Here is a 66,033-nt window from a genome sequence, read left to right on the forward strand (position 1 = left end):
AAATTGTCGACTCTATTTGCTAAGTTTCTTGTGGGGTCGTCAGAGAATCCTTTTTGTAAGTAAGGATTGGAGTTTCTTGGCGATGGCGTGGCTTCTTCAATAATTCTTGGCTTGAAACTAGCTCTGGCAGCTCTGCTGGTGGTCGGGGGGCTGTCATTGCCAAATTGCGTGGGATTTGAAGTACCCTTTTCAGGTTCTTGGTCATTTTTTTCACTCCGTTGTTTTCGGAGCATGTCCTGGTAGTTTTCCAGATGTTTTTGCGCTGGGTTGCTTGTCTTCGGTACCAGTCTTGGCTTTGCATTGTTTTTTGAAGATTTCCTACCCTTTTTGGGTATGTTGTTTGAGTTTCGGCGCCATTTATTCAGACGCATCTGAATGGCAGTGTCATGCGAGGAAAATCGTGGCCTTCTGTCGTTAATATTTTGTCGGAAAGGATTTGACATTGACTTTCTGGCTGCCTCCTGGCGGGCTTCAGCGATCGATCTGCTCAGGATTGCTGTGCTGTGCGGCAGCCGTGGGGTGTTATTGCGTGGAGGAGGTCCTTGACGTCTATAAAAGTTGTTGGTTGCGTCTTTGATTGTTCGTATATTATTTGTGTCAATGTTGTTTGCCGCAAGCTTTTGTTTTTCGGCCTTGTAGACGGGGCATCCCTTGTATGCACTAATGTGCTCTCCAGAGCAGTTGACGCAGGTAGCAGGGGTGGTTCTTGGCTTGGTGCAACAGGATGACAGGTGGTCGCCAGCGCATTTCATGCATTTTGGTGGTCTCATGCACGAGTTTTTGGCATGCCTGTAGCCCTGGCATCTGTAGCATTGGACCGGCTCCCGTGTCCTGTTTTTTCTTTCGATATCCACCTTTTGCCCGCCGATTTGTTTGAGTGAGATAATTTTGTCATGACTGCCGTCCTTGGCCATGACGATCTCCACTTCAAACATTCGCATGGGACCACCTGTAGCCGGATTCGTCATATTTCTGACGAAGCGCGCTGAGAATCCGAGCTTCAGCAACTCATCGACAATCCACGAACATGGAGTGGAGTGGTGGAGATGTCTGATTACTACTCGGAAGCCCCTCTCAGACTTTGGCTGGTTGGTGAATAGAGGAAAGCCGTTAGCTATAAGGACGTTTTTGATTTTGTGGTAGGCGGTCATGTCCTTGGCCTGGATCCTGACTCCGTTCCCTTCAATTGCCCTGGTGGTGTAGCTGGAGATTCCTGCTGTATAATTTAACTTTTCCAGGAGCGGGACAATTTCCTTGACGTCGTTGACGAGTATGGGTGGTGCTCTGCGGCTTTGTGGCACGAGTTTCCAAGGTGGCAGCTCTGCATCTATATTTTGGGGGGGTGGCGTCGCTGCGCTGTGAGCAGGAGCATTGATGCTGCAGGGTAACGGCTGGTGGGAGGGTCGATTCCTGGTTTTGGATTCCTCATAAACAGATTTGGCTGCCTTACTTTGGAAGACGGGTGTGGTAAGTGGGGGAAAAATGTTGGGAGATTTAAAATTGGAGGTCGCGCGTAATCTTTTAACTGGCGTCTTGAAACTGGAGCAGTCCAAGTCGTCATTTGTCCTCTTGGCCGGAGTTTTAGTTATTGGAGCCGGAACAGAGGGTGCCACAAGGACTGGGCCTGTTCCAGCAACCACTTTCGAAAAACTTATGGGCTGCTCGTCTGGGCTCCTGAAGGGTGAATTAAATAAGTCCCGCTTGGCAGCAGGCCGACTAAGGGTGCGGGCTTTTGTTGAATTCACCACAGTGGGCATGGCGCTATTTTTGAGTTTTGATTTTAAATCACCCTGGGCATCAGGGCGTAAAGAAGCATTACTTTGGTGAGGGGGAATGCTTCTTTTCCCAATATTTACACAGCGAGTGGTGGGTTTCTTGCTTAAACTAAGTTTGGAAACATCCGGCTTTTGGTTAAAAATTGACCAAAAAGCGTTGGCAGTTGTACTTGGTCTTTCCTCTTGCTTGCTTTCGTTAATTTGTATAAGTGGGGAGAATATTTCCCCACTGTCAATATCATTGGCTTTATTGAGGTGAGTGTCAGAATTGGCAAGCGCGGGGGATCTAGAGCAGCTTTCTAATTTAGTTTCGGTGGCTTTATTTAATTGCTTGTGTGTATAAGAGGGAGGGGAAAAAGCATCAAGTCCAATTTTGGTGGATGAGCTGATATTTTTCTCTGTGCTGTCGCTGTGTGTGAGAGAGGGGAAATTCCCCATAGCGTCGCTCAGTTTGGCGTCTCTTAAATCTGTGTCCGTATTAGTGGCTGCGGCTGCATTAGTGCAGATCGCTGTGGTGGGTAAGTGCTCTCTTTGAGTAGCGTCGGTGTATGTGAGTGCAGCTGTGTTTGTCATTGTGGGGAGTGAGTTTCCCTTGTGTATATGTGAAGAGAATGGAGGAGAAGGCGATTTCCCCTTCGAGATGCTGCTTTTGGCGCCAACAGTGGCTGCAGCAGTTTTGGTGACAGAGAGGGGGTCTTTTTGGGCATTTTTGGTGTTTATATTCTCTTTCTTATTGAGTGAAAGGGAATTAATGAAATTTAAGGCTGCCCCAGAAGAGTTTATTGGGCTTTTATTTGTTTGGTTTAGAGGCAGTTTCTTCTGGTTAATAATGACGGTATTAACCAGAGAGTTGTCAGGCCCGTGGGACATAGGCGATATATTTAAATGAAAAGGGGAAGATTGCTCTTCTGGAATAGAGGTAATTGAGAGAATATCATCTTCAGAAAAAAGGTAGTCTGAACTGGACATGTTGGTTCCCAATTATATTTAGAAAATTTAAACGATACTATTAGAGGTATAAATACCCTGGATTTTTTTATTGTGGTGTATTCTCCAGTTTATCGTGTATTTAGTTTGAATTTCTTCATTTATTCCTTCCTTCCTTTCTTCTAAGATTTCTCCCGGTTTGCTTTCTTCCTTTCTCTTCGTGTTTCTTCTCCTTTTTCCTTTTGGCTATGGCGGCGTCTTTTCCAAATTGCACAAGTAGTTCACTGTTATTCGCTTTTCGTTTGACTAATAATGTTTATTGTTGTCGCGGATTTAAACTTTGCGGCCGGAAGACAATTTTAAACAATTAATTTGTCTACTAGAGGGACGATTTTAGTTGATTTGTGCGTGAGGGAGTTTGGCAAGCGATCGCGTTTATTGTTATTAAATAAGTTTAATTTAATTGTTTATTTAATTTTTTTTTTAACTTTACTGGTGGAGGTACGGAGACAGAATGACTTCTGTTCCGCATCCACAATTTATTTTGCCTTTGATTACATTTTGTGCAATATATAGGTACAATTATTTGAATTTAGAATTTAACATTGCATGAGGTGAGTTGGGGATTTGGACATAGTTAGTATTTAATATTTAGTTAGTATTTTTTTTTTTTGCTTTAGGCTTAGATTATAGACAGAAACATGGACTGGTAACATTATCATCTTATATGTTTTGTTTACATTAATAATTTGTAGTAATTTTACAAAAAACATTGAAATTAGGTACTAATATTATACATTTTATTTCTTTTCAGGTACCCCCGCCAGAAGGACGGAAGCACCGAGTTGCTGGAGGCCTCAAGAGTCATTGGAGGTGAGTATTAGTTGTGATTTGGCAGGAAATTTGCTTCGGACGCTGGATGCGCGCCACTTGCCATATGTATGTCCGGAAAGCGTTGCAGGTAATTTATTGGTGGTAAGAATATGACGCGCCGCTGTCATTTGTTGGTTTTCTCTTCCACCCTCAGTGGTAGATGTTTGCGATTATTTATTTAGCTTGTTAAATTGCAGGTCAGCTTCGGCGGTCGTCGGGAAGAGGATGCCTGAAGAAAGGTCCGGAACAGCGGTCGTCACGTAGTTTTGGAGCTGCTGCCATTATTGTGGTGTGATCTGTCTCATTATGGCAGAGGAGTCGACAGTGATGATTGTGGCTTGGTCGTTCATCTAGGGTGGCTAGGTGCGCCGCGTTTTGTGGCCATTTCGTCAGGGTTTGCAGCTTGGAGCCTCCGGAACGTGATTAGTTGCCGAGGGCCGTCGCAACGATTGGGGCCATGGAAATGGAAGTAAAATTAGAGATTGGGTGAGTATTATATTTGTTATTTGATTTTGTGATTGTGTCATTTTGTGTTTTTTCAGGTACGTTTAGTGGGAGGTAAGTATGATATTTATAATTTTTTGTTTTTATAATTATTGCATTAATTTTGTTTTGTTTTATTTTTGTTTTTCAGGTACATTAGGTGGAAGCTAGTCTGGTGGTAAGTGTTATAATTGTTTTTAAGGTTGCATTAATATTTTGTTTTTCAGCTGCGTTTTGTAACTAATTGGGAGGCCCTTTGTTTTTGGAACATGGCAGCGGAAAAGCCGCGGGTTTAGGGTCGTCGAGTTGGCAATTAGATAAGTGTTTTGTTAAAGTAATTAATTCCCAGTTTTAGCTTGTGCTTCCTCGTTTCAGAATTTACAATCTTGGAAAGAGCAGTTGCATGCTTATCGTCAGCAAGATGGAGCCGCCTGTTGTCGCCTATTGTCGCCTGGTTATTTGCCTGTCCGGTTTGCTTTGTCCTTAATTAATTATATTTTGTATCATATTCTTATTAAAATTTTTCCTTTCGTTGTAGGTTAGCGGAAAATCCGTGGGAGATGCGATACTGAGGAAAGGAATTTTGTGTTTTTCTTTTCAGGTACATTTGGTGGGAGGTAAGTATTATATTTATAATTTATGTGTTTTTATAATTATTGCATTAATTTTGTTTTTGTTTTTCAGGTACATTTGGTGGAAGCTAATCTGGTGGTGAGTATTTTAATTGTTTTATGGTTACATTAGTCTTTTGTTTTACAGGTACGTTTTGTGACTAATTTGGAGGCCCTTTGTTTTTGAAACATTGCAACAGGAGAGCCGCGAGTTTAGTGTCGTCGAATTGGCAATTAGATAAGTGTTTATTTAAAGTAAATAATTCCCAGTATTAGCTTGTGCTTCCTTGTTTCAGAGTTCACAATCTTGAAAAAAGCAGTTGCGTGCTTTTCATCAGCAGGATAGAGTCGCCTGTTGGCGTCTATTAATTTGCCTGTCCGGTTTGTAAATTTATATTTGTCCTTAATTAATTTTCTTTGTATTCTATTCTTATTAATTTTCTTTTCGTTGTAGGTTTTCGGAAAAATTTGTGGAAGATGCGATACTGAGGAAAAGTATACAATTTGAGGACAAGTGGTACGGTTTAATTGTGTGACGTCAGCTCCGCGCTAGTGATCCTTATTGGAGAAGTGGCATCAGGAGGTGGAGACGGCATCGTAATGATGTCGATTTTTTTTGTGTTAAAAGGCAAAAAGTTGGCTTTTTTGTTTTACGTTTGGTGGAGCCGTCTCCTCTTGTCTAATGCATAGGATGTGGGTAAGCTATGTCTGCAGTGGGTGAGGTATTTGCTTTGTTTGATTTTATTTTGTTTATTTAATTTGTTGTTGATTGTTTACTTTTAGGTTTTAGCGTCAACTCGCTGTTGGCGCTCGTCAAGCTGGAAATTTATGGGAGCAGCAGAGTGTCCTGTTCGACGAGGTGGAAGCGTTGTTGGCCCGTCTTTTGCAGAGCATCAATTTGTGTAGATTTCAGCGTTGATAATAGATACTTCTTTTAAACTTTACTGGTGGAGGTACGGAGACAGAATGACTTCTGTTCCGCATCCACAATTTATTTTGCCTTTGATTACATTTTGTGCAATATATAGGTACAATTATTTGAATTTAGAATTTAACATTGCATGAGGTGAGTTGGGGATTTGGACATAGTTAGTATTTAATATTTAGTTAGTATTTTTTTTTTTTTTTTTGCTTTAGGCTTAGATTATAGACAGAAACATGGACTGGTAACATTATCATCTTATATGTTTTGTTTACATTAATAATTTGTAGTAATTTTACAAAAAACATTGAAATTAGGTACTAATATTATACATTTTATTTCTTTTCAGGTACCCCCGCCAGAAGGACGGAAGCACCGAGTTGCTGGAGGCCTCAAGAGTCATTGGAGGTGAGTATTAGTTGTGATTTGGCAGGAAATTTGCTTCGGACGCTGGATGCGCGCCACTTGCCATATGTATGTCCGGAAAGCGTTGCAGGTAATTTATTGGTGGTAAGAATATGACGCGCCGCTGTCATTTGTTGGTTTTCTCTTCCACCCTCAGTGGTAGATGTTTGCGATTATTTATTTAGCTTGTTAGATTGCAGGTCAGCTTCGGCGGTCGTCGGGAAGAGGATGCCTGAAGAAAGGTCCGGAACAGCGGTCGTCACGTAGTTTTGGAGCTGCTGCCATTATTGTGGTGTGATCTGTCTCATTATGGCAGAGGAGTCGACAGTGATGATTGTGGCTTGGTCGTTCATCTAGGGTGGCTAGGTGCGCCGCGTTTTGTGGCCATTTCGTCAGGGTTTGCAGCTTGGAGCCTCCGGAACGTGATTAGTTGCCGAGGGCCGTCGCAACGATTGGGGCCATGGAAATGGAAGTAAAATTAGAGATTGGGTGAGTATTATATTTGTTATTTGATTTTGTGATTGTGTCATTTTGTGTTTTTTCAGGTACGTTTAGTGGGAGGTAAGTATGATATTTATAATTTTTTGTTTTTATAATTATTGCATTAATTTTGTTTTGTTTTATTTTTGTTTTTCAGGTACATTAGGTGGAAGCTAGTCTGGTGGTAAGTGTTATAATTGTTTTTAAGGTTGCATTAATATTTTGTTTTTCAGCTGCGTTTTGTAACTAATTGGGAGGCCCTTTGTTTTTGGAACATGGCAGCGGAAAAGCCGCGGGTTTAGGGTCGTCGAGTTGGCAATTAGATAAGTGTTTTGTTAAAGTAATTAATTCCCAGTTTTAGCTTGTGCTTCCTCGTTTCAGAATTTACAATCTTGGAAAGAGCAGTTGCATGCTTATCGTCAGCAAGATGGAGCCGCCTGTTGTCGCCTATTGTCGCCTGGTTATTTGCCTGTCCGGTTTGCTTTGTCCTTAATTAATTATATTTTGTATCATATTCTTATTAAAATTTTTCCTTTCGTTGTAGGTTAGCGGAAAATCCGTGGGAGATGCGATACTGAGGAAAGGAATTTTGTGTTTTTCTTTTCAGGTACATTTGGTGGGAGGTAAGTATTATATTTATAATTTATGTGTTTTTATAATTATTGCATTAATTTTGTTTTTGTTTTTCAGGTACATTTGGTGGAAGCTAATCTGGTGGTGAGTATTTTAATTGTTTTATGGTTACATTAGTCTTTTGTTTTACAGGTACGTTTTGTGACTAATTTGGAGGCCCTTTGTTTTTGAAACATTGCAACAGGAGAGCCGCGGGTTTAGTGTCGTCGAATTGGCAATTAGATAAGTGTTTATTTAAAGTAAATAATTCCCAGTATTAGCTTGTGCTTCCTTGTTTCAGAGTTCACAATCTTGGAAAAAGCAGTTGCGTGCTTTTCATCAGCAGGATAGAGTCGCCTGTTGGCGTCTATTAATTTGCCTGTCCGGTTTGTAAATTTATATTTGTCCTTAATTAATTTTCTTTGTATCCTATTCTTATTAATTTTCTTTTCGTTGTAGGTTTTCGGAAAAATTTGTGGAAGATGCGATACTGAGGAAAAGTATACAATTTGAGGACAAGTGGTACGGTTTAATTGTGTGACGTCAGCTCCGCGCTAGTGATCCTTATTGGAGAAGTGGCATCAGGAGGTGGAGACGGCATCGTAATGATGTCGATTTTTTTTGTGTTAAAAGGCAAAAAGTTGGCTTTTTTGTTTTACGTTTGGTGGAGCCGTCTCCTCTTGTCTAATGCATAGGATGTGGGTAAGCTATGTCTGCAGTGGGTGAGGTATTTGCTTTGTTTGATTTTATTTTGTTTATTTAATTTGTTGTTGATTGTTTACTTTTAGGTTTTAGCGTCAACTCGCTGTTGGCGCTCGTCAAGCTGGAAATTTATGGGAGCAGCAGAGTGTCCTGTTCGACGAGGTGGAAGCGTTGTTGGCCCGTCTTTTGCAGAGCATCAATTTGTGTAGATTTCAGCGTTGATAATAGATACTTCAAAGGACCGTGCGGCAAAAATTTCAGGTAAGTGACGTTGTGCATAAATTGCTGCAGCGAGTCGCCTTATATTCATCATGTTTCTGCCGAGCTAATCCTTTTCATATCGATCTTCCGATTCGTCTTTTAGGCTCTGGTTGGTTTTTTCCGTATCGTATCGTCAGGATCAGCTGGAGTGCGTTGTCGTAGGCTTGTTTATTCGGGTGCGTTGAGGTGAGAGTGTTGTTTATATTCCTTTGCCATTTTATAATTGAATTAGTATTCCAGGAAAATTGGGCTGCGTCGAGGAAGTTGATGACCGTGAAGGAGTTTGGAGCAGACTGACGTGCACTTTTCGGTCGGATATGGATATCGTTAGAATAGATATAAGTAAGAGTAGATATAAGTAAGAGTAAATTTAATTGGATGTATCCATGTCAAGATTGTTATCTGTTCCTTGAATAATTAAGGCCAATAAACTGTCAATTTTCTTTTCTAAATTGTCGACTCTATTTGCTAAGTTTCTTGTGGGGTCGTCAGAGAATCCTTTTTGTAAGTAAGGATTGGAGTTTCTTGGCGATGGCGTGGCTTCTTCAATAATTCTTGGCTTGAAACTAGCTCTGGCAGCTCTGCTGGTGGTCGGGGGGCTGTCATTGCCAAATTGCGTGGGATTTGAAGTACCCTTTCCAGGTTCTTGGTCATTTTTTTCACTCCGTTGTTTTCGGAGCATGTCCTGGTAGTTTTCCAGATGTTTTTGCGCTGGGTTGCTTGTCTTCGGTACCAGTCTTGGCTTTGCATTGTTTTTTGAAGATTTCCTACCCTTTTTGGGTATGTTGTTTGAGTTTCGGCGCCATTTATTCAGACGCATCTGAATGGCAGTGTCATGCGAGGAAAATCGTGGCCTTCTGTCGTTAATATTTTGTCGGAAAGGATTTGACATTGACTTTCTGGCTGCCTCCTGGCGGGCTTCAGCGATCGATCTGCTCAGGATTGCTGTGCTGTGCGGCAGCCGTGGGGTGTTATTGCGTGGAGGAGGTCCTTGACGTCTATAAAAGTTGTTGGTTGCGTCTTTGATTGTTCGTATATTATTTGTGTCAATGTTGTTTGCCGCAAGCTTTTGTTTTTCGGCCTTGTAGACGGGGCATCCCTTGTATGCACTAATGTGCTCTCCAGAGCAGTTGACGCAGGTAGCAGGGGTGGTTCTTGGCTTGGTGCAACAGGATGACAGGTGGTCGCCAGCGCATTTCATGCATTTTGGTGGTCTCATGCACGAGTTTTTGGCATGCCTGTAGCCCTGGCATCTGTAGCATTGGACCGGCTCCCGTGTCCTGTTTTTTCTTTCGATATCCACCTTTTGCCCGCCGATTTGTTTGAGTGAGATAATTTTGTCATGACTGCCGTCCTTGGCCATGACGATCTCCACTTCAAACATTCGCATGGGACCACCTGTAGCCGGATTCGTCATATTTCTGACGAAGCGCGCTGAGAATCCGAGCTTCAGCAACTCATCGACAATCCACGAACATGGAGTGGAGTGGTGGAGATGTCTGATTACTACTCGGAAGCCCCTCTCAGACTTTGGCTGGTTGGTGAATAGAGGAAAGCCGTTAGCTATAAGGACGTTTTTGATTTTGTGGTAGGCGGTCATGTCCTTGGCCTGGATCCTGACTCCGTTCCCTTCAATTGCCCTGGTGGTGTAGCTGGAGATTCCTGCTGTATAATTTAACTTTTCCAGGAGCGGGACAATTTCCTTGACGTCGTTGACGAGTATGGGTGGTGCTCTGCGGCTTTGTGGCACGAGTTTCCAAGGTGGCAGCTCTGCATCTATATTTTGGGGGGTGGCGTCGCTGCGCTGTGAGCAGGAGCATTGATGCTGCAGGGTAACGGCTGGTGGGAGGGTCGATTCCTGGTTTTGGATTCCTCATAAACAGATTTGGCTGCCTTACTTTGGAAGACGGGTGTGGTAAGTGGGGGAAAAATGTTGGGAGATTTAAAATTGGAGGTCGCGCGTAATCTTTTAACTGGCGTCTTGAAACTGGAGCAGTCCAAGTCGTCATTTGTCCTCTTGGCCGGAGTTTTAGTTATTGGAGCCGGAACAGAGGGTGCCACAAGGACTGGGCCTGTTCCAGCAACCACTTTCGAAAAACTTATGGGCTGCTCGTCTGGGCTCCTGAAGGGTGATTTTTTTTTATCTTTGTAGGTGGAGGTACGGAGACAGAATGAATTCTGTTCCGCATCCACAAATTTATTTTGCCTTTGATTACATTTTATGCAATATGTAGGTACAATTATTTGAATTTAGAGTTTAACATTGCATGGGGTGAGTTTGGGGCTTGGACATAGTTAGTATTTAATATTAAGTTAGTATTTTTTTTCATAGGCTTTAGATTATAGACAGAGACATGGACTGGTAACATTATCATCTTGCATGTTTTGTTTACATTAATAAATTGAAATTAATTTACAAAAAACATTGAAATTTAGTACTAATATTGTACAATTTATTTCTTTTCAGGTACCCCCGCCAGAAGGACGGAAGGACCGAGTTGCTGGAGTCCTCGAGAGTCATTGGAGGTGAGTATTAGATGTGTTTGGCAGGGAATTTGCTACGGACGCTGGATGCGCGCCACTTGCAACATTTATGTCCGGATAGCGTTGCAGGTAATTTATAGGTGGAGAGTTTATCCCGCGCCGCTGTCATTTGGTGGTTCTCTCTGCCACCCTCAGTGGTAGATGTATGCAATTATTTATGGAGTTTGTTAAATTGCAGGTCAGCTTTGCCGGTCGTCATTGTTGTGGAGGGATCTGTCTCGTTTTGGCAGAGGCGTCGTCAGTTTAGATTGCGGCTTGGTCGTTCAACGAGAGTAGCTAGGTGCGCCGCGTCTTGTTGCCATTTCGCCAGGTTTGGCAGCTTGGAGCCTCCGGAACAGGATTAGTTGCCGAGGCCGTCGCAACGATTGGGGCCATGGAAATGTGTGAAAATAGAGATTGGGTGAGTATTTATTGTTATGATAGTGTAATTTTGTGTTTTTTCAGGAAATTAATGGGAGGTAAGTAGAAGGTAAGTATTGTGTTTATAATTGTTTGTTATTATTATTAATGCATTTATTTTGGTTTTGATTTCAGGTACATTAGGTGGAAGCTGATCTGGTGGTGAGTTTTCCAATTGTTTTTTGCAATTTGTTTGCTTGTTTATATGATTAATGCCTTTATTTTGATTTTGATTTCAGGTACATTAGGAGGAAGCTAATCTGGTGGTGAGTATTCTAATTGTTTTTTTTGGTTTTTTGTAATTTGTTTGTTTGTTTTTATAATTAATGCATTTATTTTTGGTTTTAATTTCAGGTACATTAGGTGGAAGCTAATCTGGTGGTGAGTGTTCTAATAGTTTTTTTTTTTTTTTTTGGTTGTATTAACATTTTGTTTTTTCAGGAACGTTTTGTAACTAATTTGGAGGCCCTTTGTTTTTGGAACATAGCAACAGGAGAGCCGCGGGCTTAGTGTCGTCGAGTTGGCAATTAGATAAGTGTTTTGTTAAAGTTCGTAAATCCCAGTATTAGCTTGTGCTTCCTTGTTTCAGAGTTTACGAGCTTGAAAGAAGCATTTGCGTGCTTATTGTCAGCGGGATAGAGTCGCCTGTTGGCGTCTATTTATTTGACTGTCTGGTTTGTTAATTTATATTTGTCCTTAATTAAATTTTCTTTTGTATCATATTCTTATTAATTTCCCTTCGTTGTAGGTTTTCGGAAAATTCGTGGATGATGCGATACTGAGGAAAAGTATACAATTTGGGAACAAATAGTGCGATTGATTTGTGTGGCGTCAGCTCCGCGCTAGTGATCCTTATTGGAGTAGTGGCATCAGGAGGTGGAGACGGCATCGTAATGTTGTCGATTTTTTTGTGTTAAAAGGCAAAAAGTTGGCTATTTTGTATTACGTTTGATGGAGCCGTCTCCTCTTGTCTAGTGCATAGGATGTGGGTAAGCTATGTCTGCAGTGGGTGAGATATTTGCTTTATTTGATTTGATTTTATTTTGTTTATTTAATTTGTTGTTGATTGTTTGCTTTTAGGTTTTAGCGTCAACTCGCTGTTGGCGCTCGTCGAGCTGGGAGTTTATGGGAGCAGCAAAGTGTCCTGATCGACGAGGTGGAAGCGTTGTTGGCCCGACCTTTGCAGAGCATCAATGTGTGTAGATTTCAGCGGTGATAATAGATAATTCAAAGGACCTTGCGGCAAGAAGTTTCAGGTAAGTGACGTTGTGCATAAATTGCTGCAGCGAGTCGCCTTGTATTCATCATGTTTCTGCCGAGCTAATCCTTTTCATATCAATATTCCGATTCGTCTTTTAGGCTCTGGTTGGTTTTTTCCGTATCATTTCGTCAGGATCAGCTGGAGTGCGTTGTAGTAAGCTTGTTTGTCCGGGTGCGTTGAGGTGAGTGTTGTTTATATTCTTTTGCCATTTTCTAATTGAAATTAGTATTCCAGACAAATTTGGCTGCGTCGAGGAGGTTGATGACCGTGAAGGAGTTTGGAGCGGACTGACGTGCACTTTTCCATCAGATATTTATATCGTTAGAATAAATATAAGTATAAGAGTAGATTTAGTTGGATGTATCCATGTCAAGATTGTTATGTCTTCCTTGAATAATTAAGGCCAGTAAACTGTCAATTTTCTTTTCTAAATTGTCGACTCTATTTGATAAGTTTCTTGTGGGGTCGTCGGGGAATCCTTTTAGTAAGTAAGGATTGGAGTTTCTTGGCGATGGCGTGGCTTCATCAATAATTCTTGGCTTGAAGCTAGCTCTGGCAGCTCTGCTGGTGGTCGGAGGGCTATCATTGCTAGCTTGCTTGGGATTTGAGTTACCTTTTTCAGGTTCCTGGTCATTTTCTTCACTCCTTTGTTTTCGGAGCATGTCCTGGTAATTTTCCAGATGTCTTTGCGCTGGATTGCTTGTCTTGGATACCAGTCTTGGCTTTGCGTTGTGTTTTGAGGTTGTCCTACCCTTTTTGGGTATCTTGTTAATATTTCGGCGCCATTTATTTAGCCTGGTTTGAATGGCAGTGTCGTGGGAAGAAAAACGTGGCCTTCTGTCGTTCATATTTTGGCGGAAAGGATTTAACATCGACTTTCTGGCTGCCTCCTGGCGGGCTTCAGCGATTGATCTGTTCAGGATCGCTGAGCTGTGTGGCAGCCGTGGGGTGTTATTGCGTGGAGTAGGGCCTTGACGTCTATAGAAATTGATAGTTGCGTCTTTAATTGTACGTATTTTGTTTGTGTCAATGTTGTTAGCCGCAAGCTTTTGTTTTTCTGCCTTGTAAACGGGGCATCCCTTGTATGCACTAATGTGCTCTCCAGAGCAGTTGACGCAGGTAGCAGGGGTGGTTCTTGGCTTGGTGCAACAGGATGACAGGTGGTCGCCAGCGCATTTCATGCATCTTGGTGGCCTCATGCATGTGTTCTTGGCATGCCTGAAGCCCTGGCATCTGTAGCACTGGACCGGCTCCCGTGTCCTGTTTTTCCTTTCAATATCCACTCTTTGCCCACCGATTTGTTTGAGTGAGATAATTTTGATATGACTGCCGTCCTTGGCCATGACGATCTCAACTTCAAACATGCGCATGGGCCCACCTGTAGCCGGGTTCGTCATATTTCTGACGAAGCGAGCTGTGAATCCGAGAGTCAGCAACTCCTTGACAATCCACGAGCATGGAGTGGAGTGGTGGAGATGTCTGATTACTACTCGGAAGCCCCTCTCGGACTTTGGCTGGTTGGTAAATAGAGGAAAGCCGTTTGCTATGAGGACATCTTTGATTTTGTGGTAGGCGGTCATGTCCTTGGCCTGGATCCTGACCCCGTTCCTTTCGGTTGCCCTGGTAGTGTAGCTGGAGACTCCTGCTGTATAGTTTAGCTTTTCCAGGAGCGGGACAATTTCTTTGACGTCGTCAACAAGTATTGGTGGCGCTCTGCAGCTTAGTGGCACAAGTTTCCAAGGCGGCAGCTCAGCATCTGTATTTTGAGGGGGTGCCGTCGTAGCGCTGCATGCAGGAGCATTGGTGCTGCAGGATAACGGCTGGTGTGAGAGTTGGTTCCTGGTTTTGGATTCTTCATATACAGATTTGGCTGCCTTGCTTTGGAAAACAGGTGTGGTGAGGGGTGGGAAAATGCTGGGAGATTTGAAATTGGTGGTCACGCATAGTCGTTTATTTGGCGTCTTGAAACTGGAGCAGTCCAGATCGTCATTAGTTCTTTTGGCCGGGGTTTTCGTGGTTGGAGCCAGAACTGGAGGTGCCACAAAGATTGGACCTGTTCCAGCAACCACTTCCGAGAAACTCATAGGTTGCTCGTCTGGGCTCTTGGATGGTGATTTAAATAAGTCCCGCTTGGCAGCAGGCCGACTAAGGGTGAGAGCTGTTGTTAAGTTCCCCACAGTGGGCATGGATCTGTTGTTGGGTTTTAATTTTAAATCACCCTGAGTATCAGGGCGTAAAGAAGCACTCCTATGATGAGGGGAAATGCTTCTTTTCCCAGTATTTGCAGAGCGAGTGGTGGGTTTCTTGCTTAGGCTGAGTTTAGAAATGTCCGGCTTAGGGTTAAAAATTGACCAGAAAGCTTTGGCAGTTGTACTTGGTCTTTCCTCCTGCTTGCTTTCGTTAATTTGTATAATTGGTGGAGCAATTTCACCACTGTCAATTACATTGGCTTTGTTGGGTTGGGTTTTTGAATTGGCAAGCGCGGGAGATTTAGAGCAGCTTTCTAAATTTGTTTCGGCGGCTTTATTTGTTTGCGTGTGTGTAATAGAAGGAGGGGAAAATTCTGTGTCCGTATTAGTGGCTGCGGCTGCATTAGTGCAGGTCGCTGTGGTGGATAAAAACTCTCTTTGAGTAGCGTCGGTGTTTGTGTATGCGCCTGTATTTGTTTGAGTCATTGTGGGGAGTGAGTTTCGCTTGTGTGTTTGTGAAGAGAATGGAGGAGAAGAAAGCGATTTCCCCTTCGAGATGCTGCTTTTGGCGCCAACATTGGCTGCAGCAGTATTGGTAATCGAGAGGGGGTCTCTTTGGGCATTTTTGGCATTTACATTCTCTTTCATATTTAGAGAAAGGGAATTAAAGAAATTCATGGCTACCCAAGAAGAGTTAATTGGGCTTTTCTTTTGTTTTAAAGGCAATTTCTTCTGGTTAATATTGGTCGTTTTAACCAGGGAATTGCCAGACCCGTGAGACATAGGCGAAATATTTACGTGAATAGGGGAAGATCGCTCGCTAGAGGTAATTGAAAGCACCTCGTCTTCCGAGAAAAGGTGGTCAGAACTGGACATTTTTATTTTTTGTTATATTTAAAAATTTATAAATTTTATACGATAATTGTAGTGGTATAAATACCCTGGATTTTTGATTTAAGTGTGTTCTCCAGTTTATCGTTGCTTTGGTTTGGAATTCTTCCTTCTCTTCTAAGATTTCTCCAGGTGTACTTTCTTCCTTTCTCTCGGCGTTTCTTCTCCTTATTTTCTTTGGTTGAGCGGCGTCTTTTCGCGGTAGCACAATTACTGTTTTATTGTTCGTTTTCGTTAGACCACTGAATGTTAATTGTTGTCGCGGTTTAATACTTTGCGGCCGGAGACAATTTATAACAAATAATTTGTCTATTGACGAACGAGTTTAGTTAGGTTTGCGCATGAAAGTTATAGGCAGGCGAAGCGCGTTTGTTTAAATTAAATAATTTAATTTAATTATTTATTGATTTATTTATTTAATTTATTTTATTTATTTATTTAAATTATTTTATTTAATTTTTCTTTTAACTTTTTATCTTTTAACTTTGTTTTTTAACTTTTTTTTTTAACTTTACTGGTGGAGGTACGGAGACAGAATGACTTCTGTTCCGCATCCACAATTTATTTTGCCTTTGATTACATTTTGTGCAATATATAGGTACAATTATTTGAATTTAGAATTTAACATTGCATGAGGTGAGTTGGGGATTTGGACATAGTTAGTATTTAATATTTAGTTAGTATTTTTTTTTTTGCTTTAGGCTTAGATTATAGACAGAAACATGGACTGGTAACATTATCATCTTATATGTTTTGTTTACATTAATAATTTGTAGTAATTTTACAAAAAACATTGAAATTAGGTACTAATATTATACATTTTATTTCTTTTCAGGTACCCCCGCCAGAAGGACGGAAGCACCGAGTTGCTGGAGGCCTCAAGAGTCATTGGAGGTGAGTATTAGTTGTGATTTGGCAGGAAATTTGCTTCGGACGCTGGATGCGCGCCACTTGCCATATGTATGTCCGGAAAGCGTTGCAGGTAATTTATTGGTGGTAAGAATATGACGCGCCGCTGTCATTTGTTGGTTTTCTCTTCCACCCTCAGTGGTAGATGTTTGCGATTATTTATTTAGCTTGTTAAATTGCAGGTCAGCTTCGGCGGTCGTCGGGAAGAGGATGCCTGAAGAAAGGTCCGGAACAGCGGTCGTCACGTAGTTTTGGAGCTGCTGCCATTATTGTGGTGTGATCTGTCTCATTATGGCAGAGGAGTCGACAGTGATGATTGTGGCTTGGTCGTTCATCTAGGGTGGCTAGGTGCGCCGCGTTTTGTGGCCATTTCGTCAGGGTTTGCAGCTTGGAGCCTCCGGAACGTGATTAGTTGCCGAGGGCCGTCGCAACGATTGGGGCCATGGAAATGGAAGTAAAATTAGAGATTGGGTGAGTATTATATTTGTTATTTGATTTTGTGATTGTGTCATTTTGTGTTTTTTCAGGTACGTTTAGTGGGAGGTAAGTATGATATTTATAATTTTTTGTTTTTATAATTATTGCATTAATTTTGTTTTGTTTTATTTTTGTTTTTCAGGTACATTAGGTGGAAGCTAGTCTGGTGGTAAGTGTTATAATTGTTTTTAAGGTTGCATTAATATTTTGTTTTTCAGCTGCGTTTTGTAACTAATTGGGAGGCCCTTTGTTTTTGGAACATGGCAGCGGAAAAGCCGCGGGTTTAGGGTCGTCGAGTTGGCAATTAGATAAGTGTTTTGTTAAAGTAATTAATTCCCAGTTTTAGCTTGTGCTTCCTCGTTTCAGAATTTACAATCTTGGAAAGAGCAGTTGCATGCTTATCGTCAGCAAGATGGAGCCGCCTGTTGTCGCCTATTGTCGCCTGGTTATTTGCCTGTCCGGTTTGCTTTGTCCTTAATTAATTATATTTTGTATCATATTCTTATTAAAATTTTTCCTTTCGTTGTAGGTTAGCGGAAAATCCGTGGGAGATGCGATACTGAGGAAAGGAATTTTGTGTTTTTCTTTTCAGGTACATTTGGTGGGAGGTAAGTATTATATTTATAATTTATGTGTTTTTATAATTATTGCATTAATTTTGTTTTTGTTTTTCAGGTACATTTGGTGGAAGCTAATCTGGTGGTGAGTATTTTAATTGTTTTATGGTTACATTAGTCTTTTGTTTTACAGGTACGTTTTGTGACTAATTTGGAGGCCCTTTGTTTTTGAAACATTGCAACAGGAGAGCCGCGAGTTTAGTGTCGTCGAATTGGCAATTAGATAAGTGTTTATTTAAAGTAAATAATTCCCAGTATTAGCTTGTGCTTCCTTGTTTCAGAGTTCACAATCTTGAAAAAAGCAGTTGCGTGCTTTTCATCAGCAGGATAGAGTCGCCTGTTGGCGTCTATTAATTTGCCTGTCCGGTTTGTAAATTTATATTTGTCCTTAATTAATTTTCTTTGTATTCTATTCTTATTAATTTTCTTTTCGTTGTAGGTTTTCGGAAAAATTTGTGGAAGATGCGATACTGAGGAAAAGTATACAATTTGAGGACAAGTGGTACGGTTTAATTGTGTGACGTCAGCTCCGCGCTAGTGATCCTTATTGGAGAAGTGGCATCAGGAGGTGGAGACGGCATCGTAATGATGTCGATTTTTTTTGTGTTAAAAGGCAAAAAGTTGGCTTTTTTGTTTTACGTTTGGTGGAGCCGTCTCCTCTTGTCTAATGCATAGGATGTGGGTAAGCTATGTCTGCAGTGGGTGAGGTATTTGCTTTGTTTGATTTTATTTTGTTTATTTAATTTGTTGTTGATTGTTTACTTTTAGGTTTTAGCGTCAACTCGCTGTTGGCGCTCGTCAAGCTGGAAATTTATGGGAGCAGCAGAGTGTCCTGTTCGACGAGGTGGAAGCGTTGTTGGCCCGTCTTTTGCAGAGCATCAATTTGTGTAGATTTCAGCGTTGATAATAGATACTTCAAAGGACCGTGCGGCAATAATTTCAGGTAAGTGACGTTGTGCATAATTTTTTTTTTTTTTTTACTTTGTAGGTGGAGGTACGGAGACAGAATGAATTCTGTTCCGCATCCACAATTTTATTTTGCCTTTGATTACAATAAATGCAATATGTAGGTACAATAATTTGAATTTTTGAGTTTAACATAGCTTGGGGTGAGTTTGGGGCTTGGACATAGTTTGTTAGTATTAATTTTTAAGTTAGTATTTTTTAGGCATGGATTTCAGACATTGACATGATTGGTAACATTATCAGCTTGCATGTTTTGTTTACATTTATAAAATGAAATTATTTTGCAAAAAACATTAAAATTTTAGACTAACATTGTTTTATTTATTTCTTTTCAGGTACCCCCATCAGAAGGACAGGAGCACCGCGTCGCAGAGAGCCTCAGGAGTCATCACAGGTAAGTTTTGTTGCATTTTGGCAGTGGTCTGTTGCGGCCGCTGGAAGTGGGCCACTTGCAACAATTTTGTCCGGCCGGCGATTGCAGGTTAGTTGTTCTTGGTATCGGCATCCATCGCTGCCGTCTTTAGGTGAGTATCAGTTGTATCGTCGGTGGCAGTTTTATGCAATTGTTTGAATATATTGCAGATAAAATTGCCGTTCGTCAGGAAGAGGAGTTGCAATGAGTTGCCCCACGCAGCCGTCATTGCATTTCTTGAGAGCCGCTGTCTATATGGTGGTGGAGTCGTCTCTTGGCGAAGAAGTCATCAGAGAGGATTGTGGCTCGGTCTGTCACCGAAGGAAGCCAGGTGCGCCGCGTCTTGTGGCCATAGCGTCAGGATTGGCAGCTTGGGGCCGCCGTTTTAAGATTTGTAGCAGAGAGCCGCCGCAACGGAATAGCCATGGAAATGGATGCAAAAATAGTATTTGGTAAGTATTATATATGCTATTTGTTAATTATGATTGCATTAATTTGTATTGTTTCAGGTACATTGAGTGGAATTAATTTAAGGTAAGTATTATATTGGTGTATATTTGTTTATATTGTTGCGTTTATTATTGTTTTTCAGGTACTTAAAAAGGAAGCTAGTCTGGGGTGAGTATTTTATTGCTTTTTTAATTGCGTTGATTTATTTGCTTTTCAGGTACGTTTTGTGAGGGCTAAATTGGAGGCCCTTGTTATTGTGTTGTTGCAGCTGGAATGCCACGATTTTGGAGTCATCAAGTTGTCAATTAGATAAGTATTATATTATAATTATATTTTTCCCAGTAATAGCTTGTGTTCCCTTGTTTCAATAGTTGTGGTCTTGGAAGCTGGAGCTGCGTGCTTGTCGTCAGCAGGATGAGGCCGTCCACTAGCATCTGCTACTTTGTCTGTCCGGTTTGTTATTATTTATGTGTCCTTGATAATTTTTGTATCGCATTCTTATTTAATTTCCTTTCATTACAGGTTAGCGGAAAATTCGTCGAAGATACAGAACTGAGGAGAAATATACAATTTAAGGACAGGATTTGCAGCATTTTGATGTGGCATCTGCGCCATGCAAATTATCCTTATTTATGCTTTGGCGTCAGGAGATGGAGACGGCATCCTAAAATTGTCAATTTTTTGTGTTTAAAATCGCGAAAGTTGGCGATTTAGTTTTGCTTTTGCGCTGCCTGTCTCCTGATTTACGTGCGCTTCATCGGCAGGATGAGCTCGTCAGGTTTGCATTTTTCTGTGTGTCCTTGATTAGTTTTGTATTATATTCTTATTAATTTTCCTTTCCTTTCAGGTTATCAGGAAATCATTGAAAAAACGGTGCTGGGGAAATTTTTACAATTTGGAGACGGATTTTAATTATTTTTAATATGATGTCAGCTCCGGGATAGTAATCCTTGTTAGTGCAGTGGCATCAGGAGGAGGAGACGGCGTTGTAAGATTGTCAATTTATTGTGTTTATAATCACGAAGGATGGCGATTTTGTTTTTTCTTTGCAGGGCTCGTCTTCTCTTTTTGGTTGCGTTGGATCACCAGTTGGCTGTGTTTGTTGAGGTAAGTGCTTTATTTGTTTGGCTTTGTTTATTTTCTTATTGGGTTATTGTTTTCCAACTTTACTGGTGGAGGTACGGAGACAGAATGACTTCTGTTCCGCATCCACAATTTATTTTGCCTTTGATTACATTTTGTGCAATATATAGGTACAATTATTTGAATTTAGAATTTAACATTGCATGAGGTGAGTTGGGGATTTGGACATAGTTAGTATTTAATATTTAGTTAGTATTTTTTTTTTTTTTTTGCTTTAGGCTTAGATTATAGACAGAAACATGGACTGGTAACATTATCATCTTATATGTTTTGTTTACATTAATAATTTGTAGTAATTTTACAAAAAACATTGAAATTAGGTACTAATATTATACATTTTATTTCTTTTCAGGTACCCCGCCAGAAGGACGGAAGCACCGAGTTGCTGGAGGCCTCAAGAGTCATTGGAGGTGAGTATTAGTTGTGATTTGGCAGGAAATTTGCTTCGGACGCTGGATGCGCGCCACTTGCCATATGTATGTCCGGAAAGCGTTGCAGGTAATTTATTGGTGGTAAGAATATGACGCGCCGCTGTCATTTGTTGGTTTTCTCTTCCACCCTCAGTGGTAGATGTTTGCGATTATTTATTTAGCTTGTTAAATTGCAGGTCAGCTTCGGCGGTCGTCGGGAAGAGGATGCCTGAAGAAAGGTCCGGAACAGCGGTCGTCACGTAGTTTTGGAGCTGCTGCCATTATTGTGGTGTGATCTGTCTCATTATGGCAGAGGAGTCGACAGTGATGATTGTGGCTTGGTCGTTCATCTAGGGTGGCTAGGTGCGCCGCGTTTTGTGGCCATTTCGTCAGGGTTTGCAGCTTGGAGCCTCCGGAACGTGATTAGTTGCCGAGGGCCGTCGCAACGATTGGGGCCATGGAAATGGAAGTAAAATTAGAGATTGGGTGAGTATTATATTTGTTATTTGATTTTGTGATTGTGTCATTTTGTGTTTTTTCAGGTACGTTTAGTGGGAGGTAAGTATGATATTTATAATTTTTTGTTTTTATAATTATTGCATTAATTTTGTTTTGTTTTATTTTTGTTTTTCAGGTACATTAGGTGGAAGCTAGTCTGGTGGTAAGTGTTATAATTGTTTTTAAGGTTGCATTAATATTTTGTTTTTCAGCTGCGTTTTGTAACTAATTGGGAGGCCTTTTTTTTAACTTTGTAGGTGGAGGTACGGAGACAGAATGAATTCTGTTCCGCATCCACAACTTTATTTTGCCTTTGATTACAATAAATGCAATATGTAGGTACAATAATTTGAATTTTTGAGTTTAACATAGCATGGGGTGAGTTTGGGGCTTGGACATAGTTTGTTAGTATTAAATTTAAGTTAGTATTTTATATGCATGGATTTCAGACATTGACATGATTGGTAACATTATCAGCTTGCATGTTTTGTTTACATTTATAAAATGAAATTATTTTGCAAAAAACATTAAAATTTTAGACTAACATTGTTTTATTTATTTCTTTTCAGGTACCCCCATCAGAAGGACAGGAGCACCGCGTCGCAGAGAGCCTCAGGAGTCATCACAGGTAAGTTTTGTTGCATTATGGCAGTGGTCTGTTGCGGCCGCTGGAAGTGGGCCACTTGCAACAATTTTGTCCGGCCGGCGATTGCAGGTTAGTTGTTCTTGGTATCGGCATCCATCGCTGCCGTCATTTGGTGAGTATAAGTTGTATCGTCAGTGGCAGTTTTATGCAATTGTTTGAATATATTGCAGATAAAATTGCCGTTCGTCAGGAAGAGGAGTTGCAATGAGTTGCCCCACGCAGCTGTCATTGCATTTTTTGAGAGCTGCTGTCTATATGGTGGTGGAGTCGTCTCGTGGCGAAGAAGTCGTCAGAGAGGATTGTGGCTCGGTCTGTCACCGAAGGAAGCCAGGTGCGCCGCGTCTTGTGGCCATAGCGTCAGGATTGGCAGCTTGGGGCCGCCGTTTTAAGATTTGTAGCAGAGAGCCGCCGCAACGGAATAGTCATGGAAATGGATGCAAAAATAGTATTTGGTGAGTATTATATATGCTATTTGTTAATTATGATTGCATTAATTTTTGTTGTTTCAGGTACATTGAGTGGAATTAATTTAAGGTAAGTATTATATTGGTGTATATTTGTTTATATTGTTGCGTTTATTATTGTTTTTCAGGTACTTAAAGAGGAAGCTAGTCTGGGGTGAGTATTTTATTGCTTTTTTAATTGCGTTGATTTATTTGCTTTTCAGGTACGTTTTGTATGGGCTAAATTGGAGGCCCTTGTCGTTGTGTTATTGCAGCTAGAATGCCACGATTTTGGAGTCATCAAGTTTGCAATTAGATAAGTATTATATTATTAATATATATTTCCCAGTAATAGCTTGTGTTCCCTTGTTTCAATAGTTGAAGTCTTGGAAGCTGGAGCTGCGTGCTTGACGTCAGCAGGATGGAGCCGACTGTTATCGTCTGCTACTTTGTCTGTCCGGTTTGTTGTTATTTATGTGTCCTTGGGTAGTTTTTGTATCGCATTCTTATTTATTTTCCTTTCATTGCAGGTTAGGAGAGAATTCGTCGATGATGCAGAACAGGGGAGAAATATAAAATTTGAGGACAAGTTTTGCAGCATAAAGGTGTGGCATCTGCGCCACGCAGATGGTCTTTATTTATGCATTGGCGTCAGGAGGTGGAGACGGCATCATAAAATTGTCAGATATTTGTATCTATAATCGCAAAAGTTGGCGATTTTGTTTTGCTTTAACGGGGCCCGTCTCCTGGTTTACGTGTGCGTCATCGGCAGGATGAGGCCGGATTTTTGTATTTGCTGGTTTGCCTGTCCGGTTTGTATCTTTCTGTGTGTCCTTGATTAATTTTGTATTCTGTTATTATTAATTTTCCTTTCCACACAGATTATCAGGAAATCATTGAAGAAACGGTACTGAGGAAATTTATACAATTTGGAGACGGATTTTAATTCTTTTTAATATGATGTCAGCTCCGGGATTGTGATCCTTTTTAGTGCAGTGGCACCAGGAAGTGGAGACGGCGTTGTAAGATTGTCAATTATTTGTGTTTATAATCACGAAAGATGGCGATTTTGTTTTTCTTTGCAGGGCTCGTCTTCTCTTGTTGGTTGCGTTGGATCGCCAGTTGGCTGTGTTTATTGAGGTAAGTGCTTTATTTAATTGTCTTTGTTTATTTTCTTATTGGGTTATTGTTTTGTTTTCAGGTTTTAGCGTCTCTTATGTAGGCGCTCGTCGATCTGAGAGAATTTAAGAGTAGTGGAAAGGATAGATTCTGCAGCTCCGCGTTAAGTGCCCTGAACTAAGCGTGGGCAGCTTATATGGCCCGTCTATTGCAGCGCAGCACTGCAAGTAGATTGCATCGGTGATAAGGGATACTAATCGGGACCGTGTGGCAAGAATGTTCAGGTAAGTGACGTTGTGCATAAATTGCTGCAGCGAGTCGCCTTTTATTCATCATGTTTCTGCCACACTAATCCTTTTCATATCGATCTACCGCTTCATCTTTTATGTCCTGTTGATTTTCTCCGCATCGTTTAGTCAGGATCAGCTGGAGTGCATTGTCTTGGGCTTGCTCATCCGGGTACTTTGAGGTGAGAGTATTGTTTATTGTTTTTGTGCCATCCACTAATTGAATTATTATTCCAGATGAGTTTGGCTGCGTCGAGGAAAGTGATGACAGTGGAGGAGTTTGTGAGCAGACAGACGTGCGCTTTTTCGTCGAATATAGATATCGTTAATATAACTATAAGTAGATGTAGGATTAATTGGATGTTTCCATGTCATGATTGTTATCTCTTCCTTGTATGATTAAGGCCAATAAAATGTCAATTTTCTTCTCTAAATTGTCGACTCTATTAGTTAGGTTTGTTGTGTGGTCGTCCGAGAGGCCTTTTTGTAATTCAGGATTGCAGTTTATTAGCGTTGGTGTGGCTTCATCAATAATTCTTGGCTTGAAGCTAGCTCTGGCAGCTCTGCTGGTGGTGGGAGGGCTGTCGTTGCTAACTTGCATGGGATTTGAAGTACCTTTTTCAGGTTCCTGGTAATTTGCTTCACTCCTTCGCTTTCGGAGCTTGTCCTGGTAATTTTCCAGATGTCTTTGCGCTGGATTGCTTGTCTTGGATGCCAGTCTTGGCTTTGCGTTGTTTTTTGAAGTTGTCCTACCCTTTTTGGGTATGTTGTTTGTGTTTCGGCGCCATTTATTCAGCCGCATCTGAATGGCAGAGTCGTGGGAGGAAAAACGTGGCCTTCTGTCGTTCATATTTTGTCGGAAAGGATTTAACACCGACTTTCTGGCAGCCTCCTGGCGTGCTTCAGCGATTGATCTGCTCAAGATTGCTGAGCTGTGTGGCAGCCGAGGGGTGTTATTGCGTGGAGGAGGGCCTTGACGTCTATAAAAGTTGTTGGTTGCGTCTTTAATTGTACGTATTTTATTTGTGTCAATGTTATTTGCCGCAAGCTTTTGTTTTTCAGCCTTGTAAACGGGGCATCCTTTGTATGCACTAATATGCTCTCCAGAGCAGTTGACGCAGGTAGCAGGGGTGGTTCTTGGCTTGGTGCAGCAGGATGACAGGTGGTCGCCAGCGCATTTCATGCATCTTGGTGGCCTCATGCATGAGTTCTTGGCATGCCTGAAGCCCTGGCATCTGTAGCACTGGACCGGCTCCCGTGTCCTGTTTTTCCTTTCAATATCCACTCTTTGCCCACCGATTTGTTTGAGTGAGATAATTTTGTCATGACTGCCGTCCTTGGCCATGACGATCTCAACTTCAAACATGCGCATGGGCCCACCTGTAGCCGGGTTCGTCATATTTCTGACAAAGCGAGCTGTGAATCCGAGCGTAAGCAACTCCTTGACAATCCACGAGCATGGAGTGGAGTGGTGGAGATGTCTGATTACAACTCGGAAGCCCCTCTCGGACTTTGGCTGGTTGGTGAATAGAGGAAAGCCGTTTGCTATAAGGACATCTTTGATTTTGTGGTAGGCGGTCATGTCCTTGGCCTGGATCCTGACCCCGTTCCCTTCAGTTGCCCTGGTAGTGTAGCTGGAGACTCCTGCTGTATAGTTTAGCTTTTCCAGGAGCGGGACAATTTCTTTGACATCGTCAACGAGTATGGGTGGCGCTCTGCAGCTTAGTGGCACAAGTTTCCAAGGTGGCAGCTCAGCTTCTGTATTTTGAGGAGGTGCCGTCGTTGCGCTGCGTGCAGGAGCATTGGTGCTGCAGGGTAACGGCTGGTGTGAGAGTCGATTCCTGGTTTTGGATTCCTCGTATACAGATTTGGCTGCCTTGCTTTGGAAAACGGGTGTGGTGAGGGGTGGAAAAATGCTGGGAGATTTGAAATTGGTGGTCACACATAATCGTTTATTTGGCGTCTTGAAACTGGAGCAGTCCAAGTCATCGTTTGTCCTCTTGGCCGGAGTTTTCGTTAGAGGAGCCGGAACTGTGGGTGCCACAAAGATTGGACCAGTTCCAGCAACCATTTCCGAGAAACTCATGAGCTGCTCGTCTGGGCTCCTGGACGGAGATTTGAATAAGTCCCGCTTGGCAGCAGGCCGACTAAGGGTGCGAGCTGTTGTTAAATTCACCACAGTGGGCATGGATCTGTTGCTGGATTTTAATTTTAAATCACCCTGAGCTTCAGGGCGTAAAGAAGCACTCCTTTGATGAGGGGAAATGCTTCTTTTCCCAGTATTTACAGAGCGAATGGTGGGTTTTTTGCTTAGGCTGAGTTTAGAAGTGTCAGGTTTAGGGTTAAAAATTGACCAGAAAGCTTTGGCAGTTGTACTTGGTCTTTCCTCCTGCTTGCTTTCGTTAATTTGTATAAGTGGTGGAGCAATTTCACCACTGTCAATATCATTGGCTTTGTTGGGTTGAGTTTTTGAATTGGCAAGCGCGGGAGATTTAGAGCAGCTTTCTAAATTTGTTTCGGCGGCTTTATTTATTTGTGTGTGTGTATAAGAAGGAGGGGAAGAAGCATTACGTCCAATTTTGGTGGATGAGCTGAGATTTTTCTCTGCGCTATCGGTGTGTGGGAGAGAGGGGAAATTTCCCATAGCGTCGCTCGGTTTGGCGCCTCTTAATTCTGTGTCTTTTACTTTGTAGGTGGAGGTACGGAGACAGAATGAATTCCGTTCCGCATCCACAAATTTATTTTGCCTTTGATTACATTTTATGCAATATGTAGGTACAATTATTTGAATTTAGAGTTTAACATTGCATGAGGTGAGTTTGGGGCTTGGACATAGTTAGTATTTAATAATAAGTTAGTATTTTTTTTCGTAGGCTTTAGATTATAGACAGAGACATGGACTGGTTACATTATCGTCTTGCATGTTTTGTTTACATTAATAAATTGTAGTGATTTTACAAAAAACATTGAAATTAGAGACTAACATTATACAATTTGTTTCTTTTCAGGTACTCCCGCCAGAAGGACGGAAGCATCGAGTCGCTGAGGAGCATTAGTTGTCATTACAGGTGAGTTTTTGTTGTAAGTTGGCTGTAATCTGTTGCGGTCGCTGAGAGTGGGCCACTTGCAATAAGTGTGTCCGGCCGGCGTAGCAGGTGCTTTGTTCTCGGTTGCAACATCCAGCGCAGCCGTCATTTGGTTATCGTCAGTGGCAAGATGAATCCCGCGCAGCTGTCATTGCGTATTTATAGAGCTGCTGTTCGTCTTGTTGTGGCAGAGAAGTCGTCAGTGCGGATTGTAGCTCGGTCTGTCACCGAGAGAAGCCAGGTGCGCCGCGTCTTGTGGCCATAGCGTCAGGATTGGCAGCTTGGGGCCGCCGGTTCGAGATTTGTTGCAGAGGGCCGCCGCAACGGAATAGCCATGGAAGTGAATGCAAAAATAGTATTTGGTAAGTATTATATATGCTATTTGTTTTTTATGATTGCATAAATTTATGTTGTTTCAGGTACGTTGAGTGGAATTTAATTTAAGGTAAGTCTTATATTGATGTATATTTGTTTATATAGTTGCGTTTATTATTATTTTTCAGGTACTTGAGGAGCAAGCTAGTCTGGGGTAAGTATTGTGTTGCTTTAATAATTGCGTTGATTTTTTTTTTGCTTTTCAGGTACGTTTTGTAAGGGCTAAATTTGAGGCCCTTGTTATTGTGTTATTGCAGCTGGAATGCCGCGATTTTGGAGTCTTCAAATTGTCAATTAGATAAGTATTATATTATAAAAATATTTTTCCCAGTAATAGCTTGTGTTCCCTTATTTCAATAGTTGAGGTCTTTGAAGCTGGAGCTGTGTGCTTGTCGTCAGCAGGATGGAGCCGTCAACTAGCGTCAGCTACCTTTTCTGTCCGGTTTGTTATTATTTAATTGTCCTTGAGTAATTTTTGTATACATTCGTATTTATTTTCCTTTTATTACAGGTTAAGAGAGAATTCGTCGATGATGCAGAACTGAGGAGAAATATACAATTTGAGGACAAATTTTGCAGCATATTGATGTGGCATCTGTGCCACGCAAGTGGTCCTTATTTGTGCAATGGCGTCAGGAGATGGAGACGGCATCATAAAATTGTCAACTTTTTGTGTTTATAATCGCGAAAATTGGCGATTTATTTTGCTTTTGTGGTGCCAGTCTCTTGTTGTCGGTTGCGTTGAAGGATTTGCGTGCGTGGCGTCAGGATGATGGAATCGCATATCTGTATCTGCTTGTTTGCCTGGCAAGTTTTAAGTTTTTCTGTGTGTCCTTTATTAATTACGCATCATATTCTTATTGATTTTCATTTCTTTACAGGTTATCGGAAGATAATTGGGCATAAGATACTGAGGAAAATGATGCAATTTGGGGACGGATTTTGAAGCTTTTAAAAGTGATGTCAGCTCCGCGCTAGTGATCCTTATTAATGCAGTGGCATCAGGAAGTGGAGACGGCGTCTTAGGATTTTTAATTTTTTGTGTTTATAATCGCGAAAATTGGCGATTTCGTTCTGTTTTTGCGAAGCCCGCCTCCTCCTGTCGGTTGCGTTAGATGTTGATCAGCAGTTGGCTGTGGTCAAGTAGGTAAGTGCATTTGATTGTTTTGTTTAATTTGTTAATGATTAATTGTTTTATTTTTAGGTTTTAGCGTCAGTTCTTGTAGGCGCTCGTCAGTCTGAGTTTTGAGAGAGTATGGAGGCAGATAGAAGTGCGCTTTTCCATCAGATAAAGATGTCGTTTTACTAGATATAAGTATTTGTAAGTTTAATTGGATGTATCCATGTCAAGATTGTTGTCTCTTCCTTGAGTAATTATTGCCAATAAAATGTCGATTTTCTTTTCTAAATTGTCGACTCTAATTGCTAATTTTCTTGTGGGGTCATCCGATAACCCTTTTTGTAAGAAATGATTGGAGTTTCTTGGCGATGGTGTGGCTACATCAATAACTCTTGGTTTAAAACTAGCTCTTGCAGCTCTGCTGGTGGTCGGAGGGCTGTCATTGCTAGCTTGCATGGGATTTGAGTTACCTTTTTCAGGTTCCTGGTCATTTTCTTCACTCCTTTGTTTTCGGAGCATGTCCTGGTAATTTTCCAGATGTCTTTGCGCTGGATTGCTTGTCTTGGATACCAGTCTTGGCTTTGCGTTGTGTTTTGAGGTTGTCCTACCCTTTTTGGGTATATTGTTAGAGGTTCGGCGCCATTTATTCAGACGCATCTGAATGGCAGTGTCATGCGAGGAGAATCGTGGCCTTCTGTCGTTCATATTTTGTCGGAACGGATTTGAGATTGACTTTCTGGCTGCCTCCTGGCGAGCTTCAGCGATTGATCTGTTCAGGATCGCTGAGCTGTGTGGCAGCCGTGGGGTATTATTGCGTGGAGGAGGGCCTTGACGTCTATAGAAGTTGTTAGTTGCGTCTTTAATTGTGCGTATTTTGTTTGTGTCGATGTTGTTGGCCGCAAGCTTTTGTTTTTCTGCTTTGTAAACGGGGCATCCCTTGTATGCACTAATGTGCTCTCCAGAGCAGTTGACGCAGGTAGCAGGGGTGGTTCTTGGCTTGGTGCAACAGGATGACAGGTGGTCGCCAGCGCATTTCATGCATCTTGGTGGCCTCATGCATGAGTTCTTGGCATGCCTGAAGCCCTGGCATCTGTAGCACTGGACTTAAACTTTACTGGTGGAGGTACGGAGACAGAATGAGTTCTGTTCCGCATCCACAATTTATTTTGCCTTTGATTACAGTGTGTGTAATATATAGAACAATTATTTGAAATTTCGAATTTTACATTGCATGGGGTGAGTTTGGGGCTTGGACATAGTTAGTATTTAATGTTAAGTTAGTATTTTTTTTTGTAGGCTTTAGATTATAGTCAAAGACATGGACTGGTTACATTATCGTCTTGCATGTTTTGTTTACATTAATAAAATGTAATGATTTTACGAAAAACATTGAAATTTAGGACTAACATTGTATAATTTGTTTCTTTTCAGATACCCCCGCCAGAAGGACGGAAGCATCGAGTCGCTGTGGAGCCTTAGGAGTCATTACAGGTGAGTTTTTGTTGCATTTTGGCAGTCGTCTATTGCGGCCGTTGGAAGTGGGCCGCTGGCAACAAGTGTGTCCGGCCGGAGTTGCAGGTGATTTGTTCTCGGTTTCAGCATCCCTCGCCGCCGTCATTTGGTGAGTATCAATTGTATCGTCAGTGGCAGTTTTATGCAATTGTTTGAGTATGTTGCAGATAGAATTGCCGTTCATCAGGAAGAGGAGTTGCGATGTGTTGCCCCACGCAGCTGTCATTGCATTTTTTGAGAGCTGCTGGCTATATGGTGGAGGAGTCGTCTCGTGGCAAAGAAGTCGTCAGAGAGGATTGTGGCTCGGTCTATCACCGAGAGAAGCCAGGTGCGCCGCATCTTGTGGCCCTGTCGCCAGGTGTGGCAGCTTGGGGCCGCCGGTTCGAGATTTGTTGCAGAGGGCCGCCGCGAAGAAATAGGCATGGAAATGGATGCAAAAATAGTGTTTGGTAAGTATTATATATGTTATCAGTTTTTTATGATTGCATTAATTTTTGTTTTTTCAGGTACGTTGAGTGGATTTTAATTTAAGGTAAGTATTATATTTGGGTATAAATGTTTATATAATTGCGTTTATTATTGTTTTTCAGGTACTTAAAGGAAGCTTGTCTGGGGTGAGTATTGAGTAGCTTTTATAATTGCGTTGATTTTGTTTTTGCTTTTCAGGTACGTTTTGTAGGAGCTGACTTGGATGATCTTTGTTATTGTGCAAATTGCAGCTGGAATGCCACGGTTTTGGAGTCATCAAGTTGTCAATTAGATAAGTATTATATTATAAATATATTTATCCCAGTAATAGCTTGTGTTCCCTTGTTTCAATAGTTGGAGTCCTAGAAGCTGGAGCTGCGTGCTTGTCGTCAGCAGGATGGAGCCGTTCACTAGCCTCTGCTACTTTGTCTGTCCGGTTTGTTATTATTTCTGTGTCCTTGAGTAATTTTTGTATCGCATTCTTATTTATTTTCCTTTCATTGCAGGTTAGGAGAGAATTAGTCGAGGATACAAAACTGAGGAGAAATATACAATTTAAGGACAAATTTTTCAGCATATTGATGTGGCATCTGTGCCACGCAAATGATCCTTATTTGTGCAATGGCGTCAGGAGATGGAGACGGCATCATAAAATTGTCAACTTTTTGTGTTTATAATCGCGAAAATTGGCGATTTTATTTTGCTTTTGCGGTGCCTGTCTCTTGTTGTCGGTTGCGTTGAAGGATTTACGTGCGTGGCGTCAGGATGATGGAATCGCATATCTGTATCTGCTTGTTTACCTCGCAAGTTTTACGTTTTTCTGTGAGTCCTTTATTAATTTTGCATCATATTCTTATTGATTTTCCTTTCTTTACAGGTTATCGGAAAATAATTGAACGTACCATACTGCGGAAAATTATGCATTTTAGAGACGGATTTTGAGACTTTTTAAAAAATGGTGTCAGCTCCGCGCTAGTGATCCTTAAACGTGCAGTGGCATCAAGAGGTGGAGACGGCGTCGTAAAGTTGTCAATTTTTTGGGTTTATAATCGCGATAGCTGCCGGTTTTGTTTTTCTATTGTGGAGACCGCCTCTTCTTGTAGGTTGCATTGGATCACCATTAGGCTGTGGTCAAGGAGGTAAGAGCAATATTTGATTGTTTTGTTTAATTTTTTATTGGTTAATTGTTTTGTTTTCAGGTTTTAGCGTCAATTAATGTAGGCGCTCGTCGTTCTGGGATCGGCCCGTCTATTGCAGCGCAGCATGCAAGTAGGTTGTATCGGTGATAAGAGATACTACCAGGGACTGTGTGGCAAGAAGATTCAGGTAAGTGACGTTGTGCATAAATTGCTGCGGCGAGTCGCCTCTTATTCATCATGTTTCTGCCACACTAATCCTTTTCATATCGATCTACCGATTCGTCGATTATGTCCTGGTTGATTTTCCCCGCATCGTTTCGTCAGGTTCAGCTAGAGTGCGTTGTCTTAGGCTTGTTCATCCGGATGCGTTGAGGTGAGAGTATTGTTTATGTTTTATTGCGATTATCTAATTGAATTTATATTCCAGGAAAGTTAGGCTGGGTCGAGGAAGGTGATGACCTTGCATGAGTTTGGGAGCAGACTGACGTGCGCTTTTCATCGGATATAGATGTCGTTAGAATAGATATAAAGAGATGTGGGTTTAAATGGATGTTTCCATGTCAAGATTGTAATCTCTTCCTTGTATGATTAAGGCCAATAAACTGTCAATTTTCTTCTCTAAATTGTCGACTCTTTTTGCTAGGTTTGAAGTGTGGTCGTCCGAGAAGCCTTTTTGTGAGTTAGGATTGGAGTTCCTTGGCGATTGCATGGCTTCATCTATGAGTCTTGACTTGAAGCTGGCTCTAGCAGCCCTGCTGGTGGTAGGAGGGCTGTCGTTGCTAAAATGTATGGGGTTTGGAGTACCTTTTTCAGGTTCCTGGTCATTTTCTTCGCTCCTTTGTTTTCGGAGCATGTCCTGATAATTTTCTAGGTGTCTTTGCGCTGGGTTGCTTGTCTTGGGTACTATTCTTGGCTTTGCATTGTTTTTTGAAGTTGTCCTACCCTTTTTGGGTATCTTGTTAGTGTTTCGTCGCCATTTATTCAGCCGCGTCTGAATGGCAGTGTCATGGGAGGAAAAACGTGGCCTTCTGTCATTCATATTTTGTCGGAAAGGATTAAACACCGACTTTCTGGCAGCCTCCTGGCGTGCTTCAGCAATTGATTTGCTCAGGATTGCTGAGCTGTGTGGCAGCCGTGGGGTGTTGTTGCGTGGGGGAGGGCCTTGACGTCTATAAAAGTTATTGGTTGCGTCTTTAATTGTTCGTATTTTATTTGTGTCAATGTTGTTTGCCGCAAGCTTTTGTTTTTCGGCCTTGTAAACGGGGCATCCCTTGTATGCACTAATGTGCTCTCCAGAGCAGTTGACGCAGGTAGCAGGGGTGGTTCTTGGCTTGGTGCAAACGGTTGACAGGTGATCGCCGGCGCATTTCATGCATCTTGGTGGTCTCATGCATGAGTTTTTGGCGTGCCTGTAGCCCTGGCATCTGTGGCATTGGACCGGCTCCCGTGTCCTGTTTTTTCTTTCGATATCCACCTTTTGCCCGCCGATTTGTTTGAGTGAGATGATTTTGTCATGACTGCCGTCCTTGGCCATGACGATCTCCACTTCAAACATTCGCATGGGACCACCTGTAGCCGGATTCGTCATATTTCTGACGAAGCGCGCTGAGAATCCGAGCTTCAGCAACTCATCAACAATCCACGAACATGGAGTGGAGTGGTGGAGATGTCTGATTACTACTCGGAAGCCCCTCTCGAACTTTGGCTGGTTGGTGAATAGGGGAAAGCCGTTTGCTGTAAGGACATCTTTGATTTTGTGGTAGGCGGTCATGTCCTTGGCCTGAATCCTGACCCCGTTCCCTTCAGTTGCCCTGGTAGTGTAGCTGGAGACTCCTGCTGTATAGTTTAGTTTTTCCAGAAGCGGGACAATTTCTTTGACGTCGTCAACGAGTATGGGTGGTGCTCTGCAGCTTAGTGGCACAAGTTTCCAAGGTGGCAGCTCAGCATCTGTATTTTGTAGGGGAGCCGTCGTTACGCTGCGTGCAGGAGCATTGGTGCTGCAGAGTGAAGGCTGGTGTGAGTGTAGTTTCCTAGTTTTGGATTCCTCATATACAGATTTGGCTGCCTTGCTTTGGAAAACGGGTGTGGTGAGGGGTGGGAAAATGCTGGGAGACTTGAGATTGGTGGTCACGCATAATCGTTTATTTGGCGTCTTAAAATTGGAGCAGTCCAGATCGTCATTGGTCCTCTTGGCCTGGGTTTTCGTAGTTGGAGCCGGAACTGAAGGTGCCACAAAGATTGGACCTATTCCGGCAACCACTTCTGAGAAACTCATGGGCTGCTCGTCTGGGCTCTTGGACGGCGAGTTGAATAGGTCCCGCTTGGCAGCAGGCCGACTAAGGGTGCGGGCTTTTGTTAAATTCCCCATAGTGGGCATGGATTTATTGTTGGGATTTGATTTTAAATCACCCTGAGCATCAGGGCGTAAAGAGGCACTCCTATGATGCGGGGAAATGCTTCTTTTCCCAGTATTTACAGGGCGAGTGGTGGGTTTCTTGCTTAGGCTGAGTTTAGAAATGTCCGGCTTAGGGTTAAAAATAGACCAAAAAGCTTTGACGGTTGTACTAGGTCTTTCCTCCTGCTTGCTTTCGTTAATTTGTATAAGTGGGGAATCGATTTCCCCACTGTCAATATCATTGGCTTTTTTGAGATGAGAGTCAAGATTAGCAAGCGCGGAAGATCTAGTGCAGCTTTCTGAATTTGTTTCGGTGGCTTTATTTGTTTGCGTGTGTGTATAAGAAGGAGGGGAAGAAGCATTGCGTCCAATTTTGGTGGATGAGCTGAGATTTTTCTCTGCGCTGTCGCTGTATGGGAGAGAGGGGAAATTTCCCATAGCGTCTTTCGGTTTGTAGTCTCTTATTTCTGTGTCCGTATTAGTGGCTGCAGCTGCATTAGTGCAGGTCGCTGTGGTGGATAAAAGCTCTCTTTGAGTAGCGTCGGTGTTTATGAGTGCGGCTGTATTAGTATGAGTCGTTGTGAGGAGTGAATTTCCCTTGTGTATATGAGGAGAGAATGAAGGAGAAGAAAGCGATTTCCCCTTCGAGATGCTGCTTTTGGCGCCAACATTGACTGCAGCAGTATTGGTAATCGAGAGGGGGTCTCTTTGGGCATTTTTGGCATTTATATTCTCTTTCGTATTTTGAGAAAGGGAATTAAAGAAATTCATGGCTACCCAAGAAGAGTTAATTGGGCTTTTCTTTTGATTTAAAGGCAATTTCTTCTGGTTAATATTGGTCGTTTTAACCAGGGAATTGCCAGACCCGTGAGACATAGGCGAAATGTTTACGTGAATAGGGGAAGATCGCTCGCTTGAGGTAATTGAAAGCACCTCGTCTTCAGAGAAAAGGTGGTCAGAACTGGACATGCTTATTTTTTATTTTATTTAAAATATATATTATTTTATTAAAAATAAAAATTTTGCGATATTGCGATAATTGTAGTGGTATAAATACCCTGGATTTTGATTTAAGTGTGTTCTCCAGATTATCGTTTCGTTGCTTTGGAAATCCTCCTTCTCTTCTAAGATTTCTCCAGGTGTACTTTCTTCCTTTCTCTCTGCGTTTCTTCTCCTTGTTTCCTTTGGTAGAGGCGGCGTCTTTTTGGAGTTGCACAATTACTGTTTTATTGTTCGTTTTCGTTAGACCACTAAAAGTTAATTGTTGTCGCGGTTTTATACTTTGCGGCCGGAAGACAATTTATAACAATTAATTTGTCTATTGACGAACGAATATAATTATGTTTTTTTAATTTACTGGTGGAGGTACGGAGACAGAATGACTTCTGTTCCGCATCCACAATTTATTTTGCCTTTGATTACATTTTGTGCAATATATAGGTACAATTATTTGAATTTAGAATTTAACATTGCATGAGGTGAGTTGGGGATTTGGACATAGTTAGTATTTAATATTTAGTTAGTATTTTTTTTTTTTTTGCTTTAGGCTTAGATTATAGACAGAAACATGGACTGGTAACATTATCATCTTATATGTTTTGTTTACATTAATAATTTGTAGTAATTTTACAAAAAACATTGAAATTAGGTACTAATATTATACATTTTATTTCTTTTCAGGTACCCCCGCCAGAAGGACGGAAGCACCGAGTTGCTGGAGGCCTCAAGAGTCATTGGAGGTGAGTATTAGTTGTGATTTGGCAGGAAATTTGCTTCGGACGCTGGATGCGCGCCACTTGCCATATGTATGTCCGGAAAGCGTTGCAGGTAATTTATTGGTGGTAAGAATATGACGCGCCGCTGTCATTTGTTGGTTTTCTCTTCCACCCTCAGTGGTAGATGTTTGCGATTATTTATTTAGCTTGTTAAATTGCAGGTCAGCTTCGGCGGTCGTCGGGAAGAGGATGCCTGAAGAAAGGTCCGGAACAGCGGTCGTCACGTAGTTTTGGAGCTGCTGCCATTATTGTGGTGTGATCTGTCTCATTATGGCAGAGGAGTCGACAGTGATGATTGTGGCTTGGTCGTTCATCTAGGGTGGCTAGGTGCGCCGCGTTTTGTGGCCATTTCGTCAGGGTTTGCAGCTTGGAGCCTCCGGAACGTGATTAGTTGCCGAGGGCCGTCGCAACGATTGGGGCCATGGAAATGGAAGTAAAATTAGAGATTGGGTGAGTATTATATTTGTTATTTGATTTTGTGATTGTGTCATTTTGTGTTTTTTCAGGTACGTTTAGTGGGAGGTAAGTATGATATTTATAATTTTTTGTTTTTATAATTATTGCATTAATTTTGTTTTGTTTTATTTTTGTTTTTCAGGTACATTAGGTGGAAGCTAGTCTGGTGGTAAGTGTTATAATTGTTTTTAAGGTTGCATTAATATTTTGTTTTTCAGCTGCGTTTTGTAACTAATTGGGAGGCCCTTTGTTTTTGGAACATGGCAGCGGAAAAGCCGCGGGTTTAGGGTCGTCGAGTTGGCAATTAGATAAGTGTTTTGTTAAAGTAATTAATTCCCAGTTTTAGCTTGTGCTTCCTCGTTTCAGAATTTACAATCTTGGAAAGAGCAGTTGCATGCTTATCGTCAGCAAGATGGAGCCGCCTGTTGTCGCCTATTGTCGCCTGGTTATTTGCCTGTCCGGTTTGCTTTGTCCTTAATTAATTATATTTTGTATCATATTCTTATTAAAATTTTTCCTTTCGTTGTAGGTTAGCGGAAAATCCGTGGGAGATGCGATACTGAGGAAAGGAATTTTGTGTTTTTCTTTTCAGGTACATTTGGTGGGAGGTAAGTATTATATTTATAATTTATGTGTTTTTATAATTATTGCATTAATTTTGTTTTTGTTTTTCAGGTACATTTGGTGGAAGCTAATCTGGTGGTGAGTATTTTAATTGTTTTATGGTTACATTAGTCTTTTGTTTTACAGGTACGTTTTGTGACTAATTTGGAGGCCCTTTGTTTTTGAAACATTGCAACAGGAGAGCCGCGGGTTTAGTGTCGTCGAATTGGCAATTAGATAAGTGTTTATTTAAAGTAAATAATTCCCAGTATTAGCTTGTGCTTCCTTGTTTCAGAGTTCACAATCTTGGAAAAAGCAGTTGCGTGCTTTTCATCAGCAGGATAGAGTCGCCTGTTGGCGTCTATTAATTTGCCTGTCCGGTTTGTAAATTTATATTTGTCCTTAATTAATTTTCTTTGTATCCTATTCTTATTAATTTTCTTTTCGTTGTAGGTTTTCGGAAAAATTTGTGGAAGATGCGATACTGAGGAAAAGTATACAATTTGAGGACAAGTGGTACGGTTTAATTGTGTGACGTCAGCTCCGCGCTAGTGATCCTTATTGGAGAAGTGGCATCAGGAGGTGGAGACGGCATCGTAATGATGTCGATTTTTTTTGTGTTAAAAGGCAAAAAGTTGGCTTTTTTGTTTTACGTTTGGTGGAGCCGTCTCCTCTTGTCTAATGCATAGGATGTGGGTAAGCTATGTCTGCAGTGGGTGAGGTATTTGCTTTGTTTGATTTTATTTTGTTTATTTAATTTGTTGTTGATTGTTTACTTTTAGGTTTTAGCGTCAACTCGCTGTTGGCGCTCGTCAAGCTGGAAATTTATGGGAGCAGCAGAGTGTCCTGTTCGACGAGGTGGAAGCGTTGTTGGCCCGTCTTTTGCAGAGCATCAATTTGTGTAGATTTCAGCGTTGATAATAGATACTTCAAAGGACCGTGCGGCAAAAATTTCAGGTAAGTGACGTTGTGCATAAATTGCTGCAGCGAGTCGCCTTATATTCATCATGTTTCTGCCGAGCTAATCCTTTTCATATCGATCTTCCGATTCGTCTTTTAGGCTCTGGTTGGTTTTTTCCGTATCGTATCGTCAGGATCAGCTGGAGTGCGTTGTCGTAGGCTTGTTTATTCGGGTGCGTTGAGGTGAGAGTGTTGTTTATATTCCTTTGCCATTTTATAATTGAATTAGTATTCCAGGAAAATTGGGCTGCGTCGAGGAAGTTGATGACCGTGAAGGAGTTTGGAGCAGACTGACGTGCACTTTTCGGTCGGATATGGATATCGTTAGAATAGATATAAGTAAGAGTAGATATAAGTAAGAGTAAATTTAATTGGATGTATCCATGTCAAGATTGTTATCTGTTCCTTGAATAATTAAGGCCAATAAACTGTCAATTTTCTTTTCTAAATTGTCGACTCTATTTGCTAAGTTTCTTGTGGGGTCGTCAGAGAATCCTTTTTGTAAGTAAGGATTGGAGTTTCTTGGCGATGGCGTGGCTTCTTCAATAATTCTTGGCTTGAAACTAGCTCTGGCAGCTCTGCTGGTGGTCGGGGGGCTGTCATTGCCAAATTGCGTGGGATTTGAAGTACCCTTTTCAGGTTCTTGGTCATTTTTTTCACTCCGTTGTTTTCGGAGCATGTCCTGGTAGTTTTCCAGATGTTTTTGCGCTGGGTTGCTTGTCTTCGGTACCAGTCTTGGCTTTGCATTGTTTTTTGAAGATTTCCTACCCTTTTTGGGTATGTTGTTTGAGTTTCGGCGCCATTTATTCAGACGCATCTGAATGGCAGTGTCATGCGAGGAAAATCGTGGCCTTCTGTCGTTAATATTTTGTCGGAAAGGATTTGACATTTTTTTTTTTTTTTTTTTTTTTTTTTAAATATTTTCAACGTCTGGTGACGTTGTCATTTTATTGTCCTCTGATTTTTGCTTAAAAAATATATAGTGACAATTTGTGGCAAATTACATTTTCGGATTTTTTGGCTGCAGATATGCATGCCATAGATTAAAGTAAAAGTTTATCATTAAAAATTGCGGGAGACATTTTTGAAATTACTTGGCGGCTGTTTTGCGCGCCATGGTTCTAGTGTGGAATTTAAATTTGAATATTACTTAGGATATAGCATATGGAAAAGGAAAAATAGTTATGGTAAGTAAATTTTTAAAAAATGTTTAACAATGATGAGTCTCTAGCTGATGGCGGTGATTTACATTAATTTATAATTTAAGTTTGCAGGAGAACATTTTTGAAAAATTTGTCGGTAGTTTTAGTGCGCCATGATTTTGAAATATTTGTCGGTAGTTTTTGCGCGCCATGTTTTTGAAATATTTGGCGGCAGTTTTTGCGCGCCATGGTTTAAATTTGAATATTACGTTACTTAGGAAATAGCTTATAACATAGGAGAAAATAGTTTTGTTAAAGTAATTTTAGAGTATAGTTGAGCGATGGCGTGGTATCCAGCGATGAGACTATGGCTGATGGCGGCGAGGATGAGCAGTTGCTGTCGTCAGATGATATGGATAGAACCTAAACCTATCCTCCGCTTTGGTTCACGTTTTGGCCGTCCATTAGTTGTTGTTGTTGCTGCTGGCTTCACTTTTAGTTACTGTTGCGCGCGCGCCTCTGTCGGTTTTATAATCTCAACTGACTTGCAAAATTAGGCTAGGCGCGTAGGCGGGCTTTTACGATAGCTCAAAGGCACGGCGGAATATCGATATGCTATCAAATTCACTTCAGCTCATTATCGATGTTTCGCGCCTTTTTTTGGCGGGCTTATCGGCTATTATCTTTTTTGCCGCCAGCCTATCGCCTATCGGGCAGAAATACTGGAATTCTTCAGGTTAGTATTTTCGGAATTCCAGTATTTCTCAACGCGCTTGTCAGTGTCAATGGCATATGCAGGCAAGGGTCTCACTTCAAGCGGAAACGAAGCCGAAAATTTGTGTATGTATTTCTTATTGTAATATTTAATTTTTCTGTGCATTGCCCAATAGTAAAACCTGTTTCTGCTTTCAGTGGTGCTGTTAACGTTGATGCTGCGGAGATGCCGGTAAGCAGCGGCCGGCGTGGCCAGTCAGCATTGGTGCACACACAAACTTGTGGAGGAGAAACGTGTGCCGCAGTCCGCGTCATCTAAAGGCTTAGGTTTGTGTGTGTGTGTGTGCGTGAGTACAGTCTGACTTATGTTACCATTTGAGCCGACTCTAATGCTTGTACCTTCTTGACATTTGCAGGTCCATAACAAATGGGCAGAATTGCCACTCGGAGACTGCAGATAAACATTCCCAGCTGCTGCCGCCACTGTTGCTGCCGTCGATATCTGCGCCTACGCAGCGCGAAGACGCAAGTCTGAGGACCGCCGTCAGTGCCGCCTCCTGTATCCATGGTCCTCTGCCGTTGTTGCTATCCTAGAAAAGATCAGGCGGGCAGCACAGGGCCGATTCCAGCTTGTGGCCGTACATAGGGCAGGTCATCGTCGTCATGTCCATCGCGCAGGCCCCTGTTACTGGCCAGAGACAGGCGAGAAACACGGACCTCGGAATGCCGATTGGATTTTGCGGTGTGATCATTTCCTGCTGCTGCTGCCGCTGTTGTTGTTGTTGCTGCTGCTGGTGAGTGTGCCGCCACTTAGTGTAGTTCGATATAATCCATGCTTCTTTTTCCAGGGTGAAAGCAGCCGCCGATGCGTGCTAATTGGCTACTGTGGCAATGAATTCTTCCTGCTGCTGCCTCCACCGCTGCTAGCGCTGCTGCAGGTGGATGTGTCGCCGCATTATGGATCTGCCTACGTAAGGATTGACACCAGAACCGGCGCTCGCACCTAGGAGACACCTCTGTTGCTGCTGTTGTTCCGAGAGATGCATGCGCCGCCGTTGCTATCCGAAGGTTGTCGGGCTTTTGTTGTTGTTGTTTCTGGTCTTGCTGCTGCTGTTGCTGTTGCCGCTGACATGGTAAGTTAAGGCTGTTGTTGGTCTCGTGCTCCTTCTAATATTCTCTTCTTTCAGGGAGGAAACGCTGGTGAGTCGCCAGATGCCAGTCCCGCGTCTTCAAAAGGAAAAGCCGGTTTGCCAGGAGCGCTGACACTGCTACCACTGCCTTTGCTGCCCCATCTGCTGCTAATGGGGCAAGAATACCCAAAATGCTGCTCCGTCCAACAGATTTCCGACGCCTCGCCGCTGCATAAGCATCCGCTTGCGGATACTCTAGTTAACGGCGCTCCAGTATCCTAACTCAGGAGTTCCTGAGTCTGTCCTTTCGTCCGTCCCGTCAACCCTGATGCGCTCATCCCATCAGTGGCGGGAGGGAGAGCATGCGCCGCAGTCCAGCGTCATCTACAGGAAAAAGCCAGTTGTCCAGGAAAGCAATTTAATGCTTTAGCTGAAAGGGAAGAAACTAATCCATGCTTCTTTCTTTTTTCCAGGGCAAATCGCCAGGGGCCAAGCGAGGAGTCTGGTCGAGTCTGTAAAATGGAAACTGCTGCAAAACATTAAATGCTGGTGCTGCCGATGTTGCTGCCGCTGGTGTGAGTGTGAGTTGCTGCCGCTGGCGTGAGAAGAAGATGTTGCCATCACTCCGGAGATTGCATGCGCCGCTGTTGCTGCGTTTCCAGACTGTTGCCACCGGGAGATTGACTGCGCATGGCTGCCATGTTGCTGGTGACGCCCATGTCCAGGCCCGCTGCCGTCTCCTGCCCAATCAATCCAGGCAGTCCCTATGGACGCATACCGCCAATCGGTATCTCATCGCCAAAGGACCGATACTGGGATTTACTCGGCCAGGCATTGGCCGCCGATCCCGTTGCCGCTACCGTTGCTGCTACTACTGCCTCTGGAGAGAGACAACGCCACGAGCTGAAGCATCCTTTCCTCACAGAGCCGGATTTGCAAACGCCGGCACTGAGCTCGGAGCTGAGAGCGTCACATTGGAGTCGGATCTTCAGAAATCAGGAACTTCAGCTCCCTCTTTCAGGGCCTCCAGGAGTGGTGGGTGTGGCCAGCGAACCGTTCAGCTCACCGCTTGGTCTCTGCCGCCACTGTTGCTGGCCTTGCTGCTGTTGTTGTTGCTGCCTTGGTGAGCTAAATCTATTGTCAGTCGCCCGATGCGCTGTTGTTTTTGTTGTAGAAGTTTGGTGATTTAGTTTATTAGGAAAAAGAAAGAAAACTAATGCTTATTATCTTTCTTTTAGGTTGGACCGCCAGTGTGGCGTCCATTACAGCAGCAGATGGATCATCAGGAGCCGTAGAGTCGCAGATCCCTCGGTCGGAAAGGAGAGATGGATCTTCAATCATGCCAGGAGAGTCATTTAAATACGCAGCCATCCAGCCATCATAATTTTGTTATTCAGTAGGTGTTTAGTTAAGTTAATTTTACCATTATATCTATAAGCACTTTTCCCTTTTTATGTAACCTGAACTTAGCCTTTAGCCTTTTTGTATTTCTTTATTTCTTTTCAATATTTTTGCCACCCCTTCCGCCAGTTTAGTTATTTCTGCCTTCTGCACCTACCCTGGTTTGTTTTGATTTAATTTTAGTCCCCTTCGTAGTCAGGTAGGATTATTCGTTGTACATTTAATGGTTGCCCTCTGAATCTTTCTATCATTTCCTGCCTGGTTAGATCGCCATTTCTATATTGTCTATTATATCGGTTTATATCCGATTCACACCATCTATCTGGGGGCCACTTTTGATTTTCCCTTTCTTTTCTTTCCCTCTCTTCCTGTTTTTTTATTCTTTTGAGCTCATTCTCCTCTTCCTCTAGTCTTAGCAGGGTAGGGAGTTCAGTTAGATGCGTTTGTCTTATTTTCTCTCTCTCGCTTCGCTTCTTTAAGGTTCTGCAGTCGTCTAGGTCTGGGATTTCTAAGAGTTTAGGTGAGAGAGTCAGTCCAGTCTGTTTTAGGGTGATATGGTCCCTTGTCATTTTCAAGTATCTCTGCCTGCTTTTTTCTAGTCTATTCGGGATATAGTGCCTAGAGAATATCCTGCGAACAGCTATGTTCGGGTGCGATTTTGTAGTTTCTGAGAACCTGTGGACAGCCTGTTGATAGAACTCTTCTACTGTTTTGACACAAAACCGGTCCCTTATAGTTTGGTTTTTCGTGTATCTTCCTGCTCTGCATATGTCTCTCATTTTCTTGTTTTCCTCAACTTGGAGCCGTCTTATTTGTGCATCTGTCACAAGGGGACCCCATGCAGCTATGGCGTACTGCCATATTGGCGATAGAACTGATTTGAGGATCAGCATCTTAGTATTAGTAGGGAGTTTACTTCTTTCATTTAAAATCCATGACATTTTTCTATAGGCTGTCAAGTATTTGCCCACTACCTTTGTGACGTGAGGACTAAGTGTTAGTTTGCTGTCAAGGACTACGCCAAGGTATGATTGCTTGCTTTCCTTTTTTATAGCTTGACCCTTAATCTTCACAGTCTTTAGGTTTGTAGGTATGTCGTTTTTTAATGTATAGATGACATGTCCTGTTTTGGAAGCATTTACTGAGATACCCCATTTGTCTGCCCAGTCCGAAAATGTCTTGAGGTAGTTTTCATTGTTTCTTGTGGCGGCAGTTGGTAGTATGGCTGAGCTGAGTACTATAGTGTCGTCTGCGTAAGTTGAGAGCATAATTCTTTCTGTTGGTGAAGGGCGGTGGATATATGGAAGAGGCATGTCTGAGGAGAAGATAGAATAGAGTAGTGGTCCAAGATTGCTTCCTTGAGGCACCCCTGCGCCTATTTGTCCTGTTCTCGAAGTCTCTCCAGCTTGGTCTTTCACCTCGAACGTTCTGTTTGTAAGGTAGCTCTCCAGAATGATGTATAGGTTGTATGGTAATATTTTAGCTAGTTTTAACAAAAGTCCTTCGTGCCATACCCTATCAAAAGCCTCAGAGATGTCTAGGAAAACCGCTGAGCAGTATTCCTTTCGCTCATAGGCCTCGAGGATGAACTGGGTGACCCTGGCTATTTGCTGCTCGGTTCCGTGCTCTTTTCTGAAGCCAAATTGGTGAAGTGGGATGGCTTTTTTGAATAGATCTACCCTAAAAAGTCTTTTTAGGAGTAGTCTTTCAAATATCTTAGAGAGGCCCGAGAGTAGACTAATCGGTCTGTATGACTTCGGGTCGTTTACACTTTTCCCTGGTTTCAATATCATCTTCACTTGGGCATGTTTCCAGGCGTCTGGGTAGTATCCAATTCTAAGTATCGAGTTGTAAATTAGAATAAGGTACAGAGTAGCTTTAGTCGGTAGGGTTTTTATAAGCTGGTTTGTTAGAAGGTCTTTTCCCGGTGCTTTACTATTCTTTAAGTTTTTAATTTCGTCATTTAATTCCTTTAGCGTAATAGGTTGGTTATGCGGGTTTTTGTTTACATCATATCTTTCTGTTAGCATGCTTTCCTTAATTGTTCTTAGTCCAGAATTAACTATATCTATGTGGTAATCAGGTACATTATTATTTGGCTTAAATCTTCCTTCCAAGTGGGAAACAAAAGCTTCAGTTGTCTCCTTTATTGTTTTCGTCCATTTGGGGCCTCCTTTGGTTTCTAATTTGAGGGGAAAATTCGGTTGATTTGTCTTTTTTCCTACATTTAGCAGTCTCCACATTTTCCTCATTCTGTCCGGGTTATTCGTGTCTATTCCTTCAATTTGTTTATTAATTCTCTTTTCTCTCAAGATTTTTACCGCTTTTTTTAGTCGATTTTCAGCTGCTTTTAGTTTAGCTTTGTCCTCGTCCATTCTAGTAGCTTTAAAGATTCTTCTTAGTATCCGTTTTTCTTCCAACAATCTGCTTGTGTTTTCGTCTAGTGTAAGGGTGTGACTATTTCTGTTAGCTTGTCCATGCATTCTTCTGCGATTGTCAGGTATTCTTGGGGAGGGAGTTGATTTTACTTTGTAGGTGGAGGTACGGAGACAGAATGAATTCTGTTCCGCATCCACAATTTTATTTTGCCTTTGATTACAATAAATGCAATATGTAGGTACAATAATTTGAATTTTAGAGTATAACATAGCATGGGGTGAGTTTGGGGCTGGACATATTTTAGTATTTAATGTTAAGTTAGTATTTTTCTTTGTAGGCTTTAGATTATAACAGTGACATGGGCTGGTAACATTATCATATGCTTGTTTTGTATACATTTTTTTTTAAAATGAAATTATTTGCAATAAACATTAAAATTTTAGACTAACATTGTTTTATTTATTTCTTTTCAGGTACCCCCACCAGAAGGGCAGGAGCACCGCATCGTTGAGGGCCTCAGGAGTCATCACAGGTAAGTTTTGTTGCATTTTGGCAGTGGTCTGTTGCGGCCACTGGAAGTGGGCCATTTGTAACAAGTATGTCCGGCCGGCGTTGCAGGTTAGTAGTTCTCGGTTTCAGCATCCCTCGCCGCGGTCATTTGATTAAGGTAAGTTGTATCGTTAGTGGCAAGAATGTAATCCCACGAAGCTGTCATTGCGTTTATATAGAGCTGCTGGCATTATGATGGTGGAGTTCGTCTCGTTGTGGCAGAGAAGTCGTCAGTGAGGATTGTGGCTCGATCTATCACCGAATGAAGCCAGGTGCGCCGCGTCTTGTGGCCATATCGTCGGGATTGGCAGCTTGGGGCCGCCAGTTCGAGATTTGTTACAGAGGGCCGTCGTAACGTTATAGGCATGGAAATGGATGCAAAAATAGTATTTGGTAAGTATTATATATGTTATTTGTTTTTTATGATTGCGTTAATTTTTGTTGTTTCAGGTACATTGAGTGGAAATTAAATTAAGGTAAGTATTATATTTGTGTATATTTGTTTATATGATTGCGTTTGTTATTGTTTTTCAGGTACTTAAAGGAAGCTTGTCTGGGGTGAGTATTGAGTATTTTTTATAATTGCGTTGATTTTGTTTTTGCTTTTCAGGTACGTTTTGTAAGAGCTGGTTTGGAGGACCTTTGTTATTGTGCAATTGCAGCTGGGATGCCGCAGATATGGAGTCATCAAGTTGCAATTAGATAAGTATTACATTTTAAATATAAATTTCCCAGTAATAGCTTGTGTACCCTTGTTTCAATAGTTGGAGTCTTTGAGGCTGGAGCTGCGTGCTTGTCGTCAGCAGGATGGAGCAGGCTAATAGTATCTGCTACTTTGTCTGTCCGGTTTGTTATTATTTATGTGTCCTTGGGTAATTTTTGTATCGCATTCTTATTTAATTTCCTTTCATTACAGGTTAGCGGAAAATTCGTTGAAGATACAGAACTGAGGAGAAATATGCAATTTAAGGACATGTTTTGCAGGATGTTGGTGTGGCATCTGCGCCACGCAATTGCTCTTTATTTATGCAATGGCGTCAGGAGATGGAGACGGCATCATAAAATTGTCGGTTTTTTGTATCTATAATCGCAAAAGTTGGCGATTTTGTTTTGCTATAGTGAGGCCCGTCTCCTGATTTACGTGCGCATCATCGGCAGGATGAGGGCGAATTTTTGTATCTGCTGGATTGCCTGTCAGGTTTGCAATTTTCTGTGTCTTTGATTAATTTAGTATTATATTTTTATTAATTTTCCTTTCTTTATAGGTTGTCGGGAAGTCATTGAGAAAACGGTATTGCGGAGATTTATACAATTTGGAGACGGATTTTAATTCATTTTAATATGAAGTTAGTTCCGGGATAGTGATCCTTGTGAGTGCAGTGGCATCAGGAGATGGAGACGGCGTTGTAAGGTTGTCAGTTTTTTGTGTTTATAATCGCGAAAGGTGGCGATTTTGTTTTTCTTTTGCGGAGCCGGTCTTCTCTTGATGGTTGTGTTGGATCACCAGTTGGCTCTGGTTATTGAGGTAAGTGCTTTATTTATTTGTTTTGTTTATTTTCTTATTGGTTAATTGATTTGTTTTCAGGTTTTAGCGTCAACTAATGTAGGCGCTCGTCGATCTGGAAGATTATCAGAGTAGCAGGAAGGATAGATTTTGCTGCTCCGCGCAAGGTGCCCTGATCGGAGCATAGGCAGCTTATATGGCCCGTCAATTGCAGCGCAGCACTGCAAGTAGATTGTATCGGTGATAAGGGATACTACCAGGGACTGTGTGGCGAAGAAAGTTCAGGTAAGTGACGTTGTGCATAAATTGCTGCAGCGAGTCGCCTTTTATTCATCATGTTTCTGCCACACTAATCCTTTTCATATCGATCTACCGATTCATCCTTTATGTCCTAGTTGGTTTTCTCCGCATCGTTTCGTCAGGATCAGCTGGAGTGCGTTGTCTTAGGATTGCTCATCCGGATGCGTTGAGGTGAGGGTATTGTTTATTGTTTTTGTGCCATCCACTAATTGAATTATTATTCCAGATAAATTAGGCTGCGTCGAGAAGGGTGGTGACAGTGGAGGAGGTTTATAAGCAGACAGACGTGCGCTTTTCCATCGGATAAAGATATCGTTTATTTAGATGTAAGAGGATATAGATTTAATTTGATGTGTCCATGTCAAGATTATTGTTTCTTATTTGTAAGATTAAGGCCATTAAAATGTCAATTTTCTTTTCTAAGTTGTCGACTCTGTTTGCTAAGGTTGTTGTGGGGCCGTCAGAGAAGCCTTTTTGTGAGTTAAGATTGGAGTTTCTTGGCGATTGCATGGCTTCATCAATAAATCTTGGTTTGAAGCTAGCTCTGGCAGCTCTGCTGGTGGTAGGAGGGCTGTCTTTGCTAACTTGCGTGGGATTTGAAGAACCTTTTTCAGGTTCCTGGTCATTTTCTTCACTCCTTTGTTTTCGGAGCATGTCCTGGTAATTTTCCAGGTGTCTTTGCGCTGGGTTGCTTGTCTTGGATGCAAGTCTTGTCTTTGCATTATTTTTTGATGTAATCCTACCCTTTTTGGGTAATTTATTAGTGTTTCGGCGCCATTTATTCAGTCGCGTCTGAATGGCAGTGTCATGGGAGGAAAAGCGTGGCCTTCTGTCATTCATGTTCTGTCGGAAAGGATTTGACACCGACTTTCTGGCAGCCTCCTGGCGTGCTTCAGCAATTGATCTGCTCAGGATTGTTGAGCTGTGTGGAAGCCGTGGGGTGTTATTGCGTGGAGGAGGGCCTTGACGTTTATAGAAGTTGTTAGTTGCGTCTTTAATTGTACGTATTTTGTTTATGTCGATATTGTTAGCCGCAAGCTTTTGTTTTTCGGCCTTGTAAACGGGGCATCCCTTGTATGCACTAATGTGCTCTCCAGAGCAGTTGACGCAGGTAGCAGGGGTGGTTCTTGGCTTAGTGCAGCAGGATGACAGGTGATCGCCAGCGCATTTCATGCATCTTGGTGGCCTCATGCATGAGTTTTTGGCATGCCTGTAGCCCTGGCATCTGTAGCACTGGACCGGCTCCCGTGTCCTGTTTTTCCTTTCAATATCCACCCTTTGCCCACCAATTTGTTTGAGTGAGATAATTTTGTCATGACTGCCGTCCTTGGCCATGACAATCTCCACTTCAAACATTCGCATGGGGCCACCTGTAGCCGGATTCGTCATGTTTCTGACGAAGCGCGCTGAGAATCCGAGCGTCAGCAACTCCTTGACAATCCACGAGCATGGAGTGGAGTGGTGGAGATGTCTGATTACAACTCGGAAGCCCCTCTCGGACTTTGGCTGGTTGGAGAATAGGGGAAAGCCGTTTGCTATAAGGACATCTTTAATTTTGTGGTAGGCGGTCATGTCCTTAGCCTGAATCCTGACCCCGTTCCCTTCAGTTGCCCTGGTAGTGTAGCTGGAGACTCCTGCTGTATAATTTAGTTTTTCCAGGAGCGGGACAATTTCTTTAACATCGTCGACAAGTATGGGTGGAGCTCTGCAGCTTAGTGGCACAAGTTTCCAAGGTGGCAGCTCAGCATCTGTATTTTGAGGAGGTGGCATCGTTGCGCTGCGTGCAGGAGCATTGGTGCTGCAGGGTAACGGCTGGTGTGAGTGTAGATTCCTAGTTTTGGATTCCTCATATACAGATTTGGCTGCCTTGCTTTGAAAAACGGGTGTGGTGAGGGGTGGGAAAATGCTGGGAGACTTGAGATTGGTGGTCACGCATAATCGTTTACTTGGCGTCTTAAAACTGGAGCAGTCCAGGTCGTCATTAGTTCTCTTGGCCGGGGTTTTTGTAGTTGGCGCCGGAACTGAAGGTGCCACTAAGATTGGACCTGTTCCAGCAACCACTTCCGAGAAACTCATGGGCTGCTCGTCTGGGCTCTTGGACGGTGATTTAAATAAGTCCCGCTTGGCGGCAGGCCGACTAAGGGTGCGAGTTGTTGCTAAATTCCCCACAGTGGGCATGGATCTATTGTTGGGTTTTGATTTTAAATCACCCAGGGCATCAGGGCGTAAAGAATCACTCCTATGATGAGGGGAAGTGCTTCTTTTCCCAGTATTTACAGAGCGAATGGTGGGTTTCTTGTTTAGGCTGAGTTTAGAAATGTCCGGCTTAGGGTTAAAAATTGACCAAAAAGCGTTGACAGTTGTACTAGGTTTTTCCTCCTGCTTGCTTTCGTTAATTTGTATAAGTGGGGAAACGATTTCCCCACTGTCATTATCATTGTCTTTTTGAGATAAGAGTCAAGATTGGCAAGCGCGGCAGATCTAGAGGAGTTTTCTAAATTAGTTTTGGTGGCTTTATTTATTTGTGTGTGTGTATAAGTAGGAGGGGAAAAAGCATTACGTCCAATTTTGGTTGATGAGCTGGGATTTTTCTTTGCGCTGTCGCTGTGTGAGAGCGAGGGGAAATTTCCCATAGCGTCGCTCGGTTTGTCGCCTCTTAATTCTATGTCCGTATTAGTGGCTGCGGCTGCATTAGTGCTGGTCGCTGTGGTGGGTAAAGACTCTCTTTGAGTAGCGTCGGTGTTTGAGTATGCTCCTGTATTTGTTTGAGTCATTGTGGGGAGTGAATTTCGCTTTTGTATTTGTGAAGAGAATGGAGGAGAAGAAGGCGATTTCCCCTTCGAGATGCTGCTTTTGGCGCCAACATTGACTGCAGCAGTATTGGTAATTATATTTTTTTACTTTGTAGGTGGAGGTACGGAGACAGAATGAATTCCGTTCCGCATCCACAAATTTATTTTGCCTTTGATTACATTTTATGCAATATGTAGGTACAATTATTTGAATTTAGAGTTTAACATTGCATGAGGTGAGTTTGGGGCTTGGACATAGTTAGTATTTAATAATAAGTTAGTATTTTTTTTCGTAGGCTTTAGATTATAGACAGAGACATGGACTGGTTACATTATCGTCTTGCATGTTTTGTTTACATTAATAAATTGTAGTGATTTTACAAAAAACATTGAAATTAGAGACTAACATTATACAATTTGTTTCTTTTCAGGTACTCCCGCCAGAAGGACGGAAGCATCGAGTCGCTGAGGAGCATTAGTTGTCATTACAGGTGAGTTTTTGTTGTAAGTTGGCTGTAATCTGTTGCGGTCGCTGAGAGTGGGCCACTTGCAATAAGTGTGTCCGGCCGGCGTAGCAGGTGCTTTGTTCTCGGTTGCAACATCCAGCGCAGCCGTCATTTGGTTATCGTCAGTGGCAAGATGAATCCCGCGCAGCTGTCATTGCGTATTTATAGAGCTGCTGTTCGTCTTGTTGTATTTAACTTTGTAGGTGGAGGTACGGAGACAGAATGAATTCTGTTCCGCATCCACAACTTTATTTTGCCTTTGATTACAATAAATGCAATATGTAGGTACAATAATTTGAATTTTTGAGTTTAACATAGCATGGGGTGAGTTTTTGGGGCTTGGACATAGTTAGTTAGTATTAATTTTAAGTTAGTATTTTGTAGGCAAGGATTTCAGACATTGACATGATTGGTAACATTATCAGCTTGCATGTTTGTTTACATTTTTAAAATGAAATTATTTTGCAATAAACATTAAAATTTTAGACTAACATTGTTTTATTTGTTTCTTTTCAGGTACCCCCATCAGAAGGACAGGAGCACCGCGTCGCAGAGAGCCTCAGGAGTCATCACAGGTAAGTTTTGTTGCATTTTGGCGGTGGTCTGTTGCGGCCGCTGGAAGTGGGCAACTTGCAACAAGTTGCAGGTGATTTATTCTCAGCTGCGTCATCCCACGCAGCCGTCGTTTGGTGAAGATCCGATTATATCGTCAATGGCAGCTTTATGCAATTGTTTAGTGAGTTTGTTTGTATTGCAGATGCGTATTGCCGGTCGTCAGGAAGAGTTGCGAAGAGTTGTCCAGCGCAGCCGTCATTGCGTTTTTATTGAGCTGCTGGCATTATGGTCGTGGAGTTCGTCTCGTGGCAGAGAAGTCGTCTGTGGGGATTGTAGTTCGGACAATCACCGAAGGAAGCTTTTTACTTTGTAGGTGGAGGTACGGAGACAGAATGAATTCTGTTCCGCATCCACAATTTTATTTTGCCTTTGATTACAATAAATGCAATATGTAGGTACAATAATTTGAATTTTAGAGTATAACATAGCATGGGGTGAGTTTGGGGCTGGACATATTTTAGTATTTAATGTTAAGTTAGTATTTTTCTTTGTAGGCTTTAGATTATAACAGTGACATGGGCTGGTAACATTATCATATGCTTGTTTTGTATACATTTTTTTTTAAAATGAAATTATTTGCAATAAACATTAAAATTTTAGACTAACATTGTTTTATTTATTTCTTTTCAGGTACCCCCACCAGAAGGGCAGGAGCACCGCATCGTTGAGGGCCTCAGGAGTCATCACAGGTAAGTTTTGTTGCATTTTGGCAGTGGTCTGTTGCGGCCACTGGAAGTGGGCCATTTGCAACAAGTATGTCCGGCCGGCGTTGCAGGTTAGTAGTTCTCGGTTTCAGCATCCCTCGCCGCGGTCATTTGATTAAGGTAAGTTGTATCGTTAGTGGCAAGAATGTAATCCCACGAAGCTGTCATTGCGTTTATATAGAGCTGCTGGCATTATGATGGTGGAGTTCGTCTCGTTGTGGCAGAGAAGTCGTCAGTGAGGATTGTGGCTCGATCTATCACCGAATGAAGCCAGGTGCGCCGCGTCTTGTGGCCATATCGTCGGGATTGGCAGCTTGGGGCCGCCAGTTCGAGATTTGTTACAGAGGGCCGTCGTAACGTTATAGGCATGGAAATGGATGCAAAAATAGTATTTGGTAAGTATTATATATGTTATTTGTTTTTTATGATTGCGTTAATTTTTGTTGTTTCAGGTACATTGAGTGGAAATTAAATTAAGGTAAGTATTATATTTGTGTATATTTGTTTATATGATTGCGTTTGTTATTGTTTTTCAGGTACTTAAAGGAAGCTTGTCTGGGGTGAGTATTGAGTATTTTTTATAATTGCGTTGATTTTGTTTTTGCTTTTCAGGTACGTTTTGTAAGAGCTGGTTTGGAGGACCTTTGTTATTGTGCAATTGCAGCTGGGATGCCGCAGATATGGAGTCATCAAGTTGCAATTAGATAAGTATTACATTTTAAATATAAATTTCCCAGTAATAGCTTGTGTACCCTTGTTTCAATAGTTGGAGTCTTTGAGGCTGGAGCTGCGTGCTTGTCGTCAGCAGGATGGAGCAGGCTAATAGTATCTGCTACTTTGTCTGTCCGGTTTGTTATTATTTATGTGTCCTTGGGTAATTTTTGTATCGCATTCTTATTTAATTTCCTTTCATTACAGGTTAGCGGAAAATTCGTTGAAGATACAGAACTGAGGAGAAATATGCAATTTAAGGACATGTTTTGCAGGATGTTGGTGTGGCATCTGCGCCACGCAATTGCTCTTTATTTATGCAATGGCGTCAGGAGATGGAGACGGCATCATAAAATTGTCGGTTTTTTGTATCTATAATCGCAAAAGTTGGCGATTTTGTTTTGCTATAGTGAGGCCCGTCTCCTGATTTACGTGCGCATCATCGGCAGGATGAGGGCGAATTTTTGTATCTGCTGGATTGCCTGTCAGGTTTGCAATTTTCTGTGTCTTTGATTAATTTAGTATTATATTTTTATTAATTTTCCTTTCTTTATAGGTTGTCGGGAAGTCATTGAGAAAACGGTATTGCGGAGATTTATTTTTTTTTTTTTTTTTTTTTAAATATTCTCAGCGCCTGTTGGTGCTGTCATTTTATTGTACTCTGATTTTGTTTTAAAATATATAGTTACAATTTATGGCATTTTACAGTTTTGGATCGGCGGCGATTGTGCGCACCATGGTTATGAGAGCTATTTAAGAATTTCAATTTCGAGGAAAATTTTTGATTTGCTTGGCGGCAGTTATACGCGCCATGATTTAAATTGGAATCTAAGATTTAGGATTTTACGTTAAGTTAGCCTTAGCTTATGGTAGTTACAATTTTTATAGGTACTAGTAGTTTAGGTAGTAGTTTTAAGTTTAAGTAATATAGTAAGAAGAAAATTTGTAGTATTATGGGGAAAGATTTTAGGTGGATGTATATTCTAAAGCTAAAATGTTGTGGCATAGGATTCCAGCGATGAGACTCTAGCAGATGGCGGTGACGACGAGCAGTTGCTATCATCCGAGGAGATAGATAGCACTGTTGCCCATCCTTCACTTTGGTCTCCATTATGTCCGTCCATTTTGTATGCTGCGTTACGTCTTGTTCACTTTGGTTAGCTGTTTTTTTTTTTTTTTTTTTTAACATTTCAGGTGGAGGTACGGAGACAGAATGAATTCTGTTCCGCATCCACTACTTTATTTTGCCTTTGATTACATTTTATGCAATATATAGGTACAATAATTTGGATTTTGAGTTTAACATAGCTTGGGGTGAGTTTGGGGCTTGGACATAGTTAGTATAAATTATAGTTAGTATTTTTGTAGACTTGGATTTCAGACAATGACATGGATTGGTAACATTATTGACTTGCATGTTTAGTTTACATTTTTAAAATGAAATTAATTTACAATAAACATTAACATTTTAGGCTAACATTGCTTTATTTATTTCTTTTCAGGTACCTCCGCCAGAAGGACGGAAGCACCGAGTCGCTGGGAAGTCTCGGGAGTCATCACAGGTAAGTTTTGTTGTAAGTTGGCTGTGGTCAGTTGCGGCCGCTGGAAGCGAGTCACTTGCAACATGTTGCAGGTGATTTGTTCTCATCTGCGGCATCCCACGCAGCCGTCGTTTGGTGAAGATCCGTTATATCGTCAATGGCAGTTTTATGTAATTGTTTAATGAGTTCGTTTGTATTGCAGATGCATATTGCCGGTCGTCAGGAAGAGGAGTTGCGAGTTGTCCAACGCAGCCGTCAATGCGTTTTAATTGAGCTGCTGGCATTATGGTCGTGGAGTTCGTCTCGTGGCAGAGAAGTCGTCTGTGGGGATTGTAGTTCGGACAATCACCGAAGGGAGCCAGGTGCATCGCGTCTTGTGGCCATAGCTTCAGGATTGGTTGCTTGGGGCCGCCGGTTCGAGATTTGTTGCAGAGAGCCGCCGCAACGAGATTGCCATGGAAATGGATGTAAAAATAGAATTTGGTAAGTATAATATTTGTTGGTTGTTATTTGATGATTGCATTAATTTTTGTTGTTTCAGGTACATTGAGTGGAAATTAATTTAAGGTAAGTATTATATTTGTGTATGTTTGTTTATATAGTAGCGTTTGTTATTGTTTTTCAGGTACTTAAGGAGGAAACTAGTCTTGGGTGAGTATTTATTGATTTAATAATTGCGTTGATTTTTGCTTTTCAGGTACGTTTTGTGAGGGCTAAGTTGGAGGCCCAGGTGCGCCGCGTCTTGTGGCCGTATCGCCAGGAGTGGCAGCTTGGGCCGCCGGTTCGAGGTTTGTTGCAGAGGGCCGCCGCAACTAAATAGGCATGGAAATGGATGCAAGAATAGTATTTGGTAAGTATTATATATGCTATTTGTTAATTATGTTTGCATTAATTTTTGTTGTTTCAGGTGCATTGAGTGGAATTTAATTTAAGGTAAGTATTATTTTGGTGTATCTTTGTTTATATAGTAGCGTTTATTATTGTTTTTCAGGTACTTTAGGACGAAACTAGTCTTGGGAGTATTTATTGCTTTTATAATTGCGTTGATTTTTTGCTTTTCAGGTACGTTTTGTGAGGGCTAAGTTGGAGGCTCTTGTTATTGTGTTATTGCAGCTGGAATGCCGCAATTTTGGAGTCATCAAGTTTGCAATTAGATAAGTATTACATTTTAAATATAAATTTCCCAGTAATAGCTTGTGTTCCTTTGTTTCAATAGTTGATGTCTTTGAAGCTGGAGCTACGTGCTTGTCGTCAGCAGGATGGAGCTGTCCACTAGCATCTGCTACTTTGTCTGTCAGGTTTGTTATTATTTATGTGTCCTTGATTAATTTATGTATTGCATTCTTATTTGTTTTCCTTTCATTACAGGTTAGGAGAGAATTCTTTGAAGATACAGACTGAGGAAAATTATGCAATTTGGGGACTGATTTTGAAGCTTTATAAAATGTCGTTTTAATAGATATAAGTATTTGTAAATTTAATTGGATGTATCCATGTCAAGATTGTTGTCTCTTCCTTGAGTAATTAATGCCAATAAAATGTCGATTTTCTTTTCTAAATTGTCGACTCTAATTGCTAAATTTCTTGTGGGGTCGTCCGATGATCCTTTTTTTAAGAAATGATTGGAGTTTACTTTGTAGGTGGAGGTACGGAGACAGAATGAATTCCGTTCCGCATCCACAAATTTATTTTGCCTTTGATTACATTTTATGCAATATGTAGGTACAATTATTTGAATTTAGAGTTTAACATTGCATGAGGTGAGTTTGGGGCTTGGACATAGTTAGTATTTAATAATAAGTTAGTATTTTTTTTCGTAGGCTTTAGATTATAGACAGAGACATGGACTGGTTACATTATCGTCTTGCATGTTTTGTTTACATTAATAAATTGTAGTGATTTTACAAAAAACATTGAAATTAGAGACTGACATTATACAGTTTGTTTCTTTTCAGGTACTCCCGCCAGAAGGACGGAAGCATCGAGTCGCTGAGGAGCATTAGTTGTCATTACAGGTGAGTTTTTGTTGTAAGTTGGCTGTAATCTGTTGCGGTCGCTGAGAGTGGGCCACTTGCAATAAGTGTGTCCGGCCGGCGTAGCAGGTGCTTTGTTCTCGGTTGCAACATCCAGCGCAGCCGTCATTTGGTTATCGTCAGTGGCAAGATGAATCCCGCGCAGCTGTCATTGCGTATTTATAGAGCTGCTGTTCGTCTTGTTGTGGCAGAGAAGTCGTCAGTGCGGATTGTAGCTCGGTCTGTCACCGAGAGAAGCCAGGTGCGCCGCGTCTTGTGGCCATAGCGTCAGGATTGGCAGCTTGGGGCCGCCGGTTCGAGATTTGTTGCAGAGGGCCGCCGCAACGGAATAGCCATGGAAGTGAATGCAAAAATAGTATTTGGTAAGTATTATATATGCTATTTGTTTTTTATGATTGCATAAATTTATGTTGTTTCAGGTACGTTGAGTGGAATTTAATTTAAGGTAAGTCTTATATTGATGTATATTTGTTTATATAGTTGCGTTTATTATTATTTTTCAGGTACTTGAGGAGCAAGCTAGTCTGGGGTAAGTATTGTGTTGCTTTAATAATTGCGTTGATTTTTTTTTTGCTTTTCAGGTACGTTTTGTAAGGGCTAAATTTGAGGCCCTTGTTATTGTGTTATTGCAGCTGGAATGCCGCGATTTTGGAGTCTTCAAATTGTCAATTAGATAAGTATTATATTATAAAAATATTTTTCCCAGTAATAGCTTGTGTTCCCTTATTTCAATAGTTGAGGTCTTTGAAGCTGGAGCTGTGTGCTTGTCGTCAGCAGGATGGAGCCGTCAACTAGCGTCAGCTACCTTTTCTGTCCGGTTTGTTATTATTTAATTGTCCTTGAGTAATTTTTGTATACATTCGTATTTATTTTCCTTTTATTACAGGTTAAGAGAGAATTCGTCGATGATGCAGAACTGAGGAGAAATATACAATTTGAGGACAAATTTTGCAGCATATTGATGTGGCATCTGTGCCACGCAAGTGGTCCTTATTTGTGCAATGGCGTCAGGAGATGGAGACGGCATCATAAAATTGTCAACTTTTTGTGTTTTTTACATTTCAGGTGGAGGTACGGAGACAGAATGAATTCTGTTCCGCATCCACTACTTTATTTTGCCTTTGATTACATTTTATGCAATATATAGGTACAATAATTTGAATTTTGGAGTTTAACATAGCTTGGGGTGAGTTTGGGGCTTGGACATAAGTAGTATTAAGTTATAGTTAGTATTTTTATAGACTTGGATTTCAGACAATGACATGGATTGGTAACATTATTGACTTGCATGTTTTGTTTACATTTTTAAAATGAAATTATTTTACAATAAACATTAAAATTTTAGGCTAAGATTGTTTTATTTATTTCTTTTCAGGTACCCCCGCCAGAAGGACGGAAGCACCGAGTCGCTGGGAAGTCTCAGGAGTCATCACAGGTAAGATTTGTTGGATTTTTGCAGTGGTCTGTTGCGGCCGCTGGAAGTGGGCCACTTGCAACAAATATGTCCGGCCGGTGTTGCAGGTTATTTGTACTCGGTTTCAGCATCCCTCGCCGCGGTCGTTTAGTTTAGTGAAGGTAAGTTGTATCGTCAGTGGCATGAATATAATCCCACGCAGCTGTCATTGCGTTTTTGTAGAGCTGCTGGCATTATGATGGTGGAGTTCGTCTCGTGAAGTCGTCAGTGAGGATTGTAGCTCGGTCTATCACCGAGAGAAGCCATATGCGCCGCATCTTGTGGCCGTATCGCCAGGAGTGGCAGCTTGGGGCCGCCGGTTCGAGGTTTGTTGCAGAGGGCCGCCGCAACGAAATAGGCATGGAAATGGATGCAAAAATAGTATTTGGTAAGTATTATATATGTTATTTGTTTTTTATGATTGCATTAATTTTTTTTTGTAGTTTCAGGTACATTGAGTGGGATTTAATTTAAGGTAAGTACTATATTGGTGTATATTTGTTTATATAGTAGCGTTTATTATTGTTTTTCAGGTACTTTAGGAGGAAACTAGTCTTGGGAGTATTTATTGCTTTTATAATTGCGTTGATTTTTTTGATTTTCAGGTACGTTTTGTGAGGGCTAAGTTGGAGGCCCTTGTTATTGTGTTATTGCAGCTGGAATGCCGCAATTTTGGAGTCAACAAGTTTGCAATTAGATAAGTATTACATTTTAAATATAAATTTCCCAGTAATAGCTTGTGTTCCTTTGTTTCAATAGTTGGAATCTTTGAAGCTGGAGCTGCGTGCTTGTCATCAGCAGGATGGAGCTGTCCACTAGCATCTGCTACTTTGTCTGTCCGGTTTGTTATTATTTATGTGTCCTTGATTAGTTTATGTATTGCATTCTTATTTGTTTTCCTTTCATTACAGGTTAGGAAGGAATTCTTTGAAGATACACCCTGAGGAAAATTATGCAATTTGGGGACAGATTTTGAAGCTTTTAAATGTGGTGTCTGCTCCGCGCTAGTGATCCTAATTAGTGCAATGGCATCAGGAGGTGGAGACGGCGTCTTAGGATTATTAATTTTTAGTGTTTATAGTCGCGAAAAGTGGCGATTTCATTATGTTTTTGCGAAGCCCGCCTCCTCTTGTCGGTTGCGTTAGATGTGGATCAGCAGTTGGCTGTGGTCAAGTAGGTAAGTGCATTTGATTGTTGTTTAATTTGTTAATGATTAATTGTTTTTTATTTTTAGGTTTTAGCGTCAGTTCTTGTAGGCGCTCGTCAGTCTGAGTTTTGAGAGAGTTTGGAGGCAGACAGAAGTGCGCTTTTTCATCAGATAAAGATGTCGTTTTAATAGATATAAGTATTTGTAATTTAATTGGATGTATCCATGTCAAGATTGTTGTCTCTTCCTTGAGTAATTAATGCCAATAAAATGTCGATTTTCTTTTCTAAATTGTCGACTCTATTTGCTAAGTTTCTTGTGGGATCGTCCGATAATCCTTTTTGTAGGAAATGATTGGAGTTTCTTGGCGATGGTGTGGCTACATCAATAACTCTTGGTTTAAAACTAGCTCTGGCAGCTCTGCTGGTGGTCGGAGGGCTGTCATTGCTAGCTTGGCTGGGATTTGAGTTACCTTTTTCAGGTTCCTGGTCATTTTCTTCACTCCTTTGTTTTCGGAGCATGTCCTGGTAATTTTCCAGATGCCTTTGCGCTGGATTGCTTGTCTTGGATACCAGTCTTGGCTTTGCATTGTTTTTTGAAGTTTTCCTACCCTTTTTGGGTATATTGTTTGAGTTTCGGCGCCATTTATTCAGACGCATCTGAATGGCAGTGTCATGCGAGGAAAATCGTGGCCTTCTGTCGTTAATATTTTGTCGGAAAGGATTTGACATTGACTTTCTGGCTGCCTCCTGGCGAGCTTCAGCGATTGATCTGTTCAGGATCGCTGAGCTGTGTGGCAGCCGTGGGGTATTATTGCGTGGAGGAGGGCCTTGACGTCTATAGAAGTTGTTAGTTGCGTCTTTAATTGTGCGTATTTTGTTTGTGTCAATGTTGTTGGCCGCAAGCTTTTGTTTTTCTGCCTTGTAAACGGGGCATCCCTTGTATGCACTAATGTGCTCTCCAGAGCAGTTGACGCAGGTAGCAGGGGTGGTTCTTGGCTTGGTGCAACAGGATGACAGGTGGTCGCCAGCGCATTTCATGCATTTTGGTGGTCTCATGCACGAGTTTTTGGCATGCCTGTAGCCCTGGCATCTGTAGCATTGGACCGGCTCCCGTGTTCTGTTTTTCCTTTCAATATCCACTCTTTGCCCACCGATTTGTTTGAGTGAGATGATTTTGTCATGACTGCCGTCCTTGGCCGTGACGATCTCCACTTCAAACATGCGCATGGGGCCACCTGTAGCCGGGTTCGTCATATTTCTGACGAAGCGCGCTGAGAATCCGAGCGTCAGCAACTCCTTGACAATCCACGAGCATGGAGTGGAGTGGTGGAGATGTCTGATTACTACTCGGAAGCCCCTCTCGGACTTTGGCTGGTTAGTGAATAGAGGAAAGCCGTTTGCTATAAGGACATCTTTGATTTTGTGGTAGGCGATCATGTCCTTAGCCTGGATCCTGACCCCGTTCCCTTCAGTTGCCCTGGTGGTGTAACTGGAGACTCCTGCTGTATAGTTTAGCTTTTCCAGGAGCGGGACAATTTCTTTGACGTCGTCAACGAGTATGGGTGGCGCTCTGCAGCTTAGTGGCACAAGTTTCCAAGGTGGCAGCTCAGCATCTGTATTTTGAGGGGGTGTCGTCGTTGCGCTGCGTGCAGGAGCATTGGTGCTGCAGGGTAACGGCTGGTGTGAGAGTCGATTCCTGGTTTTGGATTCCTCATATACAGATTTGGCTGCCTTGCTTTGGAAAACGGGTGTGGTGAGAGGTGGGAAAATGCTGGGAGATTTGAAATTGGTGGTCACGCATAATCGTTTATTTGGCGTCTTGAAACTGGAGCAGTCCAGATCGTCGTTAGTTCTCTTGGCCGGGGTTTTCGTAATTGGAGCCGGAACTGAGGGTGCCACAAAAATTGGACCTGTTCCAGCAACCACTTCCGAGAAACTCATGGGCTGCTCGTCTGGGCTCTTGGACGGTGAGTTAAATAAGTCCCGCTTGGCAGCAGGCCGGCTAAAGTTGGGAGTTGTTGTTAAATTCCCCACAGTGGGCATGGGTCTGTTGTTGGATTTTAATTTTAAATCACCCTGAGCATCAGGGCCTAAAGAAGCACTCATATAATGAGGGGAAGTGCTTCTTTTCCCAGTATTTACAGAGCGAATGGTGGGTTTCTTGCTTAGGCTGAGTTTAGAAATGTCTGGCTTAGGGTTAAAAATAGACCAAAAAGCGTTGACGGTTGTACTAGGCCTTTCCTCCTGCTTGCTTTCGTTAATTTGTATAAGTGGGGAATCGATTTCCCCACTGTCAATATCATTGGCTTTTTTGAGATAAGAGTCAAGATTGGCAAGCGCGGGAGTTTTGGTGGCTTTATTTATTTGTGTGTGTGTGTGAGTAGGAGGGGAAAAAGCATTAAGTCCAATTTTGGTGGACGAGCTGAGATTTTTCTCTGCGTTGTCGATGTGTGGTAGAGAGGGGAAATTTCCCATAGCGTCGCTCGGTTTGGCGCCTCTTGATTCTGTGTCCGTATTAGTGGCTGCGGCTGCATTGGTGCAGGTCGCTGTGGTGGATAAAAACTGTCTTTGAGTAGCGTAGTTGTTTGAGTGTGCGCATGTATTTGTATGAGTCATTGTGGGGAGTGAATTTCGCTTTTGTATTTGTGAAGAGAGTGGAGGAGAAGAAGGCGATTTCCCCTTCGAGATGCTGCTTTTGGCGCCAACATTGACTGCAGCAGTATTGGTGATCGAGAGGGGGTCTCTTTGGGCATTTTTGGCATTTATATTCTCTTTCATATTCAGAGAAAGGGAATTAAAGAAATTCATGGCTACCCAAGAAGAATTATTTGGGCTTTTCTTTTGATTTAAAGGCAATTTCTTCTGGTTAATATTGGTGTTATTAACCAGGGAATTGCCAGACCCGTGAGACATAGGCGAAATATTTACGTGAATAGGGGAAGATTGCTCGCTAGAGGAAATTGAAAGTACCTCGTCTTCAGAGAAAAGGTGGTCAGAACTGGACATGCTTGTTTTTTATTTTATTTGAAATATATATTATTTTATTAAAAATAAAAAATATTGCAATAGTTGTGGTGGTATAAATACCCTTGATTTTTGATTTAATGTGTTCTCCGGTTTTTCGTTTCTTTGCTTTGGAATTCCTCCTTCTCTTCTAAAATTTCTCCAGGTGTAATTTCTTCCTTTCCCTCTGCTTTCCTTCTCCTGGTTTCCTTTGGTTGGGGCGGCGTCTTTTAGCGGTTTTTTTTTCACGGTTGCACAATTACTGTTTATTTATTCGTTTTCTTTAGACCACTCAATGTTAATTGTTGTCGCGGTTTATTACTTTGCGGCCGGAAGACAATTTATAACAATTAATTTGTCTATTGACGAACGAATTTTGTTAAGTTTGCGCGTGAAAGTAATAGGCAAGCGAAGCGCGTTTGTTTTAATTAAATAAATTTAATTTAATTGTTTATTGATTTATACTTTGTAGGTGGAGGTACGGAGACAGAATGAATTCTGTTCCGCATCCACAACTTTATTTTGCCTTTGATTACAATAAATGCAATATGTAGGTACAATAATTTGAATTTTTGAGTTTAACATAGCATGGGGTGAGTTTGGGGCTTGGACATAGTTAGTATTAATTTTAAGTTAGTATTTTGTAGGCAAGGATTTCAGACATTGATATGATTGGTAACATTATCAGCTTGCATGTTTGTTTACATTTTTAAAATGAAATTATTTTGCAATAAACATTAAAATTTTAGACTAACATTGTTTTGTTTATTTCTTTTCAGGTACCCCCATCAGAAGGACAGGAGCACCGCGTCGCAGAGAGCCTCAGGAGTCATCACAGGTAAGTTTTGTTGCATTTTGGCGGTGGTCTGTTGCGGCCGCTGGAAGTGGGCAACTTGCAACAAGTTGCAGGTGATTTGTTCTCAGCTGCGTCATCCCACGCAGCCGTCGTTTGGTGAAGATCCGATTATATCGTCAATGGCAGCTTTATGCAATTGTTTAATGAGTTTGTTTGTATTGTAGATGCATATTGCCGGTCGTCGGGAAGAGTTGCGAATAGTTGTCCAGCGCAGCCGTCATTGCGTTTTTATTGAGCGAAGGAAGCCAGGTGCGTCGCGTCTTGTGGCCATAGCTTCAGGATTGGTTGCTTGAGGCCGCCAGTTCGAGATTTGTTGCAGAGAGCCGCCGCAACGAGATTGCCATGGAAATGGATGTAAAAATAGAATTTGGTAAGTATTATATATGCTATTTGTTAATTATGATTGCATTAATTTTTGTTGTTTCAGGTACATTGAGTGGAATTTAATTTAAGGTAAGTATTATATTGGTGTATATTTGTTTATATAGTTGCGTTTATTATTGTTTTTCAGGTACTTAAAGAGGAAGCTAGTCTGGGGTGAGTATTTGATTGCTTTTATAATTGCGTTGATTTATTTGCTTTTCAGGTACGTTTTGTATGGGCTAAATTGGAGGCCCTTGTCATTGTGTTATTGCAGCTGGAAAGCCACGATTTTGGAGTCATCAAGTTTGCAATTAGATAAGTATTATATTATAAATATATATTTCCCAGTAATAGCTTGTGTTCCCTTTTTTCAATAGTTGAAGTCTTGGAAGCTGGAGCTGCGTGCTTGACGTCAGCAGGATGGGGCCGTCTGTTATCGTCTGCTACTTTGTTTGTCCGGTTTGTTATTATTTATGTGTCCTTGAGTAGTTTTTATATCGCATTCTTATTTATTTTCCTTTCATTGCAGGTTAGGAGAGAATTCGTCGATGATGCAGGACAGGGGAGAAATATACAATTTGAGGACAAGTTTTGCAGCGTAAGGGTGTGGCATCTGCGCCACGCAAATGATCTTTATTAAAGCATTGGCGTCAGGAGGTGGAGACGGTATCATAAAATTGTCAGATTTTTGTATCTATAATCGCAAATGTTGGCGATTTTGTTTTGCTTTGACGGGGCCCGTCTCCTGGTTTGCGTGCGCGTCATCGGCAGGATGAGGTCGTATTTTTGTGTCTGCTGGTTTGCCTGTCAGGTTTGTAATTTCCTGTGTGTCCTTGATTAATTTATTATTATATTATTATTAATTTTCCTTTCATTATAGATTCTCAGGAATTCATTGGAAAAAAAAACGGAATTGTGGAAATTATACAATTTGGAGACGGATTTTAATTCTTTTTAATTTGATGTCAGCTCCGGGATAATGATCCTTGTTAGTGCAGTGGCATCAGGAGGTGGAGACGGCGTTGTAAGATTGTCAAATTTTTGTGTTTATAATCACAAAATATGGTGATTTTGTTTTTCTTTGCAGGGCTCGTCTTCTCTTGTTGGTTGCTTTGGATCACCAGTTGGCTGTGTTTATTGAGGTAAGTGCTTTATTTGATTGTCTTTGTTAATTTTCTTATTGGTTAATTGTTTTGTTTTCAGGTTTAGCGTCTCTAATGTAGGCGCTCGTCGATCTGAGAGAATTTAAGAGTAGTGGAAAGGATAGATTTTGCAGCTCCGCGCTGAGAGCCCTGAACGAAGCGTAGGCAGCTTATATGGCCCGTCTATTGCAGTGCAGCACTGCAAGTGGATTGCATCGGAGATAAGGGATACTAATCGGGACCGTGTGGCAAGGAGGTTCAGGTAAGTGACGTTGTGCATAAATTGCTGCAGCGAGTCGCCTTTTATTCATCATGTTTCTGCCACACTAATCCTTTTCGTATCGATCTACCGCTTCATCTTATAGGACTTGGTTGTATTTTTCGTATCTTTCATCAGTATCAGCTGGAGTGCGTTTTCGTAAGCTTGATTATCCGGATGCTTTGAGGTGTGAGTATTGATTATATTGATTATATTTTAATTCCATTATCTAATTGAATTTGTATTCTAAGGAAATTAGGCTGTGTCGAGGAAGGAGATGACCGAGCAAGAGTTTGGGAGCAGACTGACGTGCGCTTTTCCATCGGATATAGATGTTGTTAGAATAAGTATAAGTAAATGTAGGATTAATTGGAAGTTTCCATGTCAGGATTGTTAACTCTTCCTTGTATGATTAAGGCCAATAAACTGTCAATTTTCTTCTCTAAATTGTCGACTCTATTTGCTAAGTTTGTTGTGTGGTCGTCCAAGAAGCCTTTTTGCGAGTTAGGATTGTAGTTTATTGGCGATGGCGTGGCTTCATCTATAAATCTTGGCTTGAAGCTAGCTCTAGCAGCTCTGCTGGTGGTAGGAGGGCTGTCATTTCTAACTTGCATGGGATTTGAAGTACCTTTTTCAGGTTTTTAACTTTACTGGTGGAGGTACGGAGACAGAATGAGTTCTGTTCCGCATCCACAATTTATTTTGCCTTTGATTACAGTGTGTGTAATATATAGAACAATTATTTGAAATTTCGAATTTTACATTGCATGGGGTGAGTTTGGGGCTTTTTTAACTTTGTAGGTGGAGGTACGGAGACAGAATGAATTCTGTTCCGCATCCACAACTTTATTTTGCCTTTGATTACAATAAATGCAATATGTAGGTACAATAATTTGAATTTTTGAGTTTAACATAGCATGGGGTGAGTTTGGGGCTTGGACATAGTTTGTTAGTATTAAATTTAAGTTAGTATTTTATATGCATGGATTTCAGACATTGACATGATTGGTAACATTATCAGCTTGCATGTTTTGTTTACATTTATAAAATGAAATTATTTTGCAAGAAACATTAAAATTTTAGACTAACATTGTTTTATTTATTTCTTTTCAGGTACCCCCATCAGAAGGACAGGAGCACCGCGTCGCAGAGAGCCTCAGGAGTCATCACAGGTAAGTTTTGTTGCATTATGGCAGTGGTCTGTTGCGGCCGCTGGAAGTGGGCCACTTGCAACAATTTTGTCCGGCCGGCGATTGCAGGTTAGTTGTTCTTGGTATCGGCATCCATCGCTGCCGTCATTTGGTGAGTATAAGTTGTATCGTCAGTGGCAGTTTTATGCAATTGTTTGAATATATTGCAGATAAAATTGCCGTTCGTCAGGAAGAGGAGTTGCAATGAGTTGCCCCACGCAGCTGTCATTGCATTTTTTGAGAGCTGCTGTCTATATGGTGGTGGAGTCGTCTCGTGGCGAAGAAGTCGTCAGAGAGGATTGTGGCTCGGTCTGTCACCGAAGGAAGCCAGGTGCGCCGCGTCTTGTGGCCATAGCGTCAGGATTGGCAGCTTGGGGCCGCCGTTTTAAGATTTGTAGCAGAGAGCCGCCGCAACGGAATAGTCATGGAAATGGATGCAAAAATAGTATTTGGTGAGTATTATATATGCTATTTGTTAATTATGATTGCATTAATTTTTGTTGTTTCAGGTACATTGAGTGGAATTAATTTAAGGTAAGTATTATATTGGTGTATATTTGTTTATATTGTTGCGTTTATTATTGTTTTTCAGGTACTTAAAGAGGAAGCTAGTCTGGGGTGAGTATTTTATTGCTTTTTTAATTGCGTTGATTTATTTGCTTTTCAGGTACGTTTTGTATGGGCTAAATTGGAGGCCCTTGTCGTTGTGTTATTGCAGCTAGAATGCCACGATTTTGGAGTCATCAAGTTTGCAATTAGATAAGTATTATATTATTAATATATATTTCCCAGTAATAGCTTGTGTTCCCTTGTTTCAATAGTTGAAGTCTTGGAAGCTGGAGCTGCGTGCTTGACGTCAGCAGGATGGAGCCGACTGTTATCGTCTGCTACTTTGTCTGTCCGGTTTGTTGTTATTTATGTGTCCTTGGGTAGTTTTTGTATCGCATTCTTATTTATTTTCCTTTCATTGCAGGTTAGGAGAGAATTCGTCGATGA

At 41.7% G+C, this 66,033-nt stretch overlaps 1 protein-coding gene and 21 long non-coding RNA genes across 53 annotated transcripts in view; all 22 read left to right on the forward strand.

Annotated features, from left to right (window-relative positions):
• Nucleotides 1-3, forward strand: part of LOC116802720 — a 1,564-nt gene extending 1,561 nt beyond the window's left edge. For all 4 annotated transcript variants that reach the window (XR_004363087.1, XR_004363085.1, XR_004363086.1 and 1 more), the window contains one exon: nt 1-3. This exon is cut by the window's left edge and continues 209 nt beyond it. This is a non-coding gene — a long non-coding RNA (uncharacterized LOC116802720).
• Nucleotides 4-3,538: 3,535 nt separating this feature from the next.
• LOC116802692 lies at nt 3,539-4,783 on the forward strand. Of its 2 annotated transcripts, XR_004363032.1 has the most exons (4): nt 3,539-4,061; nt 4,118-4,133; nt 4,210-4,675; nt 4,743-4,783. It is a non-coding gene; the product is annotated as an uncharacterized LOC116802692 (long non-coding RNA). The 2 variants fall into 2 exon arrangements; XR_004363031.1 differs by lacking the exon at nt 4,743-4,783 and having other exon boundaries at nt 4,210-4,711.
• LOC116802690 lies at nt 4,780-5,601 on the forward strand. Its single transcript, XR_004363028.1, has 2 exons — nt 4,780-5,050; nt 5,124-5,601. It is a non-coding gene; the product is annotated as an uncharacterized LOC116802690 (long non-coding RNA).
• A 1,338-nt stretch (nt 5,602-6,939) lies between these two features.
• On the forward strand, nt 6,940-8,503 carry LOC116802686. Of its 4 annotated transcripts, none has more exons than XR_004363009.1 (4): nt 6,940-6,952; nt 7,548-8,051; nt 8,155-8,237; nt 8,292-8,503. It is a non-coding gene; the product is annotated as an uncharacterized LOC116802686 (long non-coding RNA). The 4 variants fall into 4 exon arrangements; XR_004363008.1 differs by lacking the exon at nt 6,940-6,952 and adding an exon at nt 7,206-7,474; XR_004363010.1 differs by lacking the exon at nt 6,940-6,952 and having other exon boundaries at nt 7,212-7,790; nt 7,877-8,051.
• Nucleotides 8,504-10,241: 1,738 nt separating this feature from the next.
• Nucleotides 10,242-12,687, forward strand: LOC116802688. 15 transcript variants are annotated; one of them, XR_004363026.1, is made up of 7 exons: nt 10,481-10,995; nt 11,130-11,156; nt 11,234-11,260; nt 11,349-11,375; nt 11,436-12,250; nt 12,354-12,436; nt 12,490-12,687. It is a non-coding gene; the product is annotated as an uncharacterized LOC116802688 (long non-coding RNA). The 15 variants fall into 15 exon arrangements; XR_004363025.1 differs by having other exon boundaries at nt 10,481-11,156; XR_004363018.1 differs by adding an exon at nt 10,256-10,281 and having other exon boundaries at nt 10,519-10,577; nt 10,774-12,250.
• A 3,505-nt stretch (nt 12,688-16,192) lies between these two features.
• LOC116802693 lies at nt 16,193-17,365 on the forward strand. The gene is made up of 3 exons (XR_004363033.1): nt 16,193-16,715; nt 16,772-16,787; nt 16,864-17,365. It is a non-coding gene; the product is annotated as an uncharacterized LOC116802693 (long non-coding RNA).
• Nucleotides 17,366-19,593: 2,228 nt separating this feature from the next.
• On the forward strand, nt 19,594-20,134 carry LOC116802696. Its single transcript, XR_004363036.1, has 3 exons — nt 19,594-19,619; nt 19,689-19,944; nt 20,014-20,134. It is a non-coding gene; the product is annotated as an uncharacterized LOC116802696 (long non-coding RNA).
• Nucleotides 20,135-20,682: 548 nt separating this feature from the next.
• LOC116802694 lies at nt 20,683-21,450 on the forward strand. Its single transcript, XR_004363034.1, has 3 exons — nt 20,683-21,205; nt 21,262-21,277; nt 21,354-21,450. It is a non-coding gene; the product is annotated as an uncharacterized LOC116802694 (long non-coding RNA).
• A 1,359-nt stretch (nt 21,451-22,809) lies between these two features.
• Nucleotides 22,810-24,140, forward strand: LOC116802691. Of its 2 annotated transcripts, XR_004363030.1 has the most exons (6): nt 22,810-23,118; nt 23,188-23,328; nt 23,392-23,446; nt 23,508-23,709; nt 23,842-23,894; nt 23,950-24,140. It is a non-coding gene; the product is annotated as an uncharacterized LOC116802691 (long non-coding RNA). The 2 variants fall into 2 exon arrangements; XR_004363029.1 differs by having other exon boundaries at nt 23,188-23,446.
• Nucleotides 24,141-26,669: 2,529 nt separating this feature from the next.
• On the forward strand, nt 26,670-27,317 carry LOC116802695. Its single transcript, XR_004363035.1, has 3 exons — nt 26,670-27,160; nt 27,218-27,243; nt 27,302-27,317. It is a non-coding gene; the product is annotated as an uncharacterized LOC116802695 (long non-coding RNA).
• Nucleotides 27,316-28,582, forward strand: LOC116802689. Its single transcript, XR_004363027.1, has 3 exons — nt 27,316-27,615; nt 27,685-28,320; nt 28,378-28,582. It is a non-coding gene; the product is annotated as an uncharacterized LOC116802689 (long non-coding RNA).
• A 2,327-nt stretch (nt 28,583-30,909) lies between these two features.
• LOC116802687 lies at nt 30,910-32,035 on the forward strand. Its single transcript, XR_004363011.1, has 2 exons — nt 30,910-31,412; nt 31,473-32,035. It is a non-coding gene; the product is annotated as an uncharacterized LOC116802687 (long non-coding RNA).
• Nucleotides 32,036-36,486: 4,451 nt separating this feature from the next.
• On the forward strand, nt 36,487-38,050 carry LOC116802685. Of its 4 annotated transcripts, none has more exons than XR_004363005.1 (4): nt 36,487-36,499; nt 37,095-37,598; nt 37,702-37,784; nt 37,839-38,050. It is a non-coding gene; the product is annotated as an uncharacterized LOC116802685 (long non-coding RNA). The 4 variants fall into 4 exon arrangements; XR_004363004.1 differs by lacking the exon at nt 36,487-36,499 and adding an exon at nt 36,753-37,021; XR_004363006.1 differs by lacking the exon at nt 36,487-36,499 and having other exon boundaries at nt 36,758-37,337; nt 37,424-37,598.
• Nucleotides 38,051-39,544: 1,494 nt separating this feature from the next.
• LOC116802717 lies at nt 39,545-44,118 on the forward strand. Of its 3 annotated transcripts, none has more exons than XR_004363081.1 (6): nt 39,545-39,583; nt 39,656-39,804; nt 39,874-40,251; nt 40,306-40,590; nt 40,645-41,763; nt 41,826-44,118. XR_004363081.1 is itself a non-coding variant. In XM_032727053.1 (4 exons), exons 3-4 carry the CDS (start codon nt 41,199-41,201, stop codon nt 41,944-41,946), a joined length of 633 nt encoding a protein of 210 aa, XP_032582944.1. In that variant the 5' UTR covers nt 39,874-40,251; nt 40,306-40,590; nt 40,645-41,198; the 3' UTR covers nt 41,947-44,118. The 3 variants fall into 3 exon arrangements, 1 of the variants encoding a protein (XP_032582944.1); XR_004363080.1 differs by having other exon boundaries at nt 40,645-41,710; XM_032727053.1 differs by lacking the exons at nt 39,545-39,583; nt 39,656-39,804 and having other exon boundaries at nt 40,645-41,710.
• A 654-nt stretch (nt 44,119-44,772) lies between these two features.
• Nucleotides 44,773-45,465, forward strand: LOC116802716. Its single transcript, XR_004363079.1, has 3 exons — nt 44,773-45,309; nt 45,367-45,392; nt 45,451-45,465. It is a non-coding gene; the product is annotated as an uncharacterized LOC116802716 (long non-coding RNA).
• A 337-nt stretch (nt 45,466-45,802) lies between these two features.
• Nucleotides 45,803-47,143, forward strand: LOC116802722. Of its 3 annotated transcripts, XR_004363092.1 has the most exons (5): nt 45,803-46,114; nt 46,182-46,441; nt 46,502-46,705; nt 46,816-46,891; nt 46,947-47,143. It is a non-coding gene; the product is annotated as an uncharacterized LOC116802722 (long non-coding RNA). The 3 variants fall into 3 exon arrangements; XR_004363091.1 differs by having other exon boundaries at nt 45,805-46,441; XR_004363090.1 differs by lacking the exons at nt 45,803-46,114; nt 46,182-46,441; nt 46,502-46,705 and having other exon boundaries at nt 46,712-46,891.
• A 4,052-nt stretch (nt 47,144-51,195) lies between these two features.
• LOC116802711 lies at nt 51,196-51,888 on the forward strand. The gene is made up of 3 exons (XR_004363071.1): nt 51,196-51,732; nt 51,790-51,815; nt 51,874-51,888. It is a non-coding gene; the product is annotated as an uncharacterized LOC116802711 (long non-coding RNA).
• Nucleotides 51,889-52,225: 337 nt separating this feature from the next.
• Nucleotides 52,226-52,990, forward strand: LOC116802714. The gene is made up of 2 exons (XR_004363077.1): nt 52,226-52,537; nt 52,605-52,990. It is a non-coding gene; the product is annotated as an uncharacterized LOC116802714 (long non-coding RNA).
• Nucleotides 52,991-54,055: 1,065 nt separating this feature from the next.
• On the forward strand, nt 54,056-54,435 carry LOC116802715. The gene is made up of 3 exons (XR_004363078.1): nt 54,056-54,072; nt 54,131-54,156; nt 54,215-54,435. It is a non-coding gene; the product is annotated as an uncharacterized LOC116802715 (long non-coding RNA).
• A 1,100-nt stretch (nt 54,436-55,535) lies between these two features.
• LOC116802713 lies at nt 55,536-56,141 on the forward strand. Its single transcript, XR_004363076.1, has 3 exons — nt 55,536-55,984; nt 56,042-56,067; nt 56,126-56,141. It is a non-coding gene; the product is annotated as an uncharacterized LOC116802713 (long non-coding RNA).
• Nucleotides 56,142-62,878: 6,737 nt separating this feature from the next.
• Nucleotides 62,879-64,294, forward strand: LOC6611185. Of its 3 annotated transcripts, XR_004363073.1 has the most exons (7): nt 62,879-62,905; nt 62,976-63,257; nt 63,327-63,470; nt 63,534-63,588; nt 63,650-63,850; nt 63,954-64,036; nt 64,099-64,294. It is a non-coding gene; the product is annotated as an uncharacterized LOC6611185 (long non-coding RNA). The 3 variants fall into 3 exon arrangements; XR_004363072.1 differs by having other exon boundaries at nt 63,327-63,588; XR_004363074.1 differs by having other exon boundaries at nt 63,327-63,588; nt 64,107-64,294.
• Nucleotides 64,295-65,983: 1,689 nt separating this feature from the next.
• The window catches only part of LOC116802712, a 1,332-nt gene continuing 1,282 nt past the window's right edge, over nt 65,984-66,033 (forward strand). The window contains exon 1 of the long non-coding RNA XR_004363075.1: nt 65,984-66,033. This exon is cut by the window's right edge and continues 259 nt beyond it. This is a non-coding gene — a long non-coding RNA (uncharacterized LOC116802712).

This window comes from Drosophila sechellia, unplaced genomic scaffold (assembly GCF_004382195.2).
Source record: "Drosophila sechellia strain sech25 unplaced genomic scaffold, ASM438219v1 U_207, whole genome shotgun sequence".
NCBI lineage: Eukaryota > Metazoa > Arthropoda > Insecta > Diptera > Drosophilidae > Drosophila > Drosophila sechellia.

What these genes read in the sequence shown, in the direction of transcription:
- LOC116802717 (XM_032727053.1), top strand. Translation starts at nt 41,199, where the DNA reads ATGTTGCCATCACTCCGGAGATTGCATGCGCCGCTGTTGCTGCGTTTC. An exon ending in CTGTTGTTGTTGCTGCCTTG is followed by an intron (nt 41,711 to 41,825) that starts GTGAGCTAAATC and finishes TCTTTCTTTTAG; the next exon opens with GTTGGACCGCCAGTGTGGCG.